Below are 64,236 nucleotides of genomic sequence, written 5' to 3'. Positions count from 1 at the left end.
CGTTCTGGAGGAACAAAACACAAATACACAGTGTAAGAGCACGATCCGGACTAAGACACAAGAAAGACATGTAGGATTAAAACAACTCACTGTGAGACTGGGCCCTTCACTGGGGCCATCACTGGGGCCATCACTGAGGAATTTTGTGGGGGGCAGTACTCAGCTTTCAACAAGATGGTGTCGACTGTACGGTCCTCAATGGTTGGGGCCCCATATCTGACATCAATAAACACTATAGGGCCAGGTTTACAGTGGCCCCTGTACTGGCCTCCATGTTGGGCTCCGTACCTGTGCTCTTGATTGGGGACCTTTTTCTGAAAAGCAAAAGAACATCTATATTTTAGGAAGAATCAATAACACATTAACATTATTAAGTAGAAAATTCTACAGAAGGGGAAGGGGGCGTGTCCAGGTTCCTACCAGCTGAATATACTCCTGCTTTTCCCGGGCACACATCCGCTCATCAACAGGACACAAAACATCCTCCAGACTCTGAGGGAGGAAATCATGTATTAGTAACAAAAGGTAAAATAATGTAAGCATTAAGATCAGTGATATTTACAAACACTTTACACCAGTTATGCAGAGAACCACAATAATAATATACAGAATGATCTCATCAATCATCCAAAGTTAGAGAAAGAACAACTGAACAAAAGCTTCATCTTTAAGGAGAATGTTTCTGTCAATAACTGTAATAACTACTGCTACCAGTAGAAATTCACTGATACAATTATTATATATGAATATAGAGCTTCATTTGTGTTTAGGTTATGTCTTACTTCAGTTAAAGTTGGCTGTTGAACAGCAGGATGAGATGGAGGTGGAAGTGGGGGGTTAGTGACCTCCTGGAGCCCCTCCTCTGAATCCTGAGGATGGAGATGCTTCCAATGCTCTGCTTTCCACCTCAAGGTGATTATTTTCTTCATAATGTCTAACATTGACACATAGAATCATTAATGCTCACTAACTGTGATCTATTACAGTGTAATAATTCACAGACTAACCAAAGCTTAATGACATTAAGGATCACTGTTAAACAGCTGCTAACAGTTTACCACACTACATGCTAATCACTGCAGAGATGAAAGACATCTCATTTACATCACTGTTACATTGCATTTCTCTCTATTGATCATTTTTAAGATGTTTTTGTAGAAACACATAACACCCAGGGCACTGTCACATTAAGTCTGGAAACATAATATCACCTTAAAAGCACTTACTTTGAGTTTACTTAAAATGTTTTTTAAACTGTTGCTGATGATACTTTAAAAAAAAAAAGGTATTTTTAATATCAAAGAGCGATGTAGACTTCTGAGGAGAATTCCTTGTTGATGAAAGCTCAAAAACTGAAGAATGAAGGTTTTCTATGCTGAAGATGAAAGTTCGCTGCACTTCAAAGCCAAGTTGGTTTGTTTGTACAAGTTACTATGGAACACAGAAATATGGAACACTTGGTTTCCATAGTGATAATTTCAGGTGACTCAGTAGCCTCAGGTCATCTACATGCAGTGCCTGCACTAAAATATATCATTTACAGTTAGAAAAAAATAGTCCAAACTAAACTAAAAAAAAAAAAAAAAAAATGATATAATTCAAATTAAATGCACGGCACAATATAACAATTTTATGATATTTTTTCTTGTCTTTAGCTTTTAGACCAGAACAGAAGGGGTCCATTAATTGGTCACATTCAAAGATTAAAGATTAAATCAGGGATTTTGCTTTTATTTATTGGCATATATATTTTTACACATATACAAATCTATTATCTGCATTTAACCCATCCCTGAGGAGCAGTGAATGGGGTTAAGGGACTTGCTCAACATCCCACAGCGATTGCCCGGGCGAGATTTGAACCAGCGACCCTCCAATTACAAGCCCAGCGTTCTAAACCAATAACACTCCACCATTAGGACACAACTCTACAAAGTTTACAATGCTTCCAAAATAACTTCTCTCCTCAGAGTAGGACTTAAACCATTGTCCATTTAGTCCAACCCACGTTTGAAATCTCTGAGAAAAAATGTTGTGGTTCACAGTGTGAAATGCAGCACTTAGATCCTATCAAATGAGAACAGAAACTCTTGCTGAATCAGTGTTCAACCTTATTGATCACTTTGATCAGAGCTGTTTCTGTGCTGTGATCAGAACCAAAGCCTGACGGAAATGTATCAAATACTAATGTTGAAGGTTATTAACCCTTAGATTGTATATCCTGTTTCAAAAACTGGTTGTCATCAAATTATCTCCAGATAAATTCAAACAAAACAGAAACTCTGATCATTGCTCCTGATAAAAACATCCTCTAATTAAAAACTCTCTTGGTGATCTGGGCTCATCTGTTAAAACCAGCCTCAGAAACCTTGGGGTTGTTTTTGATCAGTCCATGTCTTTGGAGGGACATTGTCGTCAATTGACTAAAAACTGTTTTTACAACCTGAGAAATATCTCTAAAGTGAGGCATCTTTTATCAAAATCAGATCTAGAACTGGTCATACACGCATTTATATCATCTCGTATTGACTACTGTAATTCTGTTTTTACTTGTTTTAATAAGTCGACCCTAAACAGACTCAGATCGTTCAGAACGCTGCTGCCAGACTTTTAACTGGTGCTTCTAGAACATCCCACATCACCCCCATTCTTGCTACTCTGCACTGGCTTCCAGTTAAGTTTCGCATAGAATATAAAATATTAGTTCTCACGTTCCGAGCGTTACATGGTCAGGCCCCTAAATATATCTCAGACTTGTTGTGCCCCTACTCATCAGGGCGATGCCTTCGGTCTTCAGGTCAGGGTCTCCTAAAGACCCCAAAAACTAAATTTAAAACCAGAGGAGACCTGACGTTCCAGGCTGTAGCTCCCAGACTCTGGAATAACCTGCACCAGTCTCTCAGGGAGCTCAACTGTGTGGTCACTTTTAAAAAACTGCTGAAGACTACACTTTACAGTAAAGCTTTTAGTTACTGGATTTTAATTTTTATTTATCCTTTAATGTTGCTGTTCTTATGATGTTTATGCACTCTTGTTTTATTATTCTATTGTGTTGCACTTGTACTTTTACCACAACTCTGTACAGCACGTTGTGATTTTATCTGCAAAAAGCACTTTATAAATAAACTACTTACTTACTTATAATAAGTCATTAGTGAATACCAGAGAACCACATGAGTGAGTATGAGAAATTATAAGAAAATATCTAATGAAAATAAAATGTTAATGTCTGACTTAAAGACAAGCAATGTGAAATTAATAATAAATATGCAACGTGCTGACTTGTATATAAACTGTAAGTATATTAAATAAACACATGTGCTTCATATACACATTTATGTTTTTATTTTGGCTGTTTTATAATTTAGGAATTAGGGCTGGGCGATAAATTGAGATTCAAGATGTATCAAGTTTTTTTATTTTGGCAATATAGAAAACTATAATATTTCATGTCTACATATATATATATATATATATATATATCCCTTATTTTCAATATATATATATATACTGTATATATATGTATATATTATAGCTTATTATGTATCAAAATACTAGTTTTAAGAGTCGCTGCTTTTACTTCTCAGAACAACATGTAAATCAGAATCAGAATCAGAATCAGAATCAGTTTTATTGACCAGGTACAGTTTAGAACAATACGAGGAATTTGACTAGGTAGTTGCAGTGAAAGGAGACACATCAACACACCAGAGCAGCCGTTTGCGGCGCCCACATATTTAGGTGAAAAAAGGATCAATAACAGGAGGAGAGGAGGGGTGAGGGGAAAAAAAAACTGCCAGTTTGAAACTGATTTCCCTAAACAGAGAAAGCAGTGTGAAACCAGGAAAAAAAAAACCGCCTCTGCAAACATAAATGTAAGCATGACACAGTCAAACAACTCGAGACAAGGCATGTAGGAAGGGTTGGGTGGGAGGTTGGCTGGGGGAGGGGGTCAGGTGGGAAGAACAACAGGAGTCCAGCCGTTTGGGGACATGGGCGTGCTGCCAGTCGGCGCTGCAACCACGCCTCCATGCAGCTGCGGTTGGGAGGTGGGGAAAGATGGCCGACGAGGCATTTGAAGTTGAAGACCTGTAGCTGCGTTACTGACAACCAGATGACGTGTGGAAAAGTTCAGCATCAACAGTTCCAGGAGGAATGTAGGGAGGGAGCGGGGGGAGGGAGTGGGGGGTAAGAGCCGCCGTCTGCAGAAACTTCCTGGTGATAAGAATTGAGACAACCTTGGCTTTAGCCTTGGCTGGCTGGGGAGCCGAAAGGGAGATAAGCAATGTGATTTGATACAGGCTATGTTAATTTCCAATAGCCTTCTGTCCTGGGTCTCTCTGCTGTAATCCAATGAGTGGCCTAGTTTCCACTTCCAAGCCTGGTCTCTAACTTCTCCCAGTTGTTATCCATAACGCGTAGACGATCCAAAAGCAGCTCTTGCTTGCTTTTGATATCGATCAACACATGAGTCTGAGTGTTCAGAGCCCTGCTACATCCTTCAGAAATCACTGGCAGCTTTTCCAAAACAGTCACCAGCGTAGTACGGACTTTTCGATAGATTAGGAAGCCACCAGCTCCGATCAGCAGCATGCCTACTATCATTATTCCAATCATGTAGATGTCCTCCACGTCTTCCACGGAAAGGATGGACAGACACACAACTCGCCACTTGTTCCAAGGGTCAAGGGTGTATCCAGCCGCAAACGTCCCGCTTGGACATGCGGGGTCGCCACCCCTGGTTCTTTGCGTCGAAAAAATCTGATCGATAGCACTGAGAGACCAACTAATTAATTCCATTATTCCGGTTTTGGATGAGTTGCAGAGAGAGGCTCTTGTTAGTTTCACAAGACCTGACAAAGCAGCAGCTGGGAGAGAGATAAGAAAGGAAGGGAGGGAGAAACAGAGAGTGCGACTGACCTCGTCGAGAGAAGCAAGAAGAAGGCTCAGTTAGATGATTAATAAGTGTCACATATTGATCAGGTGTTTGTTAATAAATGAGCCTGTGTAACATTTTCCATCAGCAAATTTAACCCAGAATTTTCTTTCTGATCAGACTTTATTTGATAAAATTATCTAGATTTATATTATATATCATCATTTAGATAAAATATATTGAGATATGAGTGTTGGTCCATATCACCAGCCCTAGTAGGAATGTTCAAAACATTTAAATGTTAATAAAGGTCGACCTACCAGATTCTAATCACATCATTGTATTTAGTAAGTAGTTGACAAGTGGGTATTTTAGATTTATTGTACATCTATATTAAAATATAAGGAATACTGGAGCTTAGTTGGGAGGGTGGGACGGATCGTAGTGGACGCCAGAAAATTTCCCTTATTTTCAAATCCAAAACTTGACAGATATGATCTAAGAGAACCAGAACTGAGATCAACCTTCTGTCTGAGGTTAAGAGAAGATCATTGGTTACTTTTACTAAGACAGTCTCTGTGCTGTGATTGGCTCTAAAGCCAGACTGAAAGCTCTGTATAAATTGTTCCTAAGTAGGTGATCACATAGTTGACCTGTGATGACTTTTTCAAACATTTTGGAAACTAAAGGGAGATTAGATATTGGTCTATAATTGGACAAGTCATTTTTATGGAGAGGTTTGATTACAGTGGTTTTAAAGGTCTGTGGTACATAACCTGTTGACTGTATGTCTGCTTAGAGCACACCTTCTTTTAAGTGTATCTCAAAGCGTGTGAGAATAAATGAAAACAAAATAATCTAGCGTACAGTCAGAAAATAGAGGGGTTTGTATTGTCCTATCGAAGGAGAAGCTTGTTGGCTATTTGCTAGTTGTCCCCCTCCATGCCAAAGTTCAAGGCTAAGGTGATATAGCACTACCACCAAAGGCTGTGGTGGACTTCTTATGGCTTGGTATCCTCGTGGCTTTTGAAACAGTGTCTTTTTTGGTGAAGATGTTCCAGCAGACGTGTGATTAGTCTGCAGTTGCTGCCCATCATTCAGGCAGTAATCGTGGCGTTTAACCCGCAACTCATTGGTGGGGGAGTGTCCAACCAACTCCGACGCCCACAGGTTTTCAGTCTTTGATGATGGGGCAGGATGTGTTAATCCCAGCATTGGCATGTGGCCCATTCCATAGACGATGAGAAGTTGACTTGGGAGTGAGCGAGTTATTTCGTTGCAGCATTGCTTTGCTGAATGGGAGAGTTGAGTCCTTTGATAGTTGATTTCCTTCTGAAGCTTGGTCCTTTGAATGATGTTGACATTTCATTAGCATAAGAGTTGGAGGTGATTTCATTCATTAAGAGCTTTCATTGAAGATGTCGTTTCTTCAGGGACAACCGCAAAGCCAACAGAAACTAACAATAAAATAATAAAAAATGATAATGATGATAACAGTAATATTAAAATAAAATAAAATGAAATACTGTATTCATCTGTGTGTGTTTGAGTGCGTGTTAAAATAAAAATAAAAATAGTGTCTGTGTTGCAATGGCTTAGCACTATTCTGTAGGCAGAGGGAAAGCTGAGAAACCACAACGTTGTGTCACTAACGCTGTTAGTTTTGGGAATCAAGTATGTAGTGTCTTAATCATGTGACCTTTCACTAAACTGGCCAATGAGGGGCACTACTCGCTCGCTGTGTGTGTGTGTGTGTGTGTGTGTGTGTGTGTGTGTGTGTGTGTGTGTGTGTGTGTGTGTGTGTGTGTGTGTGTGTGTGTGTGTGTGTGTGTGTGTGTGTGTGTGTGTGTGTGTGTGTGTGTGTGTGTCTCGCTCGCTCTCTGTGTGTGTGTGTGGGTGTGCCTCCCTGTGTGCGCGTACAACACACGTCCGCACGTTCAGCTGAGAAAAAAGCCAAAACGCACAGAAAATGCAGCAGCCGACTCTCGTCCAAAATGAAAGCATTAAAGCCAAACAACCAAAGGGAGAAATCTGATTCCATTCACACGTTTAAACAAAATAAAAACAAAGATTTAACAAAAAAAAAAGTAAAACTCACCGAAAGCTTGCCGGTTTCATGATCTGAGTTCACATCATACCAAGATTGTATATACGCATGCATATATTATTTGTTTATTGGATTTTTCTGTTTGATTCCATTATTAGTGTTTTACTCCCTGTAGTCTTAACTACACTTTAGGTTAGGGTTGGGGTTTTAATCTATTTTGATATCGGTACAGAGGTGAACTCAGTACATGGTACCGGGGTGTTTTGGAAATTTTGGTTGCCTGTCTATCCTATGGTCGGGACCTCACAGGCTGTCCGTGGAGGTGCCTGAACCAAACCAAAGTAAATAATGACCAGCCGTACTAGATGCCTGAACAAAAATACCCGAGCCCGAAGAAAATATAGGGAACTTATAATATTAAAAAGCAAAGAACTTCAACAATTTGAGCCCTTTCTCATGGCAGTCTTTTCACTGCGTCAAAACACAGAACAGCTGAAGGAGGAGAGAACCTCCAGAATGATGAAAATCAATACAGTACTCGACTGGTTGCCTGTCTATCAACACAGAGCGAATATACATATATGTAAATGAAAATTTTTATATATATATATATATATATATATAAAAAGGCCGCTTTACCTTAATTGTCCGAATTGGTGTTTGAGGATCAACCGATGGTTCGTGGTCCAGTCTCTGTCTGAGGGGCAGACTCGGAGTCCCATGCTTTGGGGTTTTAAGTGCGTCCACTCTCCGGTGCTGGTCCACGGCAGAAGCCCCCCAGAGTAGAAGATGGATCCTGTTCGTGACGCCAATTTGTCACGGCAAATTTGCGGTTGACCTCATTTGGAGACATGATTTATTGCTCTGGTTGAATGATGGAGTCCAGTCGAAGTATTGATGATTTTATAAAAAAAGGTTTATTATAAAACTAAATAAAAAAAGAGTACAAAGATGGACAAAAATTAGTGACCGCCTGGGCGGACGTCCGATGATCGAGTGGCCCACAGTAATAACTCATCACGTATATTCCCCCTCAGTCCCCCTTCCTCCTCCCCCCAGGAGATAAAGAGGACAGAGAGGAGGTGAAAGAAGAAGGTGAAAAGAGACAGTTTCTTCTTTAGGTCAAAACAACCAGTTCTCTGGTATCTCCTGATTGTCGTGAGTGTTGGAGGTGTGTGCGTGTATGGTGTTTATGTGTATGAATGGATGTGTATTGGGTGTGTATGTGTGACTAGGTGAGTGTGTGTAGGCATGTGAGTGTAGGCATGTGAGTGTGTGATGCCTTTGAGTCTGAGGGATAATATGTGTTTTGGGAAGCTGACCTCGAGAAGAGAGCAGAAAACATGAGACAGCAGAAATGAAAAGTCTCAACTTAAAGCCTTAAAAAGAATAAGGTCTATGAGTAAATATGAGTAAATATGTTAATAAACATAACTAACATTTTTTGCCCTGACAATATTTTTTTAAATCCACTTTTATTTCATCACAATCCAAACACCAAATGTGAAACTTCTTTAATAAAATGTTTCCTCCCACTGTTGAGAAACATACATGTTAGGTTGGATGGAGTGTGTAACCAACCTGGAGAAGTGAATGGTTGCAGAGAACCATTGAATCTATTGTTGGTGAGACTTCATCATGACACTGATCATTCACTTTGATTGACAGGACAGATGATCAGAGGTGCTGAGTTTTACCACCGTAGTTTAAACCAGGACTAAAGTATGGGTGTAGTTTGTGAGTGAAGCAGCAGTGAGTAAAGGAGTAGATCAGAGCTGCTGCATCTACATCATAAAAGGAGACCACACCCTCCTCATAGTCCACAAACACACCCACCTTCTCAGGAACACACTTCAGATGAAGAATAACTGAAGGATCTTCACATGCTGCATACACATTTCCATCTCTGAGGATCACAGTCCATAAACCATTCTTAGGAGTCGCAGTAATATATCCCTTCCTGTTGATGGAACTGCTGCAGCCTCTTCATCTCTAACATCTTCATCTTCATCATCTTGTCACTGAGTGTATCCTCCAGCTGAGCCACAGCTCTCAGCACAGTTCCTTCATATGATGATGGATGGACCATGACCTCTGTCCAGTCCTTGGTGGCTGGAGGAGCTTTCAGGGAGCAGAAGTGTTGGAGGAAGTGGTCTTCAGAGTGGGAGAGCTGCTCCACCTCAGAGCTTCTCTTCATCAGCTCAGAGATTTCCTCCTCCAGCTCTTTGATCAAACCTTGAGCCTCTCTCTCTTCTGCTTCCTGTTGCTCCTCCATTGTCTTCATCAGCTCCTTCAGGCCTCTCCGAACAAGCTCCATCAAAGCAGTGAACATCTCCACACCTTCAGCTTTCCCTCTGTCTGCTGCTTCCTTCCTGAATCTCACTGACTCTCTGATCTCCTCCAGCTTCTCTCGTCTCTTTTGGATCATCTGCTGAAGATAAACTTTCTTGTCTTCAAACAGATCTTCTCCCAGAGGGACTAACTGGTGACTCCTGTGCTCCAAAACAGAACACATCAAGCAGAAACGTGTATGATCACACTGACAGAACAGCTCCAGAGGTTTGCTGTGCTTTGGACACATCCTGGATTCCAGGTTCTCCACAGGCTCCACCAGCTGATGTCTTCTCAGGCCTGATGCTGTCAGATGAGGCTCCAGGTGAGTCTCACAGTAGGAGAACACACAGTCCAGGCAGGACTTCAGGGCCTTTACTTTGGTTCCAGTGCAGACGTCACAGGGAACTTCTCCTGGTGCTGCTGCTTTCTTCTCAGATTCACGTCTGAACTGAGAAACCATCTCACGCATCATAATATTGACCTTCATCTGAGGTTTAGTGCTGAACACCTGATTACACACGGGACACCTGCTGGTGGTACTGGTGTCCCAGTGTGTGCTGATGCATGTTTTGCAGAAGTTGTGTCCACATGGTGTGGTGACTGGATCAGTGAGCACCTCCAGACAGATGGAGCACAGGAAGTGATGTTCAAACATCCCACTGCAGGCAGGAGACATGTCCACAAACTGAGGGACAGAGATGAACAGCACATTAACAGGACACTCTCATTGTTGTGGAATGTTCCTTTACTAATGTTTCTGAGTCCATCTCACTGAGATCACCTCTAGTATTTAGCATTGATTCAGTCATCCTGTAGTAATGTAGACAGTCGGCTGTGCCTCAGCAGCTGAATGTAAAAGTGCAATAGTTTGAATGTTTAAGGTTCAAATTAGTTCTAAGGTTCTCTCATATTGACACTGGAATTTTTCAAAATTATAGGTTAGATTTTTTTGCGTACTTTATTTTAATGTACAATCTTGTTTTCTTTAAAATAACCAATATATTGTGTAATAACAGACTGAGGTTTAACAGCACAAACCTTTAAAGTCTGCATGGACCACACACTACATTTAACAGTGATTTTGTTTGGGAAAACAAATTAAACTAATTATCTGCCTCAAATGTAACTTATAAATACACGTCATTTCTGTGCAACTTGTGATTGAAATTCACAAGTTGTGATTAATCGTGATTATTTAGTCTGATTTGCAATTGATTGGTTATTTTTTTAATCCATTCACGGCTAATTTATATTAAAAAATAAAAATCGTTCCCCATGAGCAGTAGAGACCTTTCTTAGATTTTATCACACATCACATGACTTTTGGTGGTGGGTGGTAGATGATGGAAACCAATGGCAAACTTTTTTTCAAAATGAACATTACATTTATATCAAACCTCATTTGGACCTGATAAAATGAAAGTTAAAGATATGGAAAACGTCACGTCACCAATTCTAAACTTTAGTTCAAGTTATCTTCAATGTTCCTCAAATAAAGATATCTATGTAGTTGTAGATATCTGAGAAGATGTTTGGACTTGGCAGAAGTAGAAAGTTATCTTATTCTGTTTGTTTTATTCATTTTTATATTAACTAGTCACGTTTCCTGAGATGCAATTGCCGTTTGCTAAAAAGCAAAATTGTTGATTATCTAAAAAAGGAAACAAATGGTTCATTCATTCCTAAGTCAAATATGTTAGTTTCTCATGTATGAATATAATTTCTCTTTAACTAAAAAAATATGTTAATCTATGGAATTTTGGATTACAAAAATATTCAATAGCTACAGCCTTGAAACATATTGTAGACAATTACATATAACATGTTTGACGTGAATCCCTGTTTTAAATGTAAACAAAATGAGCTAAATGCTAAAAACAGCTAGAAAATTGTCATTTACCTTTGACATTAGACGTCCTATAATTAAGCCCTTCAATGTTTAAAGGTGTTCCCATAAAAAGCAGCAGAGCAGCAATCCGTCACTTCCTTTCAGCAGCTCAATTCCAATGTTTCCTCAATTTACAATTTATATCTTGGAATAAAACAAAGTAATGATCACATGTTAAATGTGTCACATTAAAATTAGTAAATACTTGTTCCTGTTGATTTGAGGCCAGTGAAATATGGGCCTGTCATAATATGTAATAATAATAATAATAATAATAATATGTAGCTTTACGTGCAGTGAGACATTCCGTTATAGTTTCTGATGTATATAATATATGCCGCTAACACACACACACACACACACACACACACACACACACACACACACACACACACACACACACACACACACACACACACACACACACAGTATATAATGATTCAATTCAGACTAAATGTTAAACGTTAAAATGAACAAATTTAAAATGACAAAGTCGTTCCAAAGATCGTTCAATATCAGCTCATTCACACAAGATTATTACTAAATATGTAAACACATTTAGATTAAAACAAGCAGTATTTACTTTCTGGATTGTGGGAAATCACAAAATTAGTCATTAAAGTTGACATTATTATTAGAAACTCACTTTGGTCTCAAACGTTGCTCACTGATGACATCTGCTGGTCAACGTTAATCTATATTATTAAAGCTACTTTAGTCGTTTCTGACGGTGCAGGAGGAGATTCTGTAGAATGGTGGAGATTCTGCAGCTTTCATCTTAGCCTGAGTTGCTATGACAACCTGTCAACATTGAGCTTTCATCTTAGCCTGAGTTGACATGACAACCTGTCAACATTGAGCTTTCATCTTAGCCTGAGTTGACATGACAACCTGTCAACATTGAGCTTCCATTTTAGCCTGAGTTGCCATGACAACCTGTCAACATTGATCTGTTTGAAGCTGCCTTTTGTGATTAAATGTGTCATATTATCATAGGAAGATCAAATATATTAAATTAAATAATACAAACACACACATTTTACTCCTCATAGTGGATATACTGTATGTATGGACTGTTACATCAGGCATAATTACTACCAATGAGGGAGCGTCTTATACAACAATAGAAAACTAATGAACATTTTATTTACCAGGGGGCGCTGTTGGCCCCCTGTACTAATATATCCTCAAGTAGAAGTACAAGTAATTCACACATAAAATACTCAAGTACATGAGTCAATCTACAGGAGTGAGGTGAGCAGGCTGGCCTCGTGGTACAAGGACAATAATCTCCATCTGAACGTTGAGAAGACGAAGGAGATTGTTGTGGACTTCAGGAGAACGCACACCCAGCATGCTCCTCTGACCATCGACGGTGCTGCAGTGGAGAGGGTGAGCAGCACCAAGTTCCTGGGTGTGCACATCTCCGAAGACCTGTCCTGGTGCCTCAACTCTGCATCACTGGCCAAAAAAGCTAATCAGCGCCTCTACTTCCTCCGCAAACTGAGGAGAGCAAGAGCCCCATCCTCCATCATGCACACATTCTACAGTGGCACCATTGAGAGCATCATGTCCAGCTGCATCACCGTGTGGTACGGCGCTTGCACCGTGTCCTGCCGTAAGTCTCTGCAGCGCATCGTGAGAATAGCTGAGAAGATCATTGGTGTCTCTCTTCCCCCCTTCTGGACATTTACAATTCACGTCTCACCCGCAAAGCCACCAGGATTGCAGGTGACCCCACCCACCCGTCCTACAGCCTCTTCAGCCTGCTGCCATCTGGGAGGAGACTGCAGAGTCTCCGTGCTCGAACGAGCAGGCTCAAGAACAGTTTATTCCACCAGGCTGTCAGGAGACTCAGGCTCAAGAACAGTTTATTCCACCAGGCTGTCAGGAGACTCAACTCCTGACAGGACGATGTCACAGGCCCAGATATCAGCAGATTAAGCTCTGTACTCTGATTGGCTGAGAAGCTCTGGGGCCACATATGGAAGCGTCCCACAGAGGCGACTCAGTAGACGCTCTCGCTCTTTGAAACAAAACATGGTGGCGAGGCTGAAGTCGGTGAGCTTTAGATTATCAAAAAAACAAGATAGAATTTATAAAGAAAATCTTTAGAATGTTCCAGTAAACTCAGGTCTGACCTCATCGTTATCGTTCAGCAGAATGTTCTCTGGTTTATGTCACTGTGTGTGATACCGACACCGTGATGGTTCTTCTGTAAGAATAATAAAACAGAACTATGATTTACATAACTGAACCTTATGCACTTTAACAATGACAGATGTTTGAAACCTGTGTGTGTCTCTGCCATCCCAACATCTGGCTCTTTAAATAATAGTAAAAAAAAACAAAAAACTATCACAAAACAACAAAGGCTAAAGTCAGGTTAGAATAAACTTATCAGTAAAGAGACAAAATGATACATTTAGTTTAGGTTGATTCACCAAAATGGTTCTATCCACTAATAGAGGCAATTAAAAGAATGATAAATGTGTCCTAATCAAGTGTCGGATTATCTGCATCTAAAATCTACATTGTAGAAAAAAAGTTGGTTTAAAAAATCAAAACAAAAAAAACCTTCAAAATCATCACAAAAAATCTTTAAAAAAAATAAAAATAGCAAAAATTAAAAGAAAAATCTAAAAAAAAAAAACACCCCAAAAAACTAAAAATTGTAAAAATATTTTTAAAAGAACAAAAATAATAAAAATATACATAAAAAACAAAATATGACAAAAAACCTGAAAAATCTTAAATAAAAAAAATTTAAAAATATAAACCCCCTCACAAATAAAAAATGACAGAAAAACTACAGAAACTCACAAACTCCACATAATACTAAAAATTATAAAAACACAAAATAAAAACGTGTAAAATAAATAAACAAAACGTGTAAAAAACAAAATGACAAAATAACTGTCTATATATAGGCTTATTGTGCACTTTTAAAATATAATTGTTTTTATTGGATTCATTGTTATATTTTAGGGTCCTTTAATTTAGTTTTTATTTACTTTATTCAATTGTAGAATATTCTTTCTTTTCAGATTAAAGCTTCACTACCTGATTCTTGAACCAAACCGTAAATCCCACCCCCCACTCTGATAATCCCTCCCAGTCTCCTCCTCTCATGGAAGTTTACAAAATCGCGCAATAGAGCTGAACGTGCACTACCAGTAAAACACGTCGCTACGCAAAAGGATGCACATAAAATATAGTAAAATGGAACATTAGATTACCTGTCTAGAAGGAAAACAGCCACTTGCACGTTCAAAGTTGGTCCAAGACTGAAAACAAGTTTGCACCTTGCACACGCTTCACTATATATCACAGCAGCCAATGAGGAGGCTCCTTCGTGGGCTCTGCTCAGCCCTCCTTTCTCTAAATCCTGTGATTGAAGCTGGAGGGGGTGACCGCCAACATTTTGTCTTCTAGGGTTTTATTAACTAAATAATTAATTATAAGGCACAGACTGCACGCAGACGTACGATTTTTTCATAAATTATTACTTTTACTATATACAGTATGATGCTAATAGGAATCTTTTTTTTAATTAAAGAAAATAATTTGAGTACCCCAGCTTTAAAGCTCATGTAACCCATTGGTCAATAATAAATGGGCCAGTTTTTCTCATACCTACTGTTTGCTACTGTTCACTTAATCAAGCCTTTTCTAACATTCCACACTACAAAATGTAATATTGTGGCTGAGATGAAGTGAAACACAATACAAACAATCTAGAGGAGACTAAAGATGCAGCAGGTCTATGTGTTACTGATTGGGTCAAACAGCTGTCCTCCACTGCAGTACTCCAGGAACAGATAAACCGTCGGCCCTTCTTTCTGATGACCAAATAATCGGACCATGTTTGGGTGGTTTAGCACCTGAAAGAGCAGAAAATATCAATAGAGATAATAAAGTACAGTAATACACAGTCAGTGTCATTGTCTGGCAATAAGTTGGCAGAACTACAAAGAAAACTATTTGTTTAAGAACATATTTGCTCTGCTTACTTTTCCTGCACTTTAGTTTTTAATTCTTTTTGGCAGAATTTTGTTACGTTGTCATGGTGAATGCTTACAAGACTTTAATATGAATTCATGCTTTATTTTCCTTTATCCCAATATCCTTTAGGCAATGTATGTATATCTGATATTGTTTAATAGAACACTTTACATTGATTTATTGATTATGTTTGTTGAAAAATACATGAGAAGAGGACCTTGAAAAAAATAGCAAATTAAATCACAATCACCATATTGAGGAAAAAAATAATAATCACAATTAGATTATTTTCCAAAAATATTCATCCCTTGCTAGCATTAGGAAAACCTTACATTATTAGCAGCATCGTGACCAACTCACCTTGTGAACACAAACCTCCTCCTTCACATTGTCTGCACATTCTTTGGTCTGTGAGGTGTTGATCACTTTCACAGTGACTTCCTCCTCCATCTGTCTGTTACTGTTGTATGATTGTGTATTAATCATTCATTCATTATCCTGCAAAAGAAATGCTTATTTAACCAATACAGCTATTAAACTGCCATTGTTATAGAGAAATGCTAGGAAAAATGTGACCTCAATGTGACCTAAACATGACCATCCGGTAGTGATACTTCTTTTTTCTTAGAAGACGTCTGTTTTTCGAAAGAAGAACTAACACCTCGAGGTGTCGGTTAAACAGGATGCATTAAGTATTAACCACACAAACAGATGGAAACCACCTTTAAGTAACTTTTTGTACTCCAGTTGGACCATGACATCTGAGTGAACTTTTGTACTTTTGTATTGCCATGACATCTGTATAACCTTTTGTACTTTCGTATGACAGCTGGGTGAGTTAGAGCACCTGCTACTGCTACGCCAGTAAGGCCTTGACATCAGTATGAACTTGTGTTCTCTTTTTCTATTCGCTAAGGTGATTAGGGCATGTATTATGACACGTTATCACGCCATGCTTTGGGCTATAAATATATCACTGATTACTGTATTCGGGGGCCTCCTTTAGACGGACATTCAGTTGTTCATGAGGCCCCCGTCCTTCTCTATCGGCTGATAGTTTAGGACTTTGATACTTTGAAACTTTTTGATTGACTTTTACTTGATTTTTGTAAACCTTTAATAAAATTCATTAACTATTAACACTAGAAGTCCCAGGGATTTCTATATCCCCCCAGAAGTCCCAGAGCAGGGTCAAATGAACTCTAGGACCAAACTGACGACTCTGATGGCTACAATTTGCATCTATTCATTTGTAAATGAATCACCTGAGAAATCAGCAGGGGGGAGAGCCTGACTCTAACAATGGAAGTCTGGAATGTTAGGGGGAAGTGCCCTGGAAGCTAAAGTCACAATGCCCCGTTTATTAACTCGTTCTGCTTGATGCTGGGGGAGAACAAACACAGACTACAAACATTGAAAGAAACAGAGTCACCTCTTCCAACACACCTGATTCAAATGATTATCAGGCTTCTGCAGAGCTGGATGATCATTTGAATAAGGTGTGCTGATTAGTGGCCCTCGAGGACCGGAATTGGACACCACTGGAATACCATGTTGTCATGCAGCCTTTTGTGCTGTGGGGAATAAATAGCTGGCTGCTTCCACCTGCTGACACTCCACACTTATTCTACTCAAAATGCAGAGAAGGTTTACCACTCAAGAAGCGTTGGAATTGATCCTGAACAATGCAAACCCTTGTGACTCAGATGGGGAGGACATAAACCTTCAGCCAAATTCGGATTCGGACTCTGAGCTGTCTTCAGGTTAGATTTCCCAAACATCCTATTTTCATTTCCTGACTTTATTTTTATTTAAAACCGAAGAAAAGAATAATTTGAATTTGTTCACATTGCAGATGACGCGACTGCTCCTCATCTGGAAAAGAGAGCTCGGTTGGAGAGTGAGCCCACAGAGACGGCGAAAGAGGGCAAAGTGTGGCATGAAGAACATGTGGGTACAATTCTCCGTTTCACTCCAATGGAACCGTACGCTGCAGATGGAGAGCCAACAGCAAAGGCCAGAAGAAGAATCAGGAGTCGCCTTCAGAGCTTCCTCTGTTTCATTACTGTTGGCATGCTCCGTCCCATTCAAGAATGGACTATTCAGCATGCACGGCAAACGGAGCAGACGGACTGGTTCATGATCCTCCTTGAACTAATGGCATTTATTTCTGTTATTATTTTGAGGGGGGTGACCAAGGTTCCATCTCTGCGTGACAGCTGGTCAGCATGCCTGGGAAACCCACTTATCACTGGAATTATGTCACGAAACCGTTTCCAAGACATCATGCGTCACCTACGATTTGATGACATGTTTACGCGCAGTGAGCGAGTGCAGACAGATAAGTTTGCTGCAATTTCGGATGTGTGGGGATCGTTTGTTACCAACTGCATCACATGCTACAACCCTGGTCGACACATCACAATTGATGAACAGCTTTTCCCATCGAAGACTCGCTGCTGTTTCCTGCAGTACATTGCAACAAAACCCGACAAATTTGGCATAAAGTTTTGGGTGGCTTGTGATTTGAAAACAAAGTACATCTGCAATGTCCTCCCATATCTTGGAAAGGACCCCAGTCGTCCCAGTGAGGAGAGACTTTCTGAGAGTGTGGTGATGAAGCTGATGGAACCATTTATGGACAAAGGCAGGACGGTCACCACGGACAATTTCTTTACATCACTGACACTTGCACGACGACTGCTCAGCCGGAAAACCACCATCCTCGGGACAGTCAACAAGATTCGCCGGGAAATTCCTCAGTCAACTAGAAAGATGGACCGCAAGGAATTCACCACTCAGGTATGTTGTTGGTCTTTTTTATTCCATCAACACCTCTGAGTGTGTCATTGTGTTTAAAACCGCTATAATAACAACAATTTCTTCTTTTTTAGGTGTTTTCCACCACTGGTGCCACGCTGACGGTGTATGCGCCCAAACGAAAAAAGACCGTCTACATTCTCAGCAGCATGCACAGCGTGGTTGAGACTGAGGAAACCATCAAAAGGAAGCCAAACACCATCACCCAATACAACACCACAAAGTGCGGAGTGGATGTGATGGACCAGATGGTGCGGGAGTACAGTGTGCGCACAGGAACACGGCGATGGCCAGTCGCCGTGTTCTACAACATGATCGACATGGCGGCACTCAATGCACATCTGCTTTATCAAGCATGCACCGGGGTGCAGGAGAGACGGGTGGACTTCCTGGTTCAGCTAGCAAGAGAGTTGGCTAACTCTCATGTGAGTGAAAAGAAGGCACTCAAAGAGCAACTGCGCCAACAACAACCGCCTACACCTGGCCCTGGGAAAAGGGCTAAGTGTCAGATCAACCATTGCTGCAAGAGCAATCGCGCAACTGTGCGATGTGTTCATTGCCACAAATACACATGTGGCAAATGTAGGAGAGAGATACCGTGGCAGTGCCAAGTATGTCACGAGTCTCAATAAGAGGATGAAGGAGATTCTTCTAAATAAAAACCATTGAAAACAAATCACAGTTGTTCTTTTGCACATTTCTCACACCACACTGTCATTAAAAATAAATAATTTTTGTGTTCTCTTTGGGTCAAATGACACCTCTCTGGGTTTTATAGGTAAAAAGTTCATTTGACACCTCTGTGGGACTTCTAGTGTTAAGAAGCCTCTTTGATTAAATCAACCGCCTGCAAACACCCATATCTGAGACAGCTCCCGGGTTTGAAAGACACACTTCTAGACCTCTGGTAAGTGAATCCGCCTTTGGCTCCCTCTTTATTAGGGGAGTCAGGGGGGGCTAACTCATGCTGTTGTAAAAAAGAGTTGTTTCCAGCCTTGACCTACACTCGGTGGGTCTTAATATCAATCCCACAAAATAGCGAGACGACTCTTGGACTTCCTATAAGAGGAGGTACATATAGTCCTTTTCTTTATTAATATAACATTTAATAGAGGATAGGCAGCCAGCTTCGGTGACAAGGTAGAGGGGGAATTCTTGTGTGAAGTTACGACAGTTTTAGATCCCCTACCGTTATAAAGTCCCGCGGGCTAACGACATGGCGCCCATACGTGAGGGCACGACTAAGTTAACCTATTAGTCCGGGAAAAATAAAACGAGTACCGAGTCTAATTAGAAAACCTAGGGAGTGTCCCTAAAAAAAGGTGTAGAGAGAGAGTCTCATTTCCCTACCATACTGCTTGGTAGGAGGAGGGTGAATTGATTGGCTTTCACCCTATGAGGAATAAAGGATAACTCAGTACGAAAGTAGTGGAAAAGTCTCCAACTCTTAAGTAATTGTTACTCTGGCAGACCTGATCACCCTGGACAGAGTGTGCAAAGAAAAAGAGTGAGAGATTAGAAGTGTGAGGTCTAGCACTTTGAACACAAAATTGGAAAGGTGTCTTTTATTGAAAGAATCAGGTTAAGGTAAGCCTATTCAAACACGCGTGGAATCAGAGGGGAAAAAGGCTATTGAAGCCCTCTTCTCAAGGAGATACCTCAGTCTCCGCTTACAGGAATACTGTGACACAAACGTAAGATAAAGCAATGGCGGAGGGAGTTACCTCCCCATTTTTTTCTCCTGTTCGAAGAGTTTCGACAGGAGGATTGTCAACAGGCTCCACCGGTACTAGGGTACTTAGCAGAGAGATTGAAACCGTGAGATTCAATGACGTGATTACAACAGTAAGAGCAAACCTAGGAGACACATTGGTGGCAGAAATATCAGGGCCAAAATGTACTATTCTAAACCCAAGAAATCCCCGTGGGGAAGATGGTGGCGGAGTGGCGAGATGGGTGGTAACGCGATGGCCCATATCAGTCAATAAGGATATAAACAGGAGGGATACAAAAACAGGAAAATATCCGAAAAAAACGGCGTACGAAGTAAGGTTAGAGAAAAGAGCTGGGGAGGCCTATCATCAGTATAGAGATGTGACAGGGCCGAGCAATAATGAGAGCAGAGAAAGAGACGCTCTCCTTGAGTTTGAATTAAAGGAATTAAAATTAAGATGTGAAACGGCTGAGGAAGAGCATAGGAATGCTGAAAAGGAAAGGCGGAAAAAAGAAAAAGGGAATCAGGAACGACATCTCAGGGAGTTGCAAATATTAGAAATAAAAAAGAACATCCAAATAAAGGAAGGAGAAATAGCAAACAGATCAGCTTTAGAATTGCAAAAACAATCTTTCCAGGAACAAGTCGATCAGTACAGACAAGAGTTGAGCTATGTGGAGAAAAAATTGAGACATTATGACCAGATTGTAAAAAAGCAGGAAGAAGAAGCGAAAAAGCGAGAGGAGACAATTAATGCTTATAGAAGCTCAGGAAGCCTTCACCCCCCCAGAGAAAAAGACAACAACCCGATAGAAGTAAGCTCGGAGGAGGGGGATGATGAAATTGTCCAAACGCCACATTCCCCCCCACCACAGAAAGAACTAATGATGACGACAGAGAAAAAAACTAATTTACCAGAAAAAGAGGAGCTAAGACTCACAACTGATAATGGCCAGATAAAAATAATAAATAGCACCACAGAAAAATTTGAAATGCCACGAAAATACGCATATGTCACCTGGGTGAGGGACTATGAAACAGGGTCTGTAACAAAAATAATACAAACATCAAGAAGACAGAGCTCTTTTGCACCACGACAAACATATCAAGGGAATCACAGGGAAGAAAACTCTCCGAGGCTAAATTCAACAGCGGGAGGTCAAAGAAAGGAGAACCCGAATCAAATCACGCCCGAGATACCGGGGTACTTTCCGCGGAAGAATCAAATAGAGGGACAGAGGACACGGGAGACTCAGAAGGGTCAGAAACCAAGGAGTTCAGGAATAAAGGACGGAGCGCCTGCCTGCCCGAGAGTGTCGGACGAAGAATTTCAGAAAATGACAAAAGCAGAGAGGGTCAATCTAATGAAAGAGAGGGAGGAATGGAAGATGAAGTGGATAAAGGACTATCAGGTAGTTCCTCGGGCAAGAAGGAGCAAAGCACAGTAACGCTCCCGGGGTGAGAAATAATCGAAAATGATATAATAGGGTGGCTAAAGATAAACGAGAACTCCAGGGGGTTACATCAGACACAGAACAAATATGTCCATCTTATTAGAGCCTTGGACAGAACCCATGAATAAATATGCCTTAGTGGAATTAGCAAATGGGAAAGAATGCACCATGCCAATAGGAAGATTTAGGGGCAGGGATGTCTTGATAGGTCCCCATGCACTGTTGGCCTTTAAAGATATAGACTGGTTAGAGAAAAATCCAGTAAGATGGATGAAAGAAATAATAATTCCAGAAGTATTACAAAACGTAATAGATAAATATGAATTAAATGATAAAGAAAGATTAATAGGCATATTAAGAAAAGCAGAAGTGGCAAAATTCAAGAATGACGTAGGAATGATGAAAACTCAGCCATACGTTATTAGGGGGACGATGCCAGGAAAACAAAAACAATACCCATTGGGCGACGCCGAGCAGGAATTTGTAAAAACAATACAGGAACTGGAGGAACTCGGAGTCGTTAGAAAAGTAGATGAACCGCCCTGCTTGATGCCTGTTCAGGCTGTACCAAAAAAGGATGGTACTGTTAGAGCAGTGCATAATTTGAAACAATTAAATGACCTAACGGCAAAAGATGTAAGGCAGATAGTAAATCCAAAAGTCACAATGATGAGCTTAAGGCCAAAAAGGTATAATACCACAATAGATTTAGCTAACGGGTTTTGGAGCGTGCCTCTGGAAGAAGTGTCACAACTGAAAACATGTTTTATGATAAAAAATCAGGGATATTGCTGGACACGTCTACCCCAAGGATTTTGTAACTCCCCAAATGCTTTCCAGGAAAGAATGGAAAAGCTGTTAGCAGGACTTCCAGTGCAAGTTTATATAGATGACATTTTCTTCTCCACAGAAGAAGAAGAAGAACACTATACACTGTTAGAAAAAGTGTTAGATCGCCTAAAAGTAAATGGGATGAAAATAGGCCTTCCTAAATGTGAGATAGGAACAAGCTCCGTGAAGTACTTAGGTATGACAATAGGGAGTGAATCAATCCAAATGGTCCCTGGCTACCTTGACAATCTTAAACCACACACGGTGAAAGATTTGGAAAGAGCTATTGGAAAAATGAGCTGGGTTAGGTCCACAATTCCTGGGTACCCTGGCTTAGTCAGAGGAATAGAAGAAATAAAATTAGGACTAAGAAAATGGGATGTAGAAAAGAAAAAATTAATAGAAAGAAACAGAAAATTAACCACAGTAGAAAAACAGCTTTTTCAGGCCACAGTACAGCAAGTAAAAGAAGCTGTGAGAACGCTGTCACCTGTCACAGGAATAGACCCGGTGACGCTGATAACAGTAATGCAGGAAGACGGGGGTTGGATAGAAGCAACAGAGGCAAGCAGTGAGAAACCCTTCATGTATTATTCACACCGATTTTCAAACACAGAGCTAAAATATGCTACAGTAGAACAAGAACTTTTGCTGCTATGGAAGGCATATAAAGAAATGAGAGCGATGTTTGGGGACAGAAGGGTGGTTGTAGAAACAGAAAATCCCCTGACGAAAGAAATTCACAAAGGGTCAGTGGAGTTTGCAAAAGCCTATCAAAGTAGGTGGGGAAAATGGACTTTGATGTTACAAGACAAACAATGGCGGTTCACGTTAGGGGAGAATGGAGAAAAATTCAAAAAAATTCAAGAAGAAAATCCACCGGTAGAATGGGATGGTGTATATTCCATATTTACAGATGGGAGCATGACAGACAGAGATGAGATAGGCAAATGGGGCTTTATAGTGTATAAAAAGGAGAAGCAAGTGTGGCAACAAACAGGCCGAGAAGGCAAAACAGCACAGGAAGCTGAAGTTTTAGCACTGGTGAATGCGCTTCAGTATGCAAAAAAGAGAAAAATAAAAAAGCTAAAAATCATATCAGACAGTTGGTATGTTGTAGACGGAATAAAAAATAATCTACGATTTTGGAAAGCCAGAGACTATCAAAACTACCGAGGAAAAGAATTAGGACATAAAATACACTGGATAATTATTGCTCAGTTATTACAAAAAACACAAATATGGATTGAGCATGTAAAAAGTCACACAGGTCAAAGTGATTTTGATCATGAAGGAAACAAAAAAGTGGATGACCTTGTGCAATCTAGGAAGGGCAAAGCAAAATTAAAAGGGATAAGGGGAGTGTCCCTGCTGTTCCCTGAGTCATGGAGAAATGAGGAAGGAAGAATACCTGAAATGGATAAAGAAAAATATCTAAAAACCATACACGGCATGCTATTGCACCCTGGGACAGAAAGAATAAAAAGCTGGTTGAAAAATCAGCAAGTGGAATTAAAACATTTAGAGGGAATGTTTGGTGAGCTTCGGAGCAATTGCGAGAAATGCGCGAGGAAAAGAAACCTGCCACCCATCAAATACAGTGAAAGGCCGATATCAACAGGTGTCATGGGAATGTCAGCATCTATGGATGTGGGACATTTACCAAAGTTAAAAAAATATAAAAAGTTCCTGGTAATAGCAGATAACGCAGGAGGAAATACAAGGATATTTCCCCTGATGCATGAGACACAAGAAGAGGCAGAAAAATGCTTACTGTCATATTTACAGGGAAACATGACAATAACAGAAGTAAGGAGTGATAATGCCACAATGTTCTCTGAGTCAAAGTTCCAGAAACTGTTGTATGATCTTCAAATAGAATATGTTCTTGCGATCACATACCAATCCAATACAAACGGCGTAGCGGAACGAGCTGTTAGATCAGCGAAAGAAGCAATAGCCGCGATAGGGAAAGACTGGTGGAGCCATGACAATTTATTTTACATCAACCAAATATTAAGCCAGCCTAAACATCGCAAAACAGTTACCAGATTGACCCAGAATTATCCTGTGTTACAGGCAAAAGACAGGTGGATAAAAAAACGGAAAAGAATTCCGGGTAATCAACCGACAGGAAGGTAACGTAATATACACTACGGATGGAGGAAAAATATCACCCCCAGCAAGTCCGAGTTAAAAGGCGGTTTAAGGAATAATGATGTAAAAGGGATTGATAGGCAGGACACAATTCCAACAGGGCCTCTGAAGTTTATGACTTCAAAAAACTGAGGTGGAAGAAGCGGTTCTCCCCACATGGGAGGTTCCGTATCACCCTTCGGAGGTTGATGAGTTTTACCAGGTCTTACCGGACCGAGCCCAATTGACCATGGGATTGGTTATGCTCTGCTCTTTGGGGTGAGATGATGATGGTACGTGTACTGTTCCCAGGACATTCTCCTGGCTCTCTTCCCATGGAGAGAGAGTATCAGCCGGGGAAGTGTTGTCTGTGTATGGAAGGAGTGTTCTGTCTCAGATGGATGAGAAAGATGGCAGGAATAGAGTTGGCTGGGGCCTGCCGAGTTTCTAAAACTAAACGGAGGTTTGCTAAAGATAAAGTAGAACTCACAAACATAGGTGAAAAGCTAGGAGAAATGATGATGGCCTCACGGGAGTAGATGAAAAACCAAGGGAGACTTGGGTAGATACTCCTGTGAGTACTCCGGACAATAAGGAAAAGAAGGGACCTAGGAGGAGGCTTGTCTTCAAAAAAGAAAAGATATAAAAAAGACAGAGGAAGACACTCTGATAGAGAATAGCGTCGTAGAAAAAAAAAAAAAATAAATAATTTTTTTATAGATAAATAAATAAAAATGGAAAAATGTAAATAATATAATGAAGCAATTGTGGTGCTATTCTCATTACAGAGAAAAAGGTTATCCCATCGGAAGAATGGAGAGGCTGCACCTAATATGGAATAAAAGGCATTATGATAGGGAGGCTAGGAAGGTGTTAAGGGAAAGAGACCAGGCGGCTTAACTGCATTGAGGAAGAATGTGGAAGAAATTATTGCTAATAAATAACACAGCTTTAATGAAGAGTCTTGTGGATAAAGGGAAGGGGGTGTGTAGGAGAATAAGGCTGATAAAGATAGAAATGGTAAAAAGGGGCCTGAGTGAAACGTGACAAGGCCACAAGATAAAAATTCACCCGAATCACCTAATAAATATGTAATAGCAACAACTTTTCTGGTGACTACATTAAATACTACAATTAGTAATATAACAAAATTAGGGAAGTAAGAAGCGTGTTAAGAGAATGGATATGATGGAACTGAGAGGATGCGAGATAGCATTTGAAGCTTATCAGGGGCCATGCTGTGAGGAAGAACTGATGAAGACTATGGAAAGGCTCTCAAGGGTAGCATATGAGTCTATGAGTCTGTGAGGCAGTAAAGGGTGACATGGAAATATGCACAAGGGAGGATTATGAGAAGATTTATGACGATACTGCTGCAGAAGGATTCGCTGTGAGAGGAAGTTGTATTGGTGAGAAAGAAGGGATACTTCAATAGAATGCAGATATCAATCCTATATTCAGATATTAAGGAAAAATGGGAAATAACTAAAGAGAAGTTTGGAATGTATAAAACATGCCAGAAATTAGAGGAATACTCAGTGTGGAATGTCTCGTCTCATGATGAAATCACAGAGAAAGAAAATAACATTGTGAAATGTCCTTCCACAGTTGATAAAGAGGTTTTTTTTTTTTTTTTTTGCAATTTTAAATTTGAATTGTTGGAAAGAAGGGCTCTGATTCATGATATTAAAACTATGCCATTGGTGACCCCGGGGTTTACGATACAAAAAGATAAGAAGATTTCAAAGAAAATTAGATGGAAACGTGATATTAGAGATTATAAAGGACAAAAAATGTAGCGTAGACGCCGTAAAATGGTATGTCAACATTTTCCAGAAATGGAAAGACGTAACAAAAAATTGGACTAGAAATTTCACATACGGGAATGGGACGCAATGTAAATCGATAAGGTTACAGGAGACTATTTTGAAAAAATAATGATGCAGGATTTTTTTGGCAAAAAAAAAAATTAAATAGGAGCCTGTATCATACAGGGAATGGTAGTCTGCCACGGATTCAAAGGAGGAAATATTGGATTGCACAGAGAAGCGATGACAGAAATCCTTTAAGACACTGTGTTTTTAATACAACCAAATCCCGGTGAAAAAAAAAAAAAAAAAAAAAAAAGGTTAAATGATGATGAACCAAACAGTGTGGTGGATAAAGTTAAAAAAAAAAAAAAAAAATGTATGTCTATCATACTGGGGGTTGATTTGACGCAGGCCACAAATGCATATAAGTTAATACTGGAAGTAGTGACAAGTAATACCAGTAGATATATTGCTGAAGAGCCGTTTAGAAGTGACTTATGGGAAGAAGCGATGTGGAATTGTAGCGGACATCTCCTCTCTAAACTAAGAGAAGAAGCAAAAGATAAGGCCCTCTGCATTCTTTGAAGCATGGGAATGGAGTCAGTTAGCAGGTTTATTACTCGGTGAAGAAGAAGGATGGAATAGTTTTGATTCGGCTGAAATGGGAGTCTTAGTAATTCCACACCTGATAGCAATCCCTCGGGATGATGGGTCAGTGATACATAAATTCTTGGCTTATCCATTACCTCCCAAAGATCATGACGGTTTGGAATTTTTTAATGAGAGGAACACCTTTTAATTGGAAAGGAAAGATAGATGTCAGGGAGGATTTGGGTAGTTTCTTTGATGAGGTCAGAGTGGGAAATATGACAGAGCTGGGGGAAAGCGAGAAAGGAGTTTTCGTCGGAGGAGAAGTAGATATTATTAGAAGATATGCATATACGTTAGCAGATGCAGTTCTTCTATTCCTACCTGACAAAAACTACTTTTAGAAAGTTAGACAAGAAAATACAAAAATTGGAGAAAAGGCATTGTTTAAAGAAGGTGAAAGAGCCCTCATATGGAAGACTCCTTCTCAGCAATAAATGTGAAAGGCATCATGTGATTGGGCGTTCTCCACCCACTGGGGGGGAGATAGTGGGCTCATCTTAGAGATATATACTGAAGAATAGACACCTTACGACACTCTCACGAGGAGAAAACCGGCAGAAGGACTGATAAGCAACTAACAGACAAACTGGCGGAAGAGATAACAGACGACTAATAGACGACTGACAGGGGATTGACCAAAGAGAAGGAGAATAGGAATGGCTGAAGCACTGCCAAACTTCCATCATCCGGTAAATATAACAAAAACCCTCGCACCCACACCCACACCTGCACCTTGCACCATGGCATCGACCACTCCTTCAGGTGGTACACTTGTGTTCAGCTGTTTAAAACAACTGATGTGGTGCCATGCTAATATAATTAAAAGTAACACAGGAAAAAAAAAAAAAAAAAAAAAACAAACTGCTCCTTCAGAATAAAATGCTGACCTAAAAATCCAACAAGCTTCTTTTTCAGAATAAAATGCTCTCACATGAAAAAAAAAAAAAAAAAAAACAATCAGATGCTTTGGTTCGCTTGCTAGGCCAAAATAAGGACTTTTAATCCTCTCAGCCAATCAGAGAAGAGCATTCCCTGCCAAAGGCCAAGTTAGGTTGACAGTCACCTGCTGTGGACCAATAGGAGCTCAGCTTTTTAAAACTTCTCGAATCCCGAGCGGGAAAAACTGGTCTGTCTGACCATATATGGAAGTGCACGTGTCAGGCCCGTTAATTCATGGTATTAAGCGACTCTAGCCTCAAAACTTGAATATATGAGCCAAATTAGACCCTTTTAAAAGTCTCCCAAACTAATATTTTACAGCTTTATCACAATTAAATCATCTTTGTAATAACTTTGAACTTTTCGCATCATTTTAAGGACTTGTTTAAATTTTTCTGTCCTGTTTTGACACTTTTGATGAGTTTTTCTGACGGAGTGTATTGAATCAATAACAGATGCTGTAAAATATATTTTTTAATCTATCTCGGAGCCACGTCACACATTTATTGTGAAATTTGGCACAGATGTTGAAAACCAAATAAGGATTAAATCCTGTTATTTTTAGCCTAATGGCTTCCTGGGCCACCATTTTAGATTTTTTTTTTTTTTTTTTTATATAATGGATATAAATCTACGGTGCTTCTATTAATTACTGATATCACAGCACACACTTTACTAATGTTCACCTCACGGAGATGATAATCACAGCACAATAAATCTCTGAAAACTCACCTTTGACACAGACTAACAAAAACCCACTAAGTTAAAAAAAAAAAAAAAAAAAGGAGTAATATATATATATGTTTTAACTTCAGATTAAATCATGCAGTTGTGAGCATATCTAATCCTTAACAAATTGAGAATTCTGGATGGAGACCACAGTAATTTATGCCCTAGATATAATTTAAGCCATAGTTAGGATGAAGACAACAAACGTTAACCACTTTCGTTTTATTGGTGCAGGAATATTTAGCCTATTAATATTAATGGTTATGTATCGAAAGAGGTCGGCCATCAGCAAAAAGTAATCAAAATTTAGTGTAGCTATGGGGTAACCTACACAAGTTTTGGCAATAGCCCTTGTGGGGTTTGTCATGGGATTAAATCACCGTAAAAGATTGGAATTACGGGATAGACATATTATTGATAAGGGAGGAATCTCCTTGAATAACATAGAACTGCATGCTAATGTTTGAACTCTCCTCTCCCATCTATAGGACGGGAAGCTGGTGCCGCGCGATATGGAGCTTCTACCGGAAAAAGCAGATTGGTACACCAAACAAATAAGGATCGCGGACGCAAAACACAGAAAATTCCCCGGAGAGTACGCGCCAGTAGGAGAAAACAAAAGCGGGATTGGCAACAATGCCTGGTTTTGGATTTCTTTCAGGCTCAACGAGTGTAGATCTGATGGGAGAAATGGAGAGTTACGCAAAATGTTGTGGGACACATCAAGCATAAGGGGACAAGATGGATACCTGAACGACTCGCCATACCCCTTCCGAAGGTGCGTAGGGCTAAATCTCCCTACACCAGCATGGATTAGGATAAATGGGGCTCAAAATGAAAATAGGAGTGTAAAAGCTACAATGATTATGTCGAAGGGGTTGTTAATTCAAAACGAAAATAAAGAGTACAGATCTGTCTGTCTTGAATTGGACATTGACGGCAACCCCTTTATTTCTGAAGACAAACCCCTGCACTGGCACCCAGGGGTTCTTCCGCGTGGCGTGATGGTGCCAGATGGGGCCACAATGGCAGAAGATTTTGAAACTGATACAACTGGCTTTTTGCCCTTGTATGAGTTGCACCCAAGACTGGGAGTTGAAATGTGGGAGGTGTTAATCAACCCACAGGATGGAGGATGCCCATTTTGGCTTTTCGGGCAGAAACTTTTTCTTATGACACCAGAGCCCTCCGTGAGATGGAATGATAGGGAAATGGCAGCGAAGCACCCCGATCACAAAAAACAATCAGAGAGAATAAGCTGGGGGTTGCGAGGCAGCACTCGCTGGTGTCACACGGGGAAGAGCTGGTCTGCAACTATGACATGTGACAGGGTCAGAATGGGGGGTGCCTCCTTAGACGCGTGGGATCCTAGATCCACTGATTGCGGGGCTCCTGATTTAACGTGCTGGGGGGATGCTTGGGTGCCGTGTGGACTGGATGTCTATGAGACACCCCTGACACTGGGGAATTACCCCTATCCTGACAGGGATACTCCTTACTTCTTCAGTGAAATTACTGAAGGAAGAAAGAGTTACCTGAATCCCCATCTTTTCCTAGTGACAAGAGCAGAAGCGGGAAAAATTAATTTTACTGCGCTCAGACAGGTGAGAGAGTTTGGCGGTGGGATGGAGACAATTAACATCGGAAGAGAATACATCTCGTTCTACCAAAAACGTTACCAAAAGCTAACCGGGAAAAACAACAACCTGGAGAAAAACAGATATGGGGACATGTCAAAAATTCCAGCCGTAGCTCGGTTCCTGACACTGGGGTGGAGCATGAGCGATGATAAAGATATGGATGAAAAACTTTGCATTGAGGACTGGGGGGGGAGTGATTCTTCCTCAGGAGATAAAGGAGTTGGAAGTGGATCCTCCACCACCAAGAGTCGTGGAGAGGATGGAGATGATATGGGTCCGGAGTGGAAAAGGGAGAAAGTGGCCTCGTCCGAGGCCCTGACTGTGTCACCTCCTCGTGCCGTCTCTCAATCCCCTGCGGGTGTGGAAATGAAGCAGGAGAGAGATGATAACACAGGAGAAATCTTCTTTGCCGAGAGGGTAGCTGGAATACCCCCCTTCCCCACAGTGGTGAAAATTGAGTCTGCCAAAGAGGAAGCTGACAACTTTCCTCCATTGGAGGAAGTGCTGGATGATGATGTGGTGGAGGCATTGATGGAAAGTGCAGAGACATTCGTGGGTGGAAGGGGGGGGGAGGCACCCAATGAAGACATGGACACAGTGACACCTGCCCCGGCTGATGACAGTTTGGGAAGGCTGGAGAGAGCGTTCTCGCTTCTCAGCGAGGCTCTGGCAGACGTTAGAGGGGTCGTGATGTCGGTTGTAAAGGGGGGCCGTACCCCGCCACAAGGGGCCTCGGTTGCCAGCAGGCGCTGAGAAGAAACTCCGAAAGGAGTTGACACCCTAGCCGGGGGCGGCTACTCTGGAAACCTCTGGCGGACGGCAACTCTGGCTGATGCCATTCACATATATTCATGATGATTAATAAGGAGGATGTTGTATGATTGTGTATTAATCATTCATTCATTATCCTGCAAAAGAAATGCTTATTTAACCAATACAGCTATTAAACTGCCATTGTTATAGAGAAATGCTAGGAAAAATGTGACCTCAATGTGACCTAAACATGACCATCCGGTAGTGATACTTCTTTTTTCTTAGAAGACGTCTGTTTTTCGAAAGAAGAACTAACACCTCGAGGTGTCGGTTAAACAGGATGCATTAAGTATTAACCACACAAACAGATGGAAACCACCTTTAACACTAGCATGACCAGAGTGGTGTCATTTGACACCTATACCTATAAAGTCCAAGCTGGTGTCAGATGGCGGGTGTGAACAACTCAGCTTGTGACCATTGTTATGTTACTGAGGCCCCCTCAGCTAGGGTGGGGGGGTGGCTAGGTAGGTTCCAGGACACAAAGACCTTTTGTAATCTCCTTTGTGTTTCCCATACAGCAGCTACATAGAGGTTGCAACTTATATTTCAACTTTTGCAACAGAAAGTAGTAAGTAGTAATAGTGAGAGGGCAACAGTTTGTTTGCTGCATTCTTGGTGAAATTTATTTAATAGAGATTTTGTGAACAATTCTGGCACTGCCACACCTCCTTTATGCATTTGCCACATGCAAACTTGTCACAATACATACAACGCTTGGTGGCACGGTTTTTCCTGCAGCAACACTTCACCTGGCACAATGCCCTTTTCCCCACATCAGGTGTGGGTGGTTGTTGCTGAAGGTTTTGCTTATTCACCTCCTTGGCTGCCATATGAGACTGGGCAAGCTCATTTGCAAGCTCCAGCAAGAAGTCCACCCTTCTCCCCTTGACCCCAGTGCATGCCTGATAAAGCACATGTGCGTTCAGCGCTGCAATGTCAATCATGTTGTAAAACACAGCGACTGGCCAACGCCGTGTTCCTGAACGCACAGTGTACTTTCGAACCATCTGGTCCATGACATCCACACCGCATTTCATGCTGTTGTAGTTGGTGACTGTGTTCGGCTTTTTTTTTCGAGTAGCCTCAGTCTCCACCACGCTGTGCACGCTACTGAGGAGGCAGACAGTCTTCTTTCGTTTGGGCACATAAACAGTCAGTGTGGCACCAGAGGTTGAAAACACTTGTGTGCTGAATTCCTCACGGGCCAAATTCTTTTTAGCTGAATCTGGAAGCTCCCGGCGAATCTTATTGACTGTGCCAAGGAGGGTGGTCTTTCGGCTGTGCAGTCGACGTGCTAGTGACAATGAAGTGAAAAAATTGTCGGTTGTAACAGTTCTTCCTTTGTCCATAAACGGTTCCATAAGCTTCATCACCACATTTTCAGACAATCTCTCCCCAGGTGGACGACTGGGGTCTTTGCCAAGATATGGGATGATTTTGCACACATACTTGGATTTAAGGTCACATGCCACCCAGAACTTGATACCAAACTTGTCCGGCTTCGTACTTCCGCATTGGGTCAAAGGTTAAGAGGGATAATGTCAGCATAACTGATGGTGTAAACAGAGATTGAGATTGTTTTTCCCTGTTGAAGCATTGATTCTTTGTGCATCTTGTGCACTTTATTCAAATTTGTAAAATAATAGCTTAATAAAATAATCATGGACCTGGTTAGTGACTGGTGGACCTCGTGAATTTACCTTTTTAAAGTGAGAACTCAAACAGTCCTTTTCACACTCGGAAATCTTGCTTTACCATAAATAGCAACAAAACATTTTATTTATAAGCACTTTTCAAAAACAATAAAGGTAAATAGTGAATACTGTTAATACTGTTTTTCTTTTTCTAATTTTATTTATTGTGGTTTATTAATTGATCACAACACACATGGCTCATATTAATTTGGCCATTCTTATCCAATAATTCCATATAATGTTATTTGGATTAACAAACATCTAACTGGGAGAAACTGGTTTCTCAACACTGGCCATCATTTACACCAACCCCCAAAGTTTGTCACTGCCCAGCTGCACATTCCGATCGAATGGCTTTATTTACATAAGAGAGGTGGCCCACTGAGTTGCAAATGAGTGTCATTTGGCGGCCTCTGGGCAGGGCAACAGGAGTAAGAAAACCTTGGGCATGCTAGTGTTAAGTAACTTTTTGTACTCCAGTTGGACCATGACATCTGAGTGAACTTTTGTACTTTTGTATTGCCATGACATCTGTATAACCTTTTGTACTTTCGTATGACAGCTGGGTGAGTTAGAGCACCTGCTACTGCTACGCCAGTAAGGCCTTGACATCAGTATGAACTTGTGTTCTCTTTTTCTATTCGCTAAGGTGATTAGGGCATGTATTATGACACGTTATCACGCCATGCTTTGGGCTATAAATATATCACTGATTACTGTATTCGGGGGCCTCCTTTAGACGGACATTCAGTTGTTCATGAGGCCCCCGTCCTTCTCTATCGGCTGATAGTTTAGGACTTTGATACTTTGAAACTTTTTGATTGACTTTTACTTGATTTTTGTAAACCTTTAATAAAATTCATTAACTATTAAGAAGCCTCTTTGATTAAATCAACCTCCTGCAAACACCCATATCTGAGACAGCTCCCGGGTTTGAAAGACACACTTCTAGACCTCTGGTAAGTGAATCCGCCTTTGGCTCCCTCTTTATTAGGGGAGTCAGGGGGGGCTAACTCATGCTGTTGTAAAAAAGAGTTGTTTCCAGCCTTGACCTACACTCGGTGGGTCTTAATATCAATCTCACAAAATAGCGAGACGACTCTTGGACTTCCTATAAGAGGAGGTACATATAGTCCTTTTCTTTATTAATATAACATTTAATAGAGGATAGGCAGCCAGCTTCGGTGACAAGGTAGAGGGGGAATTCTTGTGTGAAGTTACGACAGTTTTAGATCCCCTACCGTTATAAAGTCCCGCGGGCTAACGACAGTTACCCAGCATTCACTCTGACAAACACCAGAAATAAAAAAAAACACAGATCAGGCAAGCTGAGCAAGGAAATGAAAAGATTGTATTTTATTTCCTCCAACACAAATACTGGAGGGCTGTTTGTTTTTGTAGAATGTCACACTGATGACAGGAGGTGGTTTTAATTTTAGACTGGCATTCATTTTCACTTTCTTTGTGTCCTTGTCTTTGCAAGAAAATACGTTTTTTTTTGTCATCAATAAGTACATATTTTCCATTTCAAAAATAAAAGAGAACATTTTTACATCAGTGCAGGAACAATTAGTATAAACTGGCCAATCATGGGCATGACATGTTGTGAATGTGGTTAAATTTGCAAAAATAAACATGAAATATGGTGAAAATAGGTTAAAAATGACAATAATGGGTCAACATATGCAACAATAGGTGGAAAAGTGGTGTACAGGGTTTAAAGTGCTGAAAATGTCTTGAAATTGGAACAAATGGGCAGAAAAGGCATGAAATTTGATGAAGTGATAAAAATGGGGATAATGTAGCAAAAATGCATTAAAAGGAGCAAAAATATGGCAAGAAAAAATTGATGAAAATAGGTTAAAATATGGTGAGTTTGGTGTAGTTGTAGAAAAAGGGTAAAAATAAGCAAAAATGGGCTCAAATTGTTCAGAAAATTAACCCTAAACCTTTTTACTTGTACTTGAGTTTTGTATGTATGATAGATTATTTTATTGTCATTCAACATAACATAAGAGATGAACTGCAGAACTAACTTGCGTTGCATTGAGCCACAACAAAATACAAGAATAAAAAGAATAAAAACCAGGAGTACAATTTCAATCAAGTAACAGTACTTCTACTTGAGTAGATAATGAGTATTTTTACACCTGTGATGGTGGGAAAGGCAGAGAGTGGTGAAAAAAAGAATAATTCTTACTCTCCATGAACTCCTTCTTCTAAAGTCTGGACCAGGTCCTAGTCCTGGACCAAAGGCACCACCATGCTGAGGACAGAAGGACAGCCTGAGGTAGACTGACACACTTCATATACACACTTCATATGAGAGCAGAGCTCTTCTTCTTCTTCTTCTTCTTCTTCTTCTTCTTCTTCTTCTTCTTCTTGTGTGAGGAGTTATATTGATAGTTTATATTTGTGTGTTGTCACTTTTCTCGTTTTTCTTTTTTGTTAGTGTGTCTTTTTTTTGTCGGCCGGCTTTGCCTGGGTGACGGGCCACTCAGATGCCGTGGCTTAGGGAGGTAGAGCAGGTACAACTGTTAGTGGAGAGTGTTATTACTGTTAACAGGTTGTTTGAGCAGGTCACGCCGCTGTTGCAGCCTGCGTCTAAGATCACGCTGTCAAACGTGCCACCGTTTATCAGTGATGAGTTCCTGGTGAGAAAGCTGTCACGCCACGGTAAAGTGGTGTCGCCCATCAGGAAGATGTTGTCAGGGTGTAAGTCACCGTTACTGAAACACGTTGTCTCTCATCGCCGCCAACTTTCCATGATCCTCAATAACAGGTTGGAGGAATTTAATTATCGGTTCATTGTGAAGATTGATGGCTTTGATTATATGTTGTTTTGCTACCTCTTCCCAGTTAAAGTGTTTCAGCTGTGGGGTGGAGGGACACCTCATTAGAGCATGTCCTGATCGTGCAGGTGGAGCTGCGCACGTCTCGGCCATACCGGTCGTAGCGGCCGAGCCTCGGGGCCTCGGCCGCTTTTCCCCCTGAGAACATGTACATACTGTATAATATTGTAAATAAAAGTTTGTTTGAAGTGATGTGAGTTTCCTCTCTAATTTCAAAGGACATTTTTCATATTTAGTTTTACTAGTCTTCTTCTTCACATGTAGAAAATGCAGTTACTTACAAGTCATACATGTAGTTTTCAAACCGTTGCTGAATGTTACCAATTCTCACAATATAATGTAAAATATAGAGACAGTAGTTTAGTAAATATTAACTTGAAATGCGTTCATATGTCATTACTACAAACTCCTTCCTTGCGAATGATATGGTTTTATTAATTTTGCTGTGATCACATTGACCCACATATGGTAAATTGTGTCTAGGTCTGCATCAGCTGGATTATGTTTAGAATTTCTTTAAACCTGACATTCAAAGTGTTCCGTACTTTATATTCACAGATGTATATTATAGTAATAATATATGTACATACCGGTCAGTTAAAAATGTAGTTGTAGCTTACAGTACAATCACAAATCTATGGTAACCAGATTTTCTTTCTCAGAAATTAGTTTTAGATCTTGTTATACTGTCATATACACAACTAAACAATATGCACCAGCTCAGATATATTGTCACCATTGTTTTTTATGTGTATATAATGTTATTGCTCTTACTTTTTTATTCTGTCACTCTTTAATTCCTGTACTCTAATCTTTAAGGCCCTGATGGAAAGCTTAAATGTTTGTTACAACATATAGCAAATGTAATGTTAGTGTCTTTGCATTTTATTTGTGGACATTTCAGGCAGTGAAGGTCCCAACCCCTTTGTTGAATAACACAGTATTGGATTGTCATTTTAAATGTATTGAAAAACAGACATTACCCTTTATTATTATTCTTTATTTCAGATGAACAAGACAATTACATTCATGGAAATACATACACATATCAATTTCTTTGGTTCCCAAAGTTGTACAGATAACATTTCCAGCCACATCACAAACCAATTGGGTTATTCTGCTTGATTGAAATACTGTATCAAGGCTGCCCTGATGTCAGCTCCCTCTGCATTGCCAGTGTCGGGCAGTGGTTGGACGGGAGGCTGATTGTGTTCCAATCCGGCAGTCCGCCCCTCAATGAAGTTGTCCCCATGCTCTTCACATATGTTATGGAGAACACAGCAGGCCATCGCCATCTTCTTGCTCAGCTCTAGCTTACAGTCATTTCTTTATAGGAGACACCTCCAGCGACCTTTTAGTCTCCCAAAAGCCATTTCAACCACAGATCGAACACTGCTCAGTCTGTAGTTGTACGTGCGCTGCTCAGGGGTCAGTCTGCCTGTGTCTGAAAATGGTTTCATGAGCCAGTTCTGTATTGGGTATGCTGGGTCACCAATAAGGTAATCTGATCTCAACTGTCTGCATGTTTCAAACTGTAGGCTTCAAACTAATAATAAACTGGAATATTAGCATTTCCTGAAGTTCAAGTGAGGATGATCTATTTGATCAGGACTTATCCTTCAACTCTCACATAAAACAAACTTCAAGAACTTCCTTCTTTCATCTCCGTAACATTGCTAAAATCAGATCTATCCTGTCTCAGAGCGACGCTGAAAAGCTAGTCCATGCTTTTGTTACCTCTAGACTGGATTATTGTAATTCTCTTTTAGCAGGCTGCCCAAGCAAGTCGCTTAAGACACTTCAGCTGGTTCAAAATGCTGCAGCACGTGTACTGACTAAAACTAGGAGAAGAGATCACATTACTCCTGTATTAGCCTCTCTGCATTGGCTTCCCATAAAATATAGAATAGAATTCAAGATTCTTCTTCTCACTTATAAAGCCCTAAATGGACAGGCACCAGTCTATCTCAAGGAGCTTGTAGTGCCATACAATCCCCCCAGAACACTACGCTCTCAAAATGCTGGACTACTCGTTGTTCCATTTGTCTCTAAAAGTAGTATAGGAGGAAGAGCTTTCAGTTATCAGGCCCCACTACTCTGGATCAATCTACCAACCACGGTTCGGGGGGCAGACACCCTCTCTACCTTTAAGGTTAGGCTCAAAACATTCCTCTTTGGTAAAGCTTTTAGTTAGGAACCAGCTCATAGCTCATAGTTAAGATGCAATAGGCATAGACTGCCGGTGGGGGGGGGGTCTGGCATGCTCGGTTGGAGAGAGGTTGGAGAGGGCGTTAAGAGAGAGGTCATTTAGGTTAGAGAGGGACCGGAGAGGGTCCCATTCCTCTCTCTAACACTCCCTCTATGTCTGCTTCTTCCCTTGTGTGTTTGCTCCTGTACTCCTTCTGGCTTTTGTCTTGCAGGTCCGTGGGATCCTCAGTGTGGAGTTACAGAGTCTCAACAACTCTGCCTCCACCCTTTCCTCTGCACACACCCAACACAGCATAACGTGGATGGCTGTTCATCATAGGAATGGGATCCACACAAGGTTCCTGCTGCTTAACAGAAGGTTTTCCTTGCCGCCATGATGATTTCATGTTGGGTGTGGGATACATATTAATGTGTATATACGTATATATGCATATGTGTGTATCCATAAAATGAAGAGTCCGTCCTTAAGACTGCTCTACTGTAAAGTGTCTTGAGATACCATTGGTTATGATTTGGCGCTATACAAATAAAAGATTGATTGATTGATTGATTGATTACTGAGACACCCCCCCCACCCCCCCACCCACCCACACACACAAATATCAAAGAACGCAGAACCTGTCATGCCATCCACCAATCAGGAGCCAGCAGAAGGAATGTCAGTGTGAATTTCACTGTGACATCATCACACACTCTGCTGATGACATCATCAGGAGCTGGTCACACATCAAAGGACTCAGCAACACATTGAGTATTCTTTAATGAGGGAAACCCTTCTGAGAGAGACACAATAACCCACAAACTCCTTGGACTCAGTGAATTTACTTAATCTCTGTCATTCTGACAACAGTTAAATTTTTGATCTAATGATGGAAGTGCATCAGTTCAATGTAAAGAGTCTGGAACAAACATGCTTTGAAGCTCTGAAGGATCACCTCTGTCCGGAAAAATGCATTGGGCTGTGGCAGTTTACAAAAGTCTGGTATATTCCCATTTTGTTTCAACTGAAGTATGAGGCCTTTCACTTTATCTGTGAGAATTTTGAGGAAGTTTCACTCTGTGAAGAGTTTTTGCAGCTTGCGGAGCAGGAGCTGGCTGATATCCTGGGTCAGGATGACCTTACTGTGACCCAGGAGAGCACAGTTTATCAAAGTGTTTTAAGGTGGATAAACCACATGCCTGAGGAACGACAGGGAGCCATTTCTACTCTGTTACCAAAGGTACGACTGGGGCTGATGGACAAAAGTTACATCACAGACAATGTGCTTAACAATGAGGTGGTAAAAACAAACCCTGAGTCCCACCTCTTGGTCTCTGATACCCTTAAAGTCATGTCTCAACCTTCGTTACTCTGCTCTGAGTCTGGGATCAACAACACCTTGTTTTTCCGTCGCTTGCCAAACGCCGTCTTACTGATGTTTAGAATATTTTCTAAGACCATAAAGGCCTTTGACTACAGAACTAACAGCTGGATCACAGTTCACACTCATCCCAGTCTGGACGATTCCATGACTCACTTAGACCTCTACAGCACTGTCTTCCTTGGTAGATGCTTCTACATTGTGGGTAGTGGTATAGGATGGACCGACTCCTCTAACAGAGTGTGGAGGTTTAACCTAGTCACACACACTTGGCAGGAGATGTCACCAATGCAGGAGTCACAGTCCTTAATGAGTGTTACCGTGCTAAAGGGATGCATCTACGCTATGGGGGGCTGCAGGGATGATTGGACCTCACTAAGAACTGCTGAACGCTACCAGCCCAACATCAACCAGTGGACGTTCATTGCATCAATGAATGAAGAGAGGATCAGCGCCAGCTGCACCACACTGAACAACAAGATTTACATATGTGGAGGATGGAGTAATAGAGCACTGAATACTGCTGAGTATTACAACCCAGACACCAACCAGTGGACACTGATCACTCCTATGGGAACACCTCGTTATAGACTTGGGGTCGTTGCATATATGAGCCACATTTTTGCAGTTGGAGGAAGCGATGGGTCCAGAGATCTGAGGTCTGCTGAGGCTTATGACCCAGTGACCAACACCTGGTACGATGTCCCTGAAATGGTCCACACACACAGTTACTTTGACATTGCAGTGATGAACAAGAAGATCTTTGTTGTCTCTTGTAGCACAGAAAACAGAATTGTTGAGTGCTATGACTACACTACAAATACTTGGTCTGTGGTATTTTCTGGCATGGACCACTATGATTGGGTGAGATGCTGTGTGATTTCTGGACTTCCCAACATGGCTGAGTACTGTTCACCTCGTGAACCCATCATACCCAGGACACAGATCTAAAAAAAAGTCTAAACTAGATACTGAGATGGAGCAAATGTTATTTTCCATGATCCTAACTGGGAGTGTAACCTGCTCTGACCAGGTCTGTGTGTATCAATAAAAGTGTTTAAAGACATTAGAAGAACTAATGTGTGAATAAATGGATCAGTTCATGTCTCAGCTTAGATGGGATGGTTTTAATCAGCCTGGATCAACCTGAGTTGGTGATGATCTAGAAAAAAAATACTACATGTAATGACCTGATTGCTTATTAAATCAGTATATTTGTTTACAAGTTAAATAACACTGAGTATATTTGTTTACAAGTTAAATAACACTGGGATGTTGAATGCATTGTTTTTTCTACATGGTAAAAGTTACATTATTTCATGGTTTGATATTAAAACATTACTATCAAAATATTAATAAATTCATTGTTTAGTTAAAAGTTAAAAACAAATATGTAGCCTATTATCTGTTTATTCTGTGGTGATGCTTTGTGTGCGCTTCGCTAGTTGAGAAGCGTAGAAGAAGAGACATTACCGGAAGCGTAGAAGAAGAGACATTACCGGAAGCATAGAAGAAGAAAAGTTAGAAAATACGGGAGAGAAGCCCGAGAGATGGCGTGTCGCGCTGCTGCATGAAAACGACACGTGCATGTGTGATAGAGGAAAACGAAAAAAAACTCAGTGACTTTAGGCCTGGATAATTGCCCCTCGCTTCTGTGGACTGCTGTGGAGTTCATGAACGACCCGCACCGCGAGAGAGTGAGCTGTGAGCGACGTTGCCAGGACAGAACTGAACCAGCTGAGTGAAGCTAACGCTAAGCTAACGCTACTAGTCGGGACGGATCAGCCTCGTCAGGAGTCGGACGGTGAGAAGAGACGGTGTTGCCGCCAGGAGGATCAGCACTCATCCGCGTTGAGGACAACGGGACGGAGAGAGGTTCTGCGTGCACCAAGCTTTCTCATCTGGTCGTGAGGACAAGGTTTTCGTTCATTCCAGACTGGTAGGATTATCGTTTTCAAGTTGTTTTCCAATGGATAAGAGCTCCAACGCGCGCCAACGTTTCTAAAAGCAATTGTTTAAAACTAAAGAGTGCACTCTAAAAAAAAAAAAAACCCTAAACTTTATTCCAACTGATTCAAAACTATTTACCACTAAAACTGTATTGTTTTTTTTCATTGTTCCATCTTTGAATACAGCAGACTAAGTCTGAACTACAGTTATTGTGTGTGTGTGTTTAATCATTTTATCATTTAAATAATACACTGTAAACAATACCATTTTTTGATTTAACTAATGATATTTGCTCATTTGGTTTAGTCATTTATTATTATTTCTGGGAAACCTCTCATCAGATTTGTAAGTGAGCATCATATTTGACCCTAGACACAGTTTTTATACATCGGGATGTCTCTTTTGCCATAGTTATTATTCAGTAAGGGAAAAAGGGGTTAAAGATTAAGAAATCGCTCCTTTAACTTAACGAGCCGGGTGGCAAAAAGGGTTACATTTTTGGGGACTCGTCCGGGATTTTTTTTTTTGTTTATGTACAGTGTGGGTTTATTTCTTTAAAGCTGTATGTGATGCTACTAAATATTTTTGAAGTTTTGCTGTAAAATCTGAGAATTTTGGTTACTTTTTCTGCTTCAAGTACTGAAAATGGAGGCAGCAGAGATTAAAGCTTGGTGCCACAGACATCAGTTAGATCCCACTCATGCTTTAGTTTTAAGTGGTGTATGTGACATCTCAGATGAGGTTTTACAGGAAGTCTTGAGCTCAGTTAAAATTTTGGGAAAGACAAGAATAGTGGACAAACGTTCAGACTTGACTTCCAAGACTGACTTTGTGCTAGTCCAGACCTTAACTAATGTGACTGAACACACTTTACCTGACCAAGTGGGCGTTCCAGGTGAAGTTGGTCCCTGGCCTGTTCACATCATTCCGCTAGAAACTGAACACCAAGGAGATTTTCAAGCAAAGTTGCTGTCATTTCTTGAGCATGAGGGCAAAAGTATGTCTGATGTTAAAGGACTGTTAAACCCGTTATCCCTTGATGTAAATACTGCTCTCATCAATGCCATTAGCTCACTTGTTGACAAATGCAATGCTGCGCCTGCTGATATTCAAAGCTACAGGAAGCTCAGAATGTTTTCTGGTGTGCGACCAATACCTAGTGGTGAAGAGGAGTATGACGCTTGGGCAGAGCAAACTACACACATGCTGGAAGAATGGCAATGCAGTGACAGTGTCAAGAAACAAAGAGTTGTAGAGAGTCTTAAAGGACCAGCTGCTGACATAATAAGATTCCTCAGAGCACAAAATCCCAAAGCTACAGCGAATGACTACATGCAAGCTCTTGAAACAGCCTTTGGGACTACTGAAACTTCATCTGATCTCCTAGTCAAGTTCAGACACACATTTCAAAGCGAAGGTGAAAAACTGTCCACGTACCTGCTGAGGCTCGACAAGTTGCTACACTGTATCTTCAGGAAAGGAGGATTGCAGTTGGCAGATATGAACCGACTCCGTATTGAACAAGTTGTACGAGGTGCATTACCACATGACATGATCGCAATGCGCATACGCATGACCCATAAACTAAGACCACCGCCTTCCTTTAATGATCTGCTGAAAGATGTCAGAGAGGAAGAGGACATGTTACAAGGCAGAACTGATGCAAAAAGTATGGTTATGTCAAAATCAGTCACCTCAGTCCCCAAACCAGCATCTGAGAATAAAGCTGACCCAGAAGTTGAGAAGCTCAAGAGAGAACTCAGGGAGATTAAAGCTGAAATGAACAATCTTAAAGTGGCAACTGTTGCAACAGCAGCAGCTCAAACTGAACCAAAATGTCCAAAACTTGACAATACAACCAAAAATAGATACCAAAGAAACATCATTTCTCAAAGATCAAAGAACACAGATCTGCCTGGGATCTTTTGTTACAGATGTGGAGAAGATGGACACTACATGAGAGACTGTGATGGAGTTGAAAACTTGCAAAGAGTAAATAAGCGGCTTATCAAACTGACAAAGAAGTCGGGAAACTACCAAGGGGCCCAGTAAGGGAACGGCCTGGCGTCCCAGAGGTAAAGACACGTTCCAAGAGCATCAAAACTGAGGAAATAGTGGAAGACACTATCCCAAAAGGCTTAGTGGGCCCAAGCTCTGCTGTACCAGTTCAGATTGAAGGCATTTACACAAAAGCAATACTCGACACTGGCTCTCAGGTCACTCTACTCTACAGATCCTTTTACGACAGATATCTGACACATCTGCCATTGACATCTATCAGTGCTCTACAGATATGGGGTCTCAGTCCTGCTGATTACCCGTACGATGGCTATTTGTCACTCAAGCTGGAGTTCAGGGAAGCTGATGTTGGCGTGACAGAGACCATTGATGCACTTGTACTCGTCTGTCCTGATCCAGTTGTTAAAGATAATGCAGCTATACTGGTTGGCACCAACACTCCAACTGTGAGACGTCTCATAAAAAGTTACAAGGACAAAGAGGGAGAAAACATCACAACAGTGAAACGCATTCACCCTGCTTTCCAAAAGGCTATGGTGGAAATATCAAAGTCCCCCTCTGAAACTGACAGCCAAATAAGAGGATCTGTATGGTTTGCTCAACCAAAACCAATAATAATACGCCCAGGAGGTGTAGCAAGGGTCAAAGGCGTGCCAAAGTTTCAAGAGATACCAAGTACTCAAGCCATTTTGGTGGATTTACCCGATGATCTTGCAGAAGAACCAAGGTTTCCAGATCAGCTTCTGGTGAGGCCGGAGCTACAATCAGTCACTGCTGTGAGCTCCAAAAGAATCACTGTCCTTGTCACTAACAGTTCATCTAAAGATATCATGCTGACTCGAGGTATGCCAATCGCTCACCTTTTTCCAGTGGATGTGTTTCCAGCGCCCTCTGTGAAAAGAGAGACCAAACCTAGAACCTCAAAGAAACTCACCCCATCCTCTTTTGACTTTGGAGCTTCACCTGTTCCTAAAGAATGGAAAGATAGGTTGGTGAATAAAATGCTTGAAAGAGGAGATGTTTTTTCCACCCATGAGTTTGATGTGGGCTGTAGCAAAAGTATGCAGCATGAAATCAAAACCACAGAGGATAAACCATTTCGAGAGAGATCTCGCCGCTTACCTCCAGCCGATCTTGAAGCCCTCAGAGAACATTTGTCAGAACTAAAAGGAGCTGGCATAATCACAGAATCTCGCAGTCCCTATGCCTCCCCTATAGTGGTCGTGCGAAAGAAAAATGGCAAGATCCGGATGTGTGTGGACTATCGTACCCTTAACAGGCGCACAACCCCTGACCAATACACAGTGCCTAAGATTGAAGACGCTCTGACATGTCTGAATGGAAGCAAGTGGTTTAGTGTCCTAGATCTCAGGAGTGGATACTACCAAGTGCCCATGAGTGAGTCAGACAAAGAAAAGACTGCTTTCATATGTCCCCTTGGGTTTTACCAATTTGACAGGATGCCACAAGGTGTGTCAGGCGCTCCTGCAACTTTCCAGCGCATCATGGAAAAAACTGTCGGAGACATGAATCTGCTGGAAGTGTTGGTCTATTTGGATGACCTCATTATTTTTGGAGCAACACTCGAAGAGCACGAGCAACGACTGCTTAAGGTGCTTGACCGCCTACAAGAGGAGGGCCTCAAACTGTCGTTGGACAAATGCCAGTTTTGTCAACCATCGGTGTCTTATGTTGGTCACATTGTGTCACAAGAAGGAGTATCTACAGATCCAAAGAAAACAGAAGCAGTCACTACATGGCCCAGACCAACCACTTTAACTGCCTTGAGATCTTTCCTCGGGTTCTGCGGATATTACAGACGCTTCGTCAAAGACTATGCTAAAGTCGCATTTCCCTTAACTCAACTTTTGTCTGGTTACCCGCCCCATGCAAAAAAGTCCAAGAAAAAGCTAGACCAGGTCTACTTTAATCCATCAGAGCCGTTTGGTCATCGGTGGGACGACAAGTGTGAAGCTGCTTTCGAGGAGTTAAAACAAAGACTCACCAACTCCCCTGTGCTAGCCTTTGCAAACCCAGTTACCCTACGTGCTACACGTTGATGCAAGCCGAGAAGGACTTGGTGGAGTTTTATACCAAGATCAAGGTGAAGGACTAAAACCAGTCGCTTTCATCAGTCGCAGTCTAACCCCCTCTGAACGTAACTACCCTGCACACAAGTTAGAATATCTTGCTTTAAAGTGGGCCGTAGTTGACAAACTACATGACTATTTGTATGGAGTAAGCTTCGAGGTTAGAACTGACAACAACCCTTTGACCTATGTGTTGACATCAGCCAAGTTAGACGCAACAGGTCACCGCTGGCTTGCGGCCCTGTCAACATACGACTTCAGTCTTAAATACAGAGCAGGAGTTCAAAACATTGACGCTGACGCCCTTTCAAGGCGCCCTCACCCTGACCCATGCCAAGAAAAACAGTGGACAGACATCTCAGCAGATGGCGTTAGAGCAATGTGTCAAGTATCCCACGTGACCAAGAAAAATACTCGTCATGAGAGAGCAATCGATCATTTGGGCTTGTCCATACACGCTGTACCCAAAGCTTTCTGCAACCTGTCCACACTCAGCTTAAAGGGAATGCCAATTCTGAGTCCCTCTGAGATCTCAAAAGCTCAACAGGAAGATCTGACTCTAAAGGAGATATGGAGAGCTTTAAAGCAGAATGGATCACCTCAGATCAAGTCAAGAGACCCTGCAGCTTCATTGTTGTTGAGGGAGTTCGAGAGACTAAAACTGCAACAGGATGTTGTATACCGAGTGACAGTTCCACCTGGCCGAAACCGTCGTTCACAACTAGTTTTACCAGAAAAGTTCAGAACAACAGTCATGAAATCACTCCATGATGATTCTGGTCATCTAGGCATCGACAAGACTTACGGACTCATCAAAGAAAGATTCTATTGGCCCAAGATGAGATCTGATGTTGAAGAACACTGTAAAAACTGTGCAAGGTGCATACAGAGAAAAACACTTCCAAAAAAAGTAGCGCCTTTGTTTCACATGCAAAGCGACGGTCCAATGGATTTAGTATGTATGGATTTCCTGTCCATAGAACCAGACCAAAGTAACACAGAGAACGTTTTAGTCATCACTGATCATTATACCCGGTATGCACAGGCTTTTCCCACCACAGACCAGAAAGCTGCAACCGTGGCCAAAGTTCTGCTGGAAAAGTATTTCCTCCATTATGGTCTGCCAAAACGCATGCATAGTGACCAGGGCAGAGACTTTGAAAGCCGTCTCATTCGAGAGTTATTGAGTTCTCTTGGCGTGGAAAAGTCGAGGACCACTCCATACCATCCCCAGGGGGATCCCCAACCCGAGAGGTTTAATCGAACCCTATTAAACATGCTTGGAACTCTTGAGCCTAATGAGAAAAGAAATTGGAGCAAGCACATTTCACATCTGGTTCACGCTTATAACTGTACGCCAAATGAAGCTACAGGTTTTTCGCCATATTATCTCATGTTCGGGCGTGAAGCAAGGATGCCCGTGGACTTGTGTTTCGGAACATCAAGCGACAACACCTGCAAAGAAACTTACCTTAAGTATGTGAAAGACTTGAGAAAAGGACTCAATGCTGCTTACAACCTCGCAGAGTCTGCCGCTGCTAGACAAAATAAAGGAAACAAAGAAAGATATGATCGGAAGGTCAAGTTCACACAACTTTTACCTGGAGATAGAGTCCTCATCCGTAACCTCGGACTGCAAGGAAAACATAAGCTGGCAGATCGCTGGGGCTCAAAACCATATGTTGTTGAAAATCAACTTTCAAACTTACCTGTGTTTCGGCTGAAACCAGAGGATGGTGATGGTCCAATCAAAATCCTTCATCGTAATCACATCTTGCCCTTGGGACAAAAAGTATGTTTGGTCCCAACACAAAACCCAGACATTATTCCAAAGAGGAGATTGAGAAGGAGGAAAAGACACCAAAACAAAGATATTGACAAAGGATCAGTCCAAGATCTTGAAATGTCAGAACAAGAGAACAAAGATGACACAGAGTCAGAGGATGAAATGTTCTACATGCCATTCTCAATACAAAGTACCCGCAAAGATGATGGAACATGTGAACCATTCAGTCTAGATCTTGATATGCAACCTGAAGAGCAGACAGAAGATTTGCAAGCGGTTCAAGAAGACCAAAATGGAAATAAAGAGACTATACTTGACATAGCTGAACAGTCAGACTTGCAAGAGACGTGCAATACTGAGACAGAGACACAAGACTCGATACGTTTTGATCCAGAGACAGACTCACGAGAAGACTTACAGATTGATAGTGAGATCAGAACGTCTCAAAGACTTAAAAAAGTTCCTTCAAGACTTACTTATGATAAACCAGGGAATCCCAGTATTTGCCCTGTGAAGTTTGTTTCTTGTTTTTATAAGTGGATAAGCTCTCCTTTCCCACCTTAGTTGGGTCTATCTGATTTTATTAGCCTACTTACCAAGCCATGAGGGCATGTCTTTATTTTGGTAGGGGGAGAGTGTAATGACCTGATTGCTTATTAAATCAGTATATTTGTTTACAAGTTAAATAACACTGAGTATATTTGTTTACAAGTTAAATAACACTGGGATGTTGAATGCATTGTTTTTTCTACATGGTAAAAGTTACATTATTTCATGGTTTGATATTAAAACATTACTATCAAAATATTAATAAATTCATTGTTTAGTTAAAAGTTAAAAACAAATATGTAGCCTATTATCTGTTTATTCTGTGGTGATGCTTTGTGTGCGCTTCGCTAGTTGAGAAGCGTAGAAGAAGAGACATTACCGGAAGCGTAGAAGAAGAGACATTACCGGAAGCATAGAAGAAGAAAAGTTAGAAAATACGGGAGAGAAGCCCGAGAGATGGCGTGTCGCGCTGCTGCATGAAAACGACACGTGCATGTGTGATAGAGGAAAACGAAAAAAAACTCAGTGACTTTAGGCCTGGATAATTGCCCCTCGCTTCTGTGGACTGCTGTGGAGTTCATGAACGACCCGCACCGCGAGAGAGTGAGCTGTGAGCGACGTTGCCAGGACAGAACTGAACCAGCTGAGTGAAGCTAACGCTAAGCTAACGCTACTAGTCGGGACGGATCAGCCTCGTCAGGAGTCGGACGGTGAGAAGAGACGGTGTTGCCGCCAGGAGGATCAGCACTCATCCGCGTTGAGGACAACGGGACGGAGAGAGGTTCTGCGTGCACCAAGCTTTCTCATCTGGTCGTGAGGACAAGGTTTTCGTTCATTCCAGACTGGTAGGATTATCGTTTTCAAGTTGTTTTCCAATGGATAAGAGCTCCAACGCGCGCCAACGTTTCTAAAAGCAATTGTTTAAAACTAAAGAGTGCACTCTAAAAAAAAAAAAAAACCCTAAACTTTATTCCAACTGATTCAAAACTATTTACCACTAAAACTGTATTGTTTTTTTTCATTGTTCCATCTTTGAATACAGCAGACTAAGTCTGAACTACAGTTATTGTGTGTGTGTGTTTAATCATTTTATCATTTAAATAATACACTGTAAACAATACCATTTTTTGATTTAACTAATGATATTTGCTCATTTGGTTTAGTCATTTATTATTATTTCTGGGAAACCTCTCATCAGATTTGTAAGTGAGCATCATATTTGACCCTAGACACAGTTTTTATACATCGGGATGTCTCTTTTGCCATAGTTATTATTCAGTAAGGGAAAAAGGGGTTAAAGATTAAGAAATCGCTCCTTTAACTTAACGAGCCGGGTGGCAAAAAGGGTTACATACATTTTAGTGGTGACAACATATAGCAGACATGTAGATGTACTGAATTTAATTATAATTAATGTAGTGGTTAGCAAGATAAGTATTCTAAAGGGTTAAAATAAGCAGAAATGGATGATTATTAGAATAAATTACTTGAAATCAAACTTCCTACAACACAATAACAAGTGAAATATACTGAATATAAACAAATAATTCTTGTTAAAAAATTTTTTGCTTTTTAATTTATGCAAATGAAAGCTTTGGAACAAGAATAAATCAACTAATCTAAGTAAAAAATGACTCAGCATTAATGAAAAATGATTAAGCTGTTTCTTGATACAAGTTGACTCATCTTGAAATAAACCTAAATATATATTAATACTAAAACCAAAACATTAAAACCAGTGTTTGTTCTTAGAATAAACATCTTATCAGAATCACAACCAGGAGTATGAGTATGTAACCCAGGTAGAAAAACACACCCATTAGTTTAAGTTAATAAAATAATATTTATTTTATTAGTTTTGTTTGTATATGTTCAGCAAAGTTTAAATTTCCTATTGCACTTGAATGCGTCACTCAGTTCACATGACCGCACGCGGAAGATACAGAGCCTTCAACAGCCAATCAGAGGCTACGCAGGTCACGTCCAGCTTGTCAGCTCAGGGGTGAGGCACATGCGTGTGGTTCTCCCGGTCTTTTTCCAACCCCGGACACGAGAGTGGAAGCAGCCACGCAGCGGAGGAGAAGAAAAGACGGAGAGAGGAGAAAACACGCAAGTTAAACTGAGAGAGGATAGAGAGAGTGTCAGTGCACTTACCTACTGGAAGCCTGGAGCCAAGACCAGACGAAGGAGAGGAGGAAAACGTCGGTAAGACGAGTCAATGGGATGAAAAGAGAGCTTACTGACACATAGTATTATCGTCCAATGCCCATGTTAGCTTTGTGTCTCGCAGGCTAAAGCCACGTGCCTTCCCTGCAGTAGCTGTTGTGAGCCCCGACAACGTGCGCAACTTAGAAAGATAGATCAACGGTGAGAAACATGGCTCTGTGGCTGCTCTGGTGCTATTTTTTTCTGTTGGTTTTGTGTGCTAAAAGGAAGTAGTAGCACTATAAAAGTCTATAAGATGAACTGAGATGAATAATGATGCAGTGTTTTACATATGTATATACTGGGTTTATTATTTTATGCTGATGTGTGTATGCATATATATATATATATGTGTATGTATGTGTATATATATATATTAAAAAGTGTTAGTTATAAAAAATATTTTATTTAATAATTTTAGAGTGAAATTATATTTTATTTTATAAATACGAAGTGTTGAATTACTTTATTTTACCTCAACTGTGAGTTTAGATATGTTAAAGGGTGAGTGTGGTGCAATTCCCCTCACACTAGTAGGCCTATAGTGTGGGAGAAATTAAGCACAATACTTTAATACCTCTGAATTACTTTTTTTTATACTGTTTTATGTATATATATGTTAATCTGATTTTGATATGTTAGAATATTTTGAATGTAAATAAAATGGTTACTTACCATAATTATTACTACAATGCTGTTCACATAGGCAGTTAGATATGAGAAATTGAATGTTGTACAACAAAATCTGAAAGAAAACTGAAAAATTATTATTTTATATAATTGAAGATCTGTGTGGAGTCTGATGCACTATTTAGCATTTATGACAGTTACACTTTAATTGATGCATCAGAGTTTATTTAATAGATGTGACCTTATTTTTAGGTCAGGTTTTTTTGAGTGGACGAGAAAGTCCAAGGACCAGGAAGAGATCCCGGTTGAGACTGATGGCGAGCTAGGAACCCGGAAGAGAAGACACCGACGAGGAGATCTACACGTACACACACGCACATACACACACATCACACTTCAAGGAAACTTTAAGAACAGGTGCACCTGCAACAATTTTCATTTTTAAGGGCCCAATGGACAATTCTTATTTTTTTGGTTGTTTAGTGTGCACACTTTTTTTTTTCTTTTTATTTGGTATCCGAATCATTGTAACAATACACGAGTTGCTACTCAACAGTTATTCTTTGTTTGGCTCATTATTGCTGCTCATCCATATAGCTCCTAACAAATCTGAGTTTTCCGATAACTAGTCCAACTTGATTTTACACTGTAATAACTTTTATCATCGGTAAATTGGGTTACAGAAGTGGCGAGCCAGCCAGGAGCTATTTGATTTGAGCACCAATATTGAAGCAATGATCAGTATGGATTTCATCCAAATGTCAGGTGTCAAAATTCCAAACGCAGTTATTGTCAGTGGAATAACTCAGGTATCTGAAAAGGATGAACAGATGGTTGACTTTCTTAAAGAGTATGGTAAACTTGAAAGAATCCTTCTGGTCGATGATTCACAGTCCGAATTTCACAAAAACCTGATCGTTGAATATTCCAGTGGTTCAGCCTTAGAAAGTTTAGAACCTATTTTACCGTACACGTGCAAAGCACAAGATGACCCCACCATTGTTTATGAAGTTAGGACACTGAGTAGTGCGTACGCTACCAAGGTAGGAGGAAACATTACTAAGACATACTTAGCTGAGCTTAAGGAACTAGCCAAGCTGAGTGGCAAAGACTATAGTGAGGTATTGAAAGAGATGATGTCACAGATTGGGGAAGATGTTGAAGCCATCCAAGAAGCAACTGAAGCATTCTCCCCTGCACATGTTGAGACCACTGTCGTATCTCCTCCCACACCTAAAGAGCGACAGCCTGAACTCTCATTCTCAGATGTCACCCCAAGCAACTATGGTGCCACTGATCATGTCCCCCGCACGAATGAAAGGAGAGTACCGTCCCTTTCAGTAAGCGATATGAATCCACCTGACATTCAGAAGGTCGTGGTCGAGCACATCGTAAGGAGGCAAGATGTCATCCCACACATGCAATCCCAGGTGAGATTACGTTCCTTCTCCGGGAAGACTCCCAGACCTAATAATGAAACTGATTACGACACATGGCGCACGCACATTGAACTGCTCCAAAATGATCCCAGCATGTCCCCTCTGCAAATATCCAGAAAAATCCTTGAGAGCTTGCTTCCACCAGCAACTGATGTAGTCAAGGGTTTACGACCAGAGTCACCACCTGCAGCCTACCTACAGCTCTTAGACTCTGCCTTTGGTACTGTGGAAGATGGGGAGGAACTTTACGCTCAATTCCTGAACACCCTCCAGGATCCTGGTGAGAGATCTTCCGCATACCTTCATCGACTCCAACTAGCATTAAACCTGGCTACAAAAAGAGGGGGAGTTACATGTGAAGAAGGAGACAAACATCTCCTTAAGCAGTTCTGCCGGGGATGTTGGGATAACACCCTGCTCAGTGCCCTGCAACTTGAACAAAAGAAGAGCAGCCCGCCCCAATTCCCAGACCTCTTGTTAATGATTCGCTGTGAAGAAGATCGACAGCAAGCAAAAAGCAGCCGTATGAAAAAACATATTGGTATCACAAAACAAAGAGCCCAGTTGCAGTTCCATGGTGCAGATGTTTGTGAACCAGAGGGGAACCAGGAGAGCAGAACTAGCGCTATCGAGGATCTGAGAACACAGGTGGCAAGTTTGCAAAGTCAACTAACTACATTCATGTCACAGAAAAAGACAAAGGGGGATAGTAGCAATGAGACTACAGCGAAGCCACAGAGCAGAAAATCTAAATCAGCTGACACAGATAAACTCTTGCAAAGTCAGACTAAAAAGAAACAGACATACAGACCCAGGCCTTGGTACTGTTTTAACTGTGGCGAAGATGGGCACATTGCCCCATGTTGCACCGATCCCGCAAATCCCGACTTAGTGGCAGAGAAGAAGAAGCAGCTACAGGAAAAACAGCGCAAGTGGGACGCACAAAATGGTTCACACTTACCTTTAAACGATTAACAGTTCCTGTTGTGGGACAAACAGGGGCTGATGAGAGTCGGCAGCGTCCCTTAGACGTAAATAATGAAGACAAACCCCCCGTTGGAATAAACAAAGTTAGTACATCTGCAGAGAAAGTCAAAGTTCAAACAAGTTCAAGCTTACAACATCCAAAGCAGAACCAACTTTTTCAACTCCCCAAAAAGTTGGTTGGTACCAAGAGTACAGCTCAAGTGACGGTGGGAGGTGAAGAAGTCAACTGCCTTCTTGATTCAGGCTCACAGGTAACCACTGTATCTGAGTCATTTTACAAGCAATACCTTTCAGAGCAGAAGATTAATCCCCTGCATGACCTCTTAGAAGTGGAATGTGCAAATGGCCAGCTTGTGCCTTATGTTGGCTATATAGAAATGACCATAACCTTTCCCAGAGACTTTATAGGGGCTCCAATAGATGTAAACACACTCGCCTTGGTTGTTCCTGACACCTCACAGACCCTTGTGCTCATAGGCACGAACACCCTAGACGTGCTGTTTGACATCTATTCAGAAACTGACATGACCCATCGTCAGCCCCTCTCACATGGCTACAAAGTAGTTTTCAAAGTTATCGAGTTAAGACGGAAACAAGCAAGCAACAACCACCAAGGGGTAGTGAAGATGCAAGGCCAGATGCCTCGAGTCATTCCAGCCGGTGGAACTGTAGTGGTCGAGGGAGTTGCCCTTGTTAGTGGCCTTCAAGAGGAGAAATCAGTTGTCATTGAATATCCATCGACATCCCCCCTACCAGGTGGCCTGCTAGTCAAAACTGGTCTAGTTGATTTCCCTCAGCTGCGACCTCATGAACTGCCGGTCGTCATAAGCAATGAGTCTGACCATGATATAACCATCCCTGCTAAATGTACTATTGCAGAAGTTAGTGCTTACCAGGTCGTCTTATTAAAAGAACACAGTATAACCAAGCAATCAGAACCCCTCCAGAAACTTCCAGAGACCCAGTCAACCCAAGAGCCAACCTTAGATTTAAATTTTGGTGATTCCCCAGTCCCACTTGAATGGAAGCAACGCATCACTCAGCAGCTTAACAACATGCCTGATGTGTTTGCACATCATGACTTGGACTTTGGTCGGACAGATAAAGTAAAGCACCACATAAAACTCTCAGACGAAACCCCCTTCAAGCTCCGTGCCCGACCAATACACCCACAGGACATCGAAGCTGTCCGAAGGCATATCCAAGAGCTCCTTGAAGCGGGAGTTATAAGAGAGTCAGAATCGCCGTTTGCATCACCAATAGTGGTAGTCCGGAAAAAGAATGGCCAAGTTAGGTTATGCATCGATTATAGGCGTCTGAACCTCCAGACTATAAAAGATGCATACAACCTTCCAAAGCTTGAGGACACATTCTCAGCCCTAAACAGTTCTCAGTGGTTCTCTGTGCTTGACCTTAAGTCAGGATACTACCAGATAGAGGTTGCAGAAATGGATAAACCAAAGACAGCCTTCGTGTGCCCCCTCGGGTTTTGGGAGTTCAATAGGATGCCTCAAGGGGTCACAAATGCTCCCAGCACATTCCAACGACTAATGGAAAGGTGCATGGGGGATATGCATTTGAAAGATGCGTTGGTTTTCCTGGATGATGTCATAGTGTTCTCCAGAACCCTTGAGGAGCACGAAGAAAGACTCATGAAAGTGCTCACTCGTCTTAAAGAGTTTGGGTTGAAGTTATCACCCAAAAAATGCATTTTCTTCCAGACATCGGTTCGTTATCTGGGTCATGTAGTCTCCAGAACTGGCGTTGAAACTGATCCCGAGAAGATTTCAGCTCTTAAAACATGGCCTGTCCCCCAGACCCTACGAGAGTTAAGATCATTCCTCGGTTTTGCTGGATACTACCGGAGGTTTGTTAAGGGCTACTCTAGCATCGTAAAACCTCTCCACAACTTAACCTCCGGCTATCCACCTCTCCAAAAGAAATCAAAAACCAAACGAGCAAACCTGAAACAGAGAATGGATCAATACCATGACCCAAAAGAGCCTTTCAGAGGTCGCTGGACACCAGCTTGCCAGCAAGCTTTCGAGACAGTCATCCAAAGCCTCACTACAGCCCCAGTACTAGCCTTTGCTGACCCCCAGACACCCTATATACTGCACACCGACGCCAGTACCACCGGGCTCGGTGCGGTGTTGTATCAGGAGCAAGAGGGCCAACTTAGGGTCATAGGTTATGCAAGTAGAGGGCTGTCACGAAGCGAGAGCCGATACCCAGCACACAAGTTGGAGTTTTTGGCGCTCAAGTGGTCAGTTACAGAAAAATTCAGCGATTATCTTTACGGCAACCACTTCACCGTTGTAACGGATAGCAATCCGCTGACATACATTCTGACCTCAGCAAAACTTGATGCGACCAGCTATAGGTGGCTAGCAGCACTGTCCACATTCTCGTTCAAACTCCTTTATCGTCCAGGAAGGCAGAACGGAGATGCGGATGGATTATCACGCAGACCCCATGGAATGCTGGCAGATGATCAGAAATCACAAAAAGAGAGAGAACGTATACAACAGTTCACTCAAGATCATCTCTCCGATCCAAAGAACATCAATGCAGTAGATCAGTCTGTTGTGAAAGCAATCTGTGAGAGGCAGCTTACCTACAGTGTCAACCCGGGTGATGAGAGAGAGGGAGATCCAGATCGTGTTGCTCTAGTGGAGGTCCTTGCCATATCTCCTGGTGCTGTGCCTGACAGCTATGGGCAAGAAGAACAGGTTGGAGGTCTGCCAACCATCCCTCATCTAACTGAAGAGGAATTAGCAGATAAGCAAAGAGCCAATCAATGTATAAAGCATGTTATCTCCCAGATCGAACATGGGGACACACCACCCCCCACGTTACGCACCCAACTTCCGGACCTTCCACTCCTCCTCCGAGAATTAAATCGTCTCGAGTTCCATAACAACATCCTGTACAGACGACGCCAACTGGGGTCCCAGACAACATACCAACTTGTACTCCCAGCTGAGCTTCGCAACACAGTTCTCACAAGCCTGCATGACCACATGGGTCACATGGGAGTCGACCGTACACTGGACCTTGTAAGAACTAGGTTTTATTGGCCGAAAATGGCTACGGATGTGGAAAGGAAAGTGAGGACGTGTGGCAGGTGCGTGCGGAGGAAAGCTCGACCTGAAAGAGCAGCCCCCTTGGTCAACATTAGAACTACTCGACCCCTTGAACTCCTATGTATGGACTTCTTGTCACTTGAAGCTGACAAAAGAGGGACTAAAGATATCCTGGTGATCACAGATCACTTCACTAAGTTTGCAGTTGCCATCCCTACACCCAATCAAAAAGCCCGTACCGTAGCAAAGTGTTTGTGGGAGAACTTTATGGTGCACTACGGTATCCCAGAAAAGCTGCATAGTGACCAGGGTCCAGACTTTGAGTCCCGCACAGTCAAAGAACTCTGTCAAGTGGCAGGTATTCACAAGATTAGGACAACCCCCTACCACCCTAGGGGCAATCCTGTGGAGCGATTTAATCGTACCCTGCTTGACATGCTTGGCACTCTCCAAGATCAAGATAAGTCCTGTTGGCGTGACCATGTAAAACCTCTAGTCCACGCCTATAATTGCACCAGAAATGAAGTGACTGGTTTCACCCCATATGAAATGATGTTCGGGCGCCAGCCTCGTCTGCCAGTTGATCTTGCATTCAAGTTGCCAGTACAAGAGGGCCAACATACATCCCACTCTGAGTATGTGCAAAGCCTGAAATCACGTCTCAAAGAAAGCTACAAGGTAGCTATGGATAAGGCTGCAAAGATAGCTCACAAGAACAAAACGAGGTATGACAGACATATAAATGCCTCAGACTTGGAAACTGGAGATCGGGTACTGGTTCGAAATGTTCGCATCCGGGGAAAACATAAGATTTCGGACAGATGGGAACCCACTGTCCATGTAGTGGTGAGAAGAGCAGGCACCCTCCCAGTGTATACAGTAAAACCGGAAACCAAAGATGGCCCCCTAAGAACACTTCATAGGGACCTGTTACTTTCATGCGGATACCTACCTGTGGAGGAAAGCAGTGAGCCTGTACAAAAATCAGTACCACGCAGGCCAGCAACCCGTGCAAACCCTGCAGTAGAGGAAGATAATTTCTCAGATGAAGATGATGATGTACTCATTCCGCTGTATGTTAGTCCCCCTGTCACCACAGTCTGTAAACATCCTGTGAAACCTGAACTACCCAGAACCAATGTCCGAGACACTCAGCATACTGAATCTCCACGCATTAGTCTGCCGGAAGGTTCTGTAAATGCTCCCGATATTGACATTCCACCTGATAATGACAATCCAACCGACTTTGACAACCACGCTGATTTTGACAACCCACATGATATGTTCAACAGTACCTCAGATGGTCTGCTCAATGAGTCTAACTCACATCAGAGTGACCCTGAGTACTTACCCACCGAAAGAGACACATCAACCGAACAAGCCGATGAAACATGTTTGGTACAAAATGTTTCACCTGATGATCATCCAGACATCCAAGGAGAACAACTTGTGGTTTCCTCAAATGCTTTGGACGAGGATGAGATGAATGATGGCAATAAAGGTGCAGAACATGAAGAAGGAAAGGACGACACAAGTACAATGGAAGAAAAAGATGAGATAGCCTCATTGGAGACAGAGGAGGACGAGGAAAGAACGGACACAGATAATTCTGTCAGGAGATCTGAGAGAAACTGTCAGCCATCACGACGGCTTGAGTACACTGAGTTAGGCAATCCTTTGATTACAGCAGTGAGATCATTTCTTCAAGGATTGTCTGCAGCCTGGGCTGATGTTATAAATGATGGTGAAGAGCCTGTTCAACCCCCTGCCTTGTTCCCTCGAGTAATTGTCCTTTAATTGTTTACCATGCACAGGGACGTGCATGAGTTCAGGAGGGGAGGGTGTAACCCAGGTAGAAAAACACACCCATTAGTTTAAGTTAATAAAATAATATTTATTTTATTAGTTTTGTTTGTATATGTTCAGCAAAGTTTAAATTTCCTATTGCACTTGAATGCGTCACTCAGTTCACATGACCGCACGCAGAAGATACAGAGCCTTCAACAGCCAATCAGAGGCTACGCAGGTCACGTCCAGCTTGTCAGCTCAGGGGTGAGGCGCATGCGTGTGGTTCTCCCGGTTTTTTTCAACCGCGGATACGAGAGTGGAAGCAGCCACGCAGCGGAGGAGAAGAAAAGACAGAGAGAGGAGAAAACACGCAAGTTAAACTGAGAGAGGATAGAGAGAGTGTCAGTGCACTTACCTACTGGAAGCCTGGAGCCAAGACCAGACGAAGGAAAGGAGGAAAACGTCGGTAAGACGAGTCAATGGGATGAAAAGAGAGCTTACTGACACATAGTATTATCGTCCAATGCCCATGTTAGCTTTGTGTCTCGCAGGCTAAAGCCACGTGCCTTCCGTGCAGTAGCTGTCGTGAGCCCCGACAACGTGCGCAACTTAGAAAGATAGATCAACGGTGAGAAACATGGCTCTGTGGCTGCTCTGGTGCTATTTTTTTCTGTTGGTTTTGTGTGCTAAAAGGAAGTAGTAGCACTATAAAAGTCTATAAGATGAACTGAGATGAATAATGATGCAGTGTTTTACATATGTATTTACTGGGTTTATTATTTTATGCTGATGTGTGTATGCATATATATACACAGCAAAAAGTGGAGTGTTGATTCAACTCCCACAGAGTCAATTTTAACACTTTTTCAGGGTTTATATAGCTCCACACTCTACAGAGTTAAATTAACATTTTCAAAATAGTTAAATATCTAACACTGTGTCAGAGTTACTTTTTAACTCAATAAACTGGGTTAAATTAACACTAATCGAGTTATTATTAACACTGATTCAGAGTTACTTTTTAACTCAATAAACTGGGTTAAATTAACACTAATCGAGTTATTATTAACACTGATTCAGAGTTACTTTTTAACTCAATAAACTGGGTTAAATTAACACTAATCGAGTTATTATTAACACTGATTCAGAGTTACTTTTTAAGTCAATAAACTGGGTTAAATTAACACTAATCGAGTTATTATTAACACTGATTCAGAGTTACTTTTTAACTCAATAAACTGGGTTAAATTAACACTGATCGAGTTATTATTAACACTGATTCAGAGTTACTTTTTAACTCAATAAACTGGGTTAAATTAACACTAATCGAGTTATTAATACTGATTCAGAGTTCCTTTGTAACCTGGTTTAGTGAGTTACATTAACAAAACATACAAAGTTCCTACTTCTAATTATGAAATAATTTAATATAACTAGTAGTAAAATTAAAATGATTGACAATGACATAATTCCAAGAAAAATGATGCATTTGCAAAAATATTTATTTTATGGCTCTTCTCCCATTATACAATTAAAAGATTGTGAATGAAGGTATGACATATAAACTTTCATTTGTAGCTCCATATGAGCTTTGAATATCAAAAGGTTGGTGACATTTCAGTTCCATTGTTTTTATGACATGCTGTTTTTCTGTTCGTTTCACTTTGAACGCATGGTGATGGTCATCAAAGTTCACTGTAAAAAGCTCCAGTGTCAGTAAAAAAATGTCATTTTCAAGCAAAAGTACATCAAGTATTTCACCAAAGACTGGCATCTCTTCCTCCATTGAATTGCAAACAACAAGTCCAGCTCTGTACTCAACGCCATCAACTTTCACCCAACTTGTTTCGAACACCTCTTTTGACATCATTTGAAGCATTTCACTGTTGACCACATATCTTGGAGAAAATGATTTGATGGGCCCATATTCCTTTTTTTTAAAAAGGAAAAGTTTCCCAATGGAAAGCAATGGCCATCTGATGCCTTTTTGCAAGTGATTTGGTTATGTTTTTGAAATTTTTTTAAATAATTTTTAAACAATTTGTGCTTCGCCTCAAACCTCATAGACCAGACAAACAATAAGAGGCCAATTTTCCAAATAGAAGATGGATAGTGAATCATAAAATGATGCTTGGGAATCAAGTTTCTTTGAGGACACAAGTGCTTGAATAATTTGTGGTGGTCAACAATGAGATTTTTCAAATACACAGTCATACCCAAAGTGAGAGAAGGAGAAAGAACAATGTCCATTATTTGGAGTAAGAGTAGTAGTAATTCCCAGTGTCCGTTTCCCGCTGGAATAATGTCACCAAACAAAAGAGGGATGTTTTTCACGAGACACAATGTCTGGATGGAGTTCAAGCCAATGCCATTGCCAGCACTATCCAAAATGATGTTTGTGGGGCGGTTTTTTCTGTCTAAAAAACCATAGTCAAATCCATAAATTCGGGAAAGCAAGTCCTGTTCTGATATAAAGTTTTTTATGAGATATTGAAATAACAGTTTGGTCTCATACTGGGCAACACCTTCAAGAAGGTCATGCATTATATCAAATGAATAGTTATTGCAAACATGGAAATCAAATGCCCCAATGAAACGGTTTGCCTGGCAAGGGATGAGATGTTTGTCCATGGAGATGTAGAAGCTGTCGATGTTCCTCTTCTGGCGACCAACGGCTAGGAGGTATGGCTGCTGGCACTGCTGATTCCGAAGATGCTCCTCCAAACTGCAGCAAGACTAAGGGTTTACACAAGGACAGGGGACATTTGACACAAGTTAAATCAGAGAAAACAGCATGACAGAAGTGAACACAAACACCCTCTGTAACTTGTCTAATTTGTTTCATCCACCTCTTGACCACCTTTAAACATGATAAAAATGAATAAATATTAAATTACCTTGTGAAAGACGACAAGTTTTTTGACTGCATCAGAGGCGCTTATTTTTGGAGATTTCGGTCCCCCAGGTGGTGGCGGAAGGAGATATAACAGCAACAAAAGGGAGGCCATCTCTTTGTCATAAGCTATAGACAAAGAACAGACAGAATGAATTGACGGAAAATACTTTGAAATGCATTAATTTGATATTTTTAATTAAAACGAGATTAGAATAAAGAGCATTTTCCTGTTGAAAGTTTGTGAATTCTGGAGGCTGAACAGAATGGTTTGCAAAGGGTTAAAAGCAGTTACAATGTTGAAAAGATTGAAAATCCTGAATTTTTTAAGTTGATGTGTGCTGCAATAAATTGTAAATTGACAGTTAAAGGATGTTAGTGAAGCAAGAGCTGAGAGAATATAGCCCCCAATATATCTGATTTAAAAACATCAATCCTCAAATGTTTAAATGGTGAATATAATGCTTTAAATTTTATGATCAACTAGTGAACAACCATAAGCCTTCACTTAGTAGTAGGCAGTAAACATCTTCTTTTGAGTCATTCACGTTTATTTCTTAGAGAAGACATAAACAATCTACATTGAAGAAATTTAGTTACAAAAAAATGTAATAAAATCAAATAATTCTTATTTAATAGAGTTTTGGAATGTAACTGCTTGTAACAAATTCTAAAGAGCAAAACTCACTTGTTGCCTCATCACTTCCTGGTTGACTCTCTGCTGACTGAACCAATTCACGCAGCTCCGGTGTTGAGGTGAGCTGCTTGGCCTCTTTGATGACGTTAGATCTGAAGATCGGATCCCATTTCTGAAGCAGTCTGGTGGATACCTCATCATCAAACAGAAGAGTGAAGTCTTGATTCACCTGTGAGAAAGAAAATATATTACTACCACCTTCAGAACCAAATTTCAAGTCCTTCAAAACATAGACCACTGCATACTTACTAATCCTTTTGTATCCATGAATCTTGGGAAGATAGACAGGATATCAACAATTTTGGCAGGGTCATTGATAAGTTTTCGACGATGTTGAAATGTCTCTCTCATCTTTTGGAGAATTAAAGAAGTGTCTGTTGCATGGTTGAGCAAAGAGATTGCCTCTTGGCAGGCATCTCCCTCAAGCTGCTTCTCAACATCACTGGATCGTTGCAAATTAGGGCCCCCTGAAGGAAAGAACACAACAGTTTAAAGAAAATAAGCCCTATCTGCTGATCAGATAGGTAAATAAAAACAAAATAACATTTCAGACCTACAGAGTTGTGGAAAAGGTGAGAACATAAGACCCTTAAACCCTTTCATTCAATTCTATACTGGTTGACATCAAAAATGGTGACTATAGTCTAAAAGGCACTTAGCAAGTATGTTACCTCCTCCTCCCCCTTGCGAAAAGCCAGTGGGGCTATTTGGAGCTACAGATCCTCGTCGACTCTTTCTTTTGACTGTCTTCAGACGCCAAGAAATGTAGCCTGTGCTGCTTGCAGCTTCATAGAAGTGTTCCTAAAATGGAAATTAATTCACAATGTGTTGTCACTCATAAGTAATCTTAGAATTTGAACATCCCCTCAAACACAACCCAAAACATACAAATTATGTAAAAAAAATAAAATAAATAAAAGTAAAATAATAGCTATACATACATAGCCTTTCTTGAAGTAAGGGTCTTTGAGGGACGGGAACACAGTCACTATCCCCAGAGCATATTCTTCTATAATAGCTTTGGTGGGGATGTGCCTGAGAAGAAAGATTGAGGTGGAATTATTTATGTAATTTGCATTCTTTATGTAATGGTTAAACAGTTATTTTTCTTATCAAAGTCTTAATAAAGAGGACAAGATTACCCATGTTTATCAATCATGTGGGCCACTATTATATTGACCAGTTTTCTTCTGGTAGCATCTGTAAGAGTTTGTGTTGTGTGATATTCCTCGAGAACCTCTTTACCACCTGAACTGGTTTCAAGTAATGTTTCGATCAACTTAAGGAAAAAAAAAGAAAGCCAAGAAAAATTGTGATTAACAGCAGAATAATAGATAGATACATTTAAAGAAATCTGTGAGAAGTGAGGATTGTTGCAACCTTTTTAGCAGACGCTGCATTGATTATTCCTTCAACTCTGGATTTCTTCCTAGGGACCTCATCTAGAAGTATAGTTGATGCACTTGAACTGAAGCTAGATTCAGACCACTCAGATGGAGAGGACAAGGAGGAATCGGAAAACCCTAGAAGGAAAAGAAAAACAATTATTTTGCACTGCAAAAGTGAATTACATTAATTCCACAATATACTTAACACTGTTGACAGATTTGAGAAAAAAATATATAGGTTACACCATCTGGAATTGGATTGGGTCATACCATTGACCGCTACATTTCTTACCATCATTTGAGAAAGCTGTTAGAACCAGACTGCCTTGGCTGACAAGGTCACTGAAAATGTCTTCATCAACTTCTGTTCCCGTTGTATCTTTGTACACTACTTTTGCGTCAGGTGGCATGCAAAATCTCTCAATGACTAGAAAAAGATAAAACAGACTTAGATAAAATCCCATACACAATATTCATTCAATTTTTAGTCTATATGTAAAAACAAACCTTTTTCATGGAACTCCATGAAATCAAACTGTCCATCGACATCATTCACCTTCACATACTTCTGCTGTTGGCAGTAACGAACCTGGATCAGCATGCTGAGACCTACAAAAAACAAATAAATTAAATTGACAGTAATAAGCACTTGATGTAAAAGACAAAACAAAATGAAGCAATTCAAGTTGAAATGATTAATAACACTTATAAACACACATCATGCAGGTTATACCCTGTAAAGACTGTCAAAGCTTTGACACACATGCAGTGGATTTTAAAATAATCCTGTCAAGCTTGGTCACTTAGTCTGTACATTTGCATGGCCCGATAGAGTGCATCTGCGATTTTTGGACATGTGAATGGTAAAACGAATCAATGGTGCCCCCTTGAACATTTTATTTGCCCCAGATTTCTGTGATGAATCCTGATCAAATGTTACTCACGTCCGTTTTTAGTCTTTTGTAATAAATTGTTTGTTTTTTTTTTTAATTTTCTGCCTTTTCCAGTCAAAAAAAAGTTATGTAAGAGTTTTGTACATAATTAAATGTGTAAATAAAATTATTGGAAAAAAAAAAAAAAAAAAAAAATATTTGCCCCAGACTAGCACTGATGACATAACTGTAAAAAACTTCTGCAAAATATTCAAAAACATTCTAAAACGTACAGTCGAATTTGTCGAACCAAATAATCCCAGCTACAGGTCAACTGACACCGCACCCTGTGTTCACAGTTTTTGTCAGGTCACAGATTCTGTCACAACACCGGCACAGTCAAGTCCACTGAGTCCGACCTCTGTGGTAGCGGTGGCGGGGTAGTCTCTGCATCTGGCCACTCTAAAGGCACGTTGACACCGGACGCGGCAGAACCCGTCGAAAGCGTCAGGTTTACATCCAATATACATAGTGGACGCTAGTGATGCGCGGGGTCGGGATTTTTTCAACCGGCGGGGCCCAGCATAAATGGCTAAAACCAACCCGCACCGCCTGCCCCGAGCTTCTGCCTCTATTTACAGAACCCGCCCCAACCCAACCAGCAAGAATAAAATCCACAGACATAATGGTCATACTAATCCGTTATATTTTAGCTAGTATGCATGGAAAGTGGAAACAGACTCCATATTGCAACAGCTGCATCATTAGCACATTTCACCGAACACTTCGGTGAACAGGTGCTTGCTTCACCAAGCAAGCGTAACAAAATAACTGTAAACTCCTGACCTTATCTTTGACCGCATTTCCTCCTCCATGTTGTTACGGTTAGTAAAGAAAAAAGGATATTCCACATGGTGCACACGCCTCACGATGTACTGCGCACGGTGCTAGCCAGCGCTGATGAGCTGTGCAGGTGTGATGCATTCATGGACAGTCGTAATGTTCTAAATTGGCCAATGGGAGCCTAAACACATAACTTCACGCACACACA

General features: G+C 41.1%; 3 protein-coding genes across 3 annotated transcripts in view; all 3 read right to left on the bottom strand.

Moving 5' to 3' along the window:
• LOC114459619 (uncharacterized) overlaps positions 1 to 1,036 on the bottom strand; it is a 22,907-nt gene extending 21,871 nt beyond the window's left edge. Inside the window, exons 1-3 of the mRNA XM_028441803.1 lie at positions 783 to 1,036; positions 421 to 492; positions 91 to 314 (exon numbers count right to left, since the gene is read on the bottom strand). Coding sequence (XP_028297604.1) covers positions 91 to 314; positions 421 to 492; positions 783 to 941 — 455 coding nt within the window. The 5' untranslated portion in view covers positions 942 to 1,036. The remainder of the gene's footprint in view (positions 1 to 90; positions 315 to 420; positions 493 to 782) is intronic.
• Positions 1,037 to 8,856: 7,820 nt separating this feature from the next.
• On the bottom strand, positions 8,857 to 11,845 carry LOC114459618 (E3 ubiquitin-protein ligase TRIM47-like). Its single transcript, XM_028441802.1, has 4 exons — positions 11,792 to 11,845; positions 11,158 to 11,289; positions 9,264 to 9,942; positions 8,857 to 9,044 (listed from the first exon to the last, which is right to left on the bottom strand). Exons 2-4 carry the CDS (start codon positions 11,164 to 11,166, stop codon positions 8,857 to 8,859), a joined length of 876 nt encoding a protein of 291 aa, XP_028297603.1. The 5' UTR covers positions 11,167 to 11,289; positions 11,792 to 11,845.
• A 47,739-nt stretch (positions 11,846 to 59,584) lies between these two features.
• On the bottom strand, positions 59,585 to 63,139 carry LOC114459617 (uncharacterized). The gene is made up of 11 exons (XM_028441801.1): positions 62,821 to 63,139; positions 62,606 to 62,740; positions 62,306 to 62,448; positions 62,068 to 62,204; positions 61,867 to 61,960; positions 61,597 to 61,726; positions 61,175 to 61,392; positions 60,917 to 61,094; positions 60,233 to 60,357; positions 59,670 to 60,071; positions 59,585 to 59,629 (listed from the first exon to the last, which is right to left on the bottom strand). Exons 1-11 carry the CDS (start codon positions 62,912 to 62,914, stop codon positions 59,585 to 59,587), a joined length of 1,701 nt encoding a protein of 566 aa, XP_028297602.1. The 5' UTR covers positions 62,915 to 63,139.
• Positions 63,140 to 64,236: the final 1,097 nt, after the last annotated feature.

Source organism: Gouania willdenowi, unplaced genomic scaffold (assembly GCF_900634775.1).
Source record: "Gouania willdenowi unplaced genomic scaffold, fGouWil2.1 scaffold_332_arrow_ctg1, whole genome shotgun sequence".
Taxonomy (NCBI): Eukaryota; Metazoa; Chordata; class Actinopteri; order Blenniiformes; family Gobiesocidae; genus Gouania; species Gouania willdenowi.
This window is presented reverse-complemented; position numbering and strand designations above follow the sequence as displayed.

Bases quoted from the DNA above. Each gene is read 5' to 3' on its own strand.
- LOC114459618 (XM_028441802.1), bottom strand. The intron at 9,045-9,263 runs GTGTGGAGATGT...GCTCCCTGAAAG, and splicing joins AGACAGAGGGAAAGCTGAAG to CTCCTCCAGCCACCAAGGAC.
- LOC114459617 (XM_028441801.1), bottom strand. From the start codon at position 62,914: ATGCTGATCCAGGTTCGTTACTGCCAACAGCAGAAGTATGTGAAGGTG. The intron at 62,449-62,605 runs GTAAGAAATGTA...TTTTCCTTCTAG, and splicing joins AACAGCTTTCTCAAATGATG to GGTTTTCCGATTCCTCCTTG. The intron at 62,205-62,305 runs GTTGCAACAATC...TTTTTCCTTAAG, and splicing joins ATGCAGCGTCTGCTAAAAAG to TTGATCGAAACATTACTTGA.